This window comes from Juglans microcarpa x Juglans regia, chromosome 3D (assembly GCF_004785595.1).
Source record: "Juglans microcarpa x Juglans regia isolate MS1-56 chromosome 3D, Jm3101_v1.0, whole genome shotgun sequence".
In the NCBI taxonomy this organism is placed as follows: Eukaryota; Viridiplantae; Streptophyta; class Magnoliopsida; order Fagales; family Juglandaceae; genus Juglans; species Juglans microcarpa x Juglans regia.
The window spans coordinates 34,677,766-34,749,854 of record NC_054598.1 but is presented as its reverse complement, the minus strand read 5'-3'; the positions used below and the strand labels follow the sequence as shown (position 1 = coordinate 34,749,854).

At 34.5% G+C, this 72,089-nt stretch overlaps 5 protein-coding genes across 7 annotated transcripts; 4 read left to right on the top strand and 1 right to left on the bottom strand.

Annotated features, from left to right (window-relative positions):
- Positions 1-166: 166 nt before the first annotated feature.
- Positions 167-4,531, bottom strand: LOC121256655 (flavonol synthase/flavanone 3-hydroxylase-like). Its single transcript, XM_041157502.1, has 3 exons — positions 3,977-4,531; positions 2,317-2,644; positions 167-414 (listed from the first exon to the last, which is right to left on the bottom strand). Exons 1-3 carry the CDS (start codon positions 4,438-4,440, stop codon positions 202-204), a joined length of 1,005 nt encoding a protein of 334 aa, XP_041013436.1. The 5' UTR covers positions 4,441-4,531; the 3' UTR covers positions 167-201.
- Positions 4,532-33,358: 28,827 nt separating this feature from the next.
- LOC121256653 (flavonol synthase/flavanone 3-hydroxylase-like) lies at positions 33,359-35,500 on the top strand. The gene is made up of 3 exons (XM_041157501.1): positions 33,359-33,889; positions 34,703-35,030; positions 35,122-35,500. Exons 1-3 carry the CDS (start codon positions 33,426-33,428, stop codon positions 35,332-35,334), a joined length of 1,005 nt encoding a protein of 334 aa, XP_041013435.1. The 5' UTR covers positions 33,359-33,425; the 3' UTR covers positions 35,335-35,500.
- A 4,153-nt stretch (positions 35,501-39,653) lies between these two features.
- LOC121256652 lies at positions 39,654-52,996 on the top strand. Of its 3 annotated transcripts, XM_041157499.1 has the most exons (9): positions 39,654-39,732; positions 43,035-43,190; positions 47,434-47,526; positions 50,531-50,815; positions 50,907-51,151; positions 51,260-51,468; positions 51,625-51,717; positions 51,794-51,889; positions 52,472-52,996. In XM_041157499.1, the coding sequence occupies exons 6-9, from the start codon at positions 51,301-51,303 to the stop codon at positions 52,829-52,831; spliced, it is 717 nt and encodes a 238-aa protein (XP_041013433.1). In that variant the 5' UTR covers positions 39,654-39,732; positions 43,035-43,190; positions 47,434-47,526; positions 50,531-50,815; positions 50,907-51,151; positions 51,260-51,300; the 3' UTR covers positions 52,832-52,996. The 3 variants fall into 3 exon arrangements, with proteins under 3 accessions (XP_041013433.1, XP_041013434.1, XP_041013432.1); XM_041157500.1 differs by lacking the exons at positions 39,654-39,732; positions 43,035-43,190; positions 47,434-47,526 and adding an exon at positions 48,784-49,168 and having other exon boundaries at positions 50,913-51,151; XM_041157498.1 differs by lacking the exons at positions 39,654-39,732; positions 43,035-43,190; positions 47,434-47,526 and adding an exon at positions 48,784-49,168.
- Positions 43,537-46,060, top strand: LOC121255261. The gene is made up of 2 exons (XM_041155537.1): positions 43,537-45,954; positions 46,052-46,060. Exons 1-2 carry the CDS (start codon positions 43,537-43,539, stop codon positions 46,058-46,060), a joined length of 2,427 nt encoding a protein of 808 aa, XP_041011471.1.
- LOC121255260 lies at positions 45,682-47,447 on the top strand. Its single transcript, XM_041155536.1, has 5 exons — positions 45,682-45,818; positions 45,971-46,118; positions 46,206-46,293; positions 46,377-47,166; positions 47,434-47,447. Exons 2-5 carry the CDS (start codon positions 46,060-46,062, stop codon positions 47,445-47,447), a joined length of 951 nt encoding a protein of 316 aa, XP_041011470.1. The 5' UTR covers positions 45,682-45,818; positions 45,971-46,059.
- Positions 52,997-72,089: the final 19,093 nt, after the last annotated feature.

The following is a 72,089-nucleotide window of genomic DNA, read 5'->3' as shown; positions in this document are numbered from 1 at the left end:
TCATTTAATGTCACGTTAGTGAATGATAAAAGATATTAATAACAAAAGGATAGTTTATAGCATTAATTCTCAATTAATAGTAGAAAAGTCTTGAGATTATTCTACTTCCTTGCATGGTGGATCAATATCATCATGTAGATACTATATATATATATATATATATATATATATATATATATATATATATATATATATAAACTCCTACTGGGGAAGCTTGTTAAGCTTACAGTAAACGTAATCACTGTATTTCTTGGTCTTGTATTTAGGAGGATTGTCTTCGTTCACGAGCTTGGGGTGAGGCCCTACCTGAAACTCCGATGGAGGTTCCAAGAATACGGGCCACGAAATTCTTGTTTTCTCTTTGTCAACTGTAGTTCTGTGCAGCACACTCTTGTATTTCCCATTGCTCAATATCTGCGGCCACCACAATTTAAAACATCTCATGATTAAAATTACTTATATAAACTTTATTTTTTAATAATATGCCATGATTTTATGATAGAATAAGAGTACTATACATACTCGTATTTATTTCGAAACTACTTAATAATTACTAGTTGAGTTTGGGGTAAAGTGTAGGATCTTAATTCCCTAATGCATAGGTAAATTAAGGACAGGTCGGTTGAACTAGCTAGCTAACTAACCATGTTTAAATCTGATTGGGCTTTGTTAACGCGGGTGTTCAATTAATTAAGCTATCAATTATGGAATTAATGAAGCAGCCAATGGTCTTAATTAGTTTTGATATTTTTTTTGAAATCTGCTACAGACATAACAAAAATATTACATAAATATAAATCCACAAATTGACATATTTCCATAATCCGTTAAATCTACTTTACAATAGAAGTAACTTTACAATCTGATGTACTGTATCAAGCTACGTCAGTTTGTAGATTTACTTTTATATAATCTTTTTACAGCTAAAGTATTTCTCATTTTCTTTTACTTCCTCAAATTCCATTTTTTTTAGACATGATCAACCCCACATAAACACTTATCTATTTCGTTTTCTCTCTCATTTATTTTAGTTCCCATTTCATTTCTTATTTCACATTCAATTAATAAGATAATTTAAAGTTTAAAAAAGCAAGGGAATAAGATACTATTTTTTTCCATAAATGTTTTTAATATATTATTTAATTTTCTTCATAATTTATTGAAAACTGAAAAATGATTTTCCTTTTTATTTCTGATTATAATATCAAAATCCAAATGGATGAGAACTTAAAAATTGCTACATCCCAGATAAAATGGAGATAACATTGATGTGTTCACGGTGTAAAATTAAGTAAGGAGATCATCAACTGTTTTAATCACTTTTAAGATTCCTAGAAGCTTGAAAATTAACGATGATTTTACAAACTTTGCAGTCTTAAACTTCTATGAAATGTGAGGATGGATATGGGCTTGAATGAAAGCCAGTCTGGGCCTACATATAAACTTTAACTAAGGGCCTGGTCCTAAAAATTAATTAATAAAAAAAATTGGTTCTACATATTTCGGCCCTTTTGACCGGCTTCGTGGGCCAGTAAACCTTGCCTTTTCCCTATGACACTTCAGCAGAAGGTAGCCCAATCTGGTAGTGCTAAAAAAGAAAATAAAAATAATTTTTGAAAATTTATTTCCCTCCTTGTACTTGGTTCTTCTACAACCAAATTTGTTTCTTCACAGGCCGAGTCATTAGATTCAATTAAAAATGTAAATACTCCACATATATATATATATATATATATATGGATTAACCAGTCTCTGTCCTTTTGACATGGACCTGAAACACCAATATAATGTAAATTGTAGTGGTAATTCCCTTTGTGTCAATCTCTTTAAACATGCCCTTTCGCCTTCCATAAGTTAGGTCCGACCGACAGACAAAAAGATGGGAAAAAAAATTAAAATAAAAACAATTTTTTTTTAATATTTTAAAATGAAATTATGCATATAGGGATGTACAATCTGCCGAATAAAATATTATTTTTTAATATTATTATTGTTTTGAGATTTAAAAAAATTGAATTATTTATTATATTTTACGTAGGAACTTGAAAATTTTGTAATAATGCGATGATATAAAATGAGATGAGAGATGATATAAAATGAGATGAGATGAAACACCTTCACTATCAAACAAAACCTAAGTTTTTCTAAACATTTTACCTCTTCAATAAAGACCGCGCCGCTATCAATCTAAGCAAAATATAGAATAAATGTTTTTTATGTTAATTTTTAATTAATGCAAATAATTTAATATCTCACTCGATCGTCATTTTAATTTAATTTATGTGCAAATGAAATTGATGATGGATGAATGAATACCTCAACTTGGTCGCCAATGTGGATAACGAGGGCATTGGGGATGTACTTGACATCATACCAATGGCCATCCTTGAAAGCTTGAAGGCCTTGGACATCGTTGGGCACAAGGATGGTGAAGAAGGACATGTCAGTATGAGCCACAACCCCAAGAGCCAGATCCGGCCGCGGACACGGCGGGTAATAGTTGATCTTCAGAAGGTACACCAACTCATCCCCGCCGGCGGCCTCCTTCAGCTCATGCCCTTCAAGCCCTAAACCCAATGACAGGCTCTTGAACAGCTTCTCCACCACCCCATGCAGGTACTTCGCATATTTCTCATTTGTCTCCCTGCACCCAATTTCCACAGATCATAATTCTATACCTTTAAGAAAATATAACCATAGTCATATGATCTTAACAAGTTTTTATTCACACAAGGATGGTGAAGAAGGACGTTAAATCTACGACATCAATCATTTCTCCTCACCAAATTGGTCTAAAACAGTATAATGGACCGAACGTCCAACCTGTGAAGTCTATTCTGAAATGATCAGTAGAAAATCCGAACATGTAGATGGAGTACTACTACAAACGAGCAAGGATGAGGGATATATATATATTATATATATTTACTCATAAAAAAAATATATATATATATTTATATAAATACTAATCTTTTCATTGGGGGCTCCTGTTAGATTTTTTTTTTTTTTTTTCATTTTTGTGATTAAGAAAGTAGTTTTTAATAATATTGTAATTTTTTTTTTAAAAAATATTTAAAAGTATTAAAAAATATATATATATATATATATAAAATAAAACAAAAATACATAAAATACACTAGTGGAGCTTCCAACTATAGCTGTAGAGCCAATGTATGTACACGAGAAAAATTCTCCTTGCAACAACTTGTATGTACAGTTATAAAAAAGAAGATGCCACTGTACAAAGGATGAAAAAATTATTAATTTTAAGGGGATCTAACTTTTATAAAAAACATAAAAAAACTAATCTGCATTTGGAGGTTTCCCTCACGTTACTCTTTCCTTCCTCTTTTTTTTCAAGAAATCTAATCTCATTTGATAGTTATTATTTTTTTAAATTTTTACATAAAATAAAATAAATAATTTAATTTTTTATATTTTAAAATAAAAATAATATTAAAAAATATATTTTATTTAATTTTTAACTTTTATTTCAATTATCTTATCTCATCTTCAAAAAAAACAAAACGAAGCCAATTAACAAATAAAATTTTATTACAAATTAGTAACTGTTCATATTATACACTTCACACATAATGTGAATTTTTTTTTTTATAAAATGTGGGGTATTTTTCATAGAGTACGGAAATTGTTTATAAGGTGTTAAAATGTTTTTCATATGATTTGAATAATAAAGAAAAATTTTTCTAACAAATAACATCAACATAAACATGCCTCATCCTAATCTTCGTGATCATGATTTTCACCTTCAACTTGTAGGGAAGAATTTTTTATTTTTTTATTTTTTTAATGCAAAGAAATTGAGTAGTTCATGATATATAAGGTGTACGTGCACAAAAAAAAAAAAAAAAAAAAAAAAAAAAAAAAAAAAAAAAAAAGAAAAGAAAAGAAAAGAAATCGACACGAAAAGCAAATTAAGAATATTGAAGTAAAAAACAAAAAATTGTTTTGAAACCTGTAAGAAGGAGGGTTCTTAGGCCAGAAGTGGTAGTTAATGGCAGAAGGAGGCCATATTTTATGGAACAAATGGTCAACCCAGCCTTTCTTCCCTCCCAATTCTTTCTGAAGCATTGTTCCATAACCTTCGATGGACTGAGACCCTGGAGGCTTTGCATAAACCTCTTTTTCCTCCTGTGGGAGCTCAAAGAATTCCTTCCCAACAGCCTGCAACTCTGTTATCACCTCTGCAGGGATTTCATGGTTCACGACTTGGAACATTCCCCAGTGTTGGCTAGCCTCCACTATAGCCCGGAGGAGCTTTTCCTCATCTTGGTCGTCCCTGACATCAATGGTTGGGACCTCAAGGACCTCCCCGTGGACGGTCGTGCTCCCCGGTTGCTCATCCTCCGACCTTATGTACTCTTCCGGGATGCTTTCCTTTGACAAAGATGCAACATCTTGCACTCTCTCCCGCACCATTTTTTTTTTTTTTTTTTTTTTCGTTTTCAGAAAATGGGCAGGCACCCGGGTTTCAGGTCTCTTTCTTCTCTTTCTCTCGCTCTGCGTTTGCGTGTCTAATGTAGCTCCTGAATCTCATTTTATAGGGGTGCCTACGAAATCAACCATAATTAGTTCTACTGTTGGGCCACGAGCTAGGGGAGGAGAAGGCCGCTCAAATTTAAGACGCAATTAATACGGAACAATGGAACTGCTCGGTTTATCCTGTACCTTAAATTTTGAAAAAGTCTTGGGAGCATTCTTTATCCATCATCTAAAACACATCTTACGTGACAAAATAAATTGATAAATTTATCCTTAAAGCTAATTGAGAAAGTCTCACGAAGTCCCTCCCTTCCTCCCCAATTCGAAAATTTGAAAATATTTTATTACTACCGAGGGTTGATTTGAGCTGCAATAAAAAGAGAGAAAAAAGTTATCGTGACTGGGATTTGACAGTGGAGATTGCTGCGAGGTCGTGAGGTTCGGTGGTGGTGGCTGGCTGGTGTACAATGGCGGCATGGTGGCGATAGAGGGGAGACTCATTTCGGATTAGGCTGATCTGAGCTGCGATGAGGGTTGCCGTGACTTGGGTTTGACGATGGGGCTTGCTGGGAGGTTGTGCGGCTCGGTGGTGGTGACTGGGCTGGCTTACGGCGACGGGCTGCTACATTTCGGAACTAAATCCATGTGCGACCCATTTCGGGAGTGAAGAGGACACTGCGCGTGGAGGCTCGAAGGTGGCTGGAGGGTCTCTGGTGTGAGGGAGAGCCGGTGAGATGGTCGGTGGCTTTGCCAGGTGGCCGATAGTAGCGAAGAGAGGCCGAACGCATTTAGGTTGCTTGGCGAGGAAGGAGTACGAGACACGGCGAGGGAGAAGTACACGAGCATTAGCAATACCGACGGTGGGGCTGGAGGCTGATGATGGGGGTGGCCGGTGACTACAGGTGGTGCACGGCGGGGCCGAGTGGGCTGGGAGAGGGAATCAGGTGGGGGTAGGGGGTAGGTGGGGTGAGAGAGGGTTGGTTTTGGATTAAAAAAAAAATACACGTCATGTGTATTACAGATTAGCCATGATAGGGGCTGATCCGTAGCACAATTCTTAATTTTTACGAATTTTTCATCTAGCTAGCCTTTTTTTTAATTAAAAATAAATACAAATTTATGTATCATTTTTTAAAATGAATAATTGTATTTATCATCTTCATACATCAAACACTACACGTATTTTAATTTTTTTCATATTTTCTATAATAAATATGTAATATATGGATGATAAGTAGAACAATTTAATTAGTTTAACAAGAATAAAAATAAATAAAGAATCAAAATAATAAATAATAAAAAATAATTTAAAGATATATAAATTGTGTGGCATGGGATGATGACTATCATCCTCCTTTTAAAATATCATTCATTCTCTCGTTATTTTTTAAGATATAACCAAATCATTGACATATAGTTAAGTAAAAATTGATGTCATTTTTTTTATGCTACGTACACTGTACATTTCTTTTTTTTTTTTAAAAATGAATGCACCAGATTTGCTCATCTAATAATTATATATAATATTATTCAAATAAATAACCTATTTTAAGAGTCAATATAATACATTTTTTAGGTCTAATTTGGATACTGAGATTAAATTAGATGAGTTGATATGGTTTGTAAATAGTAGTAAAATTATTGAGTTGAGATGAAATGAGATAGTTTTTGAAAATTTTGTATGCTTAGATTTAAAAGTGAGATGAGATGGTTTTAACTTTTGAAAATTTGATAGATATGGATCCCATCAATTATTGCATAGTATTTGTAATGATTTTGTTTTATTTATAAATATATTTATAAATAAGTAATAGTAATTTATAAATTACCTACCCAAATTTCATTTTTATAATATATTTCATAACAATATTATAAGATGAAAATATTTTTATAAAATATCTTATAAAAATATTTTTTATTTAAAAAATAATTAAAAACTTTAAAAAATATTTTTTTATAAAAATGTTATGCTTAAATCATTTTCCATTTTAAAGGATGATCATTTTGGTGAGCTTTTGAACTTGAGCTTTTGAACTTATTTTATGCATACACCGTACGGATGCCATTGATGATGAACCATCTTGATGAAAATCACTCGATTTGTTTTGACAAAATTCTATCCTATAATGTAACTCAGCATAGAGCAAAAAAAATATTTTGTCTATATATTTATTTTATATACTGTCTCATATAAAACACTTTATTCAATAATTTTATTATTATAAAAATTACGTATGGACCAATCATTTATTAAAAAGAAATCTCCATACAGACCTTATAAAATTAGAGATGCTAATTTGTAAAAAATGTGCTACAAACTTCTCATTGTATGTAAATAAGTAATTTATCGCAAGACCCATTAAAAAATATATTTATAAATATTGATTTTGTTTTATTTATAAATATGATTATAAATAACTAATAGGAACTAATAAATTGTCTACCTAAAAAATCTTCAAATCACATTATTAAAATGACTGAATTCTGTAAATTTATATTAATCAAATATTCTTGGATTTTACAAAATGTATAGAAGGCCGTAATTCTAACAGATCGGAATTTTTATTTTGATATATCATTAAAATCAGATGAGAAATATTTCAAAACAAGAAATATTCAAAATGTTCTTGTAAAATGGTAATAAATTTCAAGAGTAATACAATATACAGTCATGGAGTGTGCAAGCGCCGTGCAGTCATTTTGAAAAAGAGTGAGATCTACTATTAAATAATTAATTTTTTTTTCATGTGGGTCTCTTATTTACTCATTTTTTTAAAAAGGATTATGCGACGCTTGTGCACTCTATGACTGCAAATATCATTTCTCAAATTTCAATTATAAAACTACACCCTTACACCGACAATATTTGTTACATTCATGTCAAGTTTGGAATCTTATCATTCAATGACCACCTCTATCTGCCCATGCACATAGAAATGACAATGTCATCCCTAATTGTAGCCATAGCTAAGGCTGATTCCATAGTCATGTCAAGACGACGTGATGAAGCTGCAACGTCACGAAAGGCACGACCACTTAGATTGAGTCACACGTTTCTCCCCTGCTCGAACAAGAAGTTGTTTGTAGTCGTCGTTCTAATATAATTATATAACGTACAACATGTAGTGATCAGGAGCCCTTGCCGCCCCAACTAAATATGCATACTTGTTTCTTAATATTTTAAACCGTGATTTCAAAACGTAAAATGTGTGTTCTATTATATTATGAATGGATGAATGCTATTAATTAAAATAGTCTTTATACCCCCTAAATCCCGCTGACTTTGACAGTCACTCCTATGATACATTTTTTTGGGATATAGAGGCATAAATTCTTGAGCACATGGAAACGCCAAATCTACTAGATAATAATAATTTGTTAACCCATTTCAACCAAAAAATTAGTTACTTACCAACCATTCCCATAAATATAACACAATACATATGAAACCAAACAATTATATAATATTAGAGGTTTACCATCCTCAAGCCATGGAAATTGGTTTCGGGCTTGACTCAATGCATCGAGGAATACACGAGCATCATGCTTTATTCCCTCCTACCCAGTGTAGAGAAATGTGAACTTCATATCTAAGTCACATACACAAGACGTTTTGGGTGACCGATTGCGAAATGCCTCATGTACTTCAACAGGTACATCGACATCGATCATGGTGCCATCAATCGCACCAATCAATCATGGTGCCGTATAGACGAATAAACAAGTAGATTATGAATGCGTAACTTCAAATAAATAATGTGATCGAAACTACTGCATAATCGATATTGATATGTTATTTTGTATAGTGAAGTACTTACCGCAAATCAAGGATAATTTTGAAGGTTGTCTGAAATGTGTGGATGTACTCCGGTAGTTTGTGTTTGGGCAATAAGATGTGTCCCAAGCGTGTAGAAGGCCCATGTCTCTTTCCTTACGTGCCGGTTAATGGTTTTTGTTGAATTTTGAAACTGTTGGTCCACAATGCGTTGTGCTTCTCCATGCACCACTACCGAATTGAATATGCCTACTTGTTCCTCGACGGTCACCCCTCATCTAGAATCTCTCAAAAAACTATTGTTCCGTAACAAGGAGCATAATGAGCAGAAGGCTTCAATCTTCATTCGTAATAACTACTGACAATTATTCGAATGTCTATTCCAAACTTTCAAAATATATTGATGTCCTCCCAGGCTGATATTATGTTGTTGTAGTCTAAGATTCAATCGTCTCTTGTGTAAAGTCATCACCACTATCACTCGTACCCCTATCAGAGAAGATGAGCTCGACAACTATGTTCGCATCCATCGACGAAGTTCTCGTTGACCAATTCTCATCATCCATGCTCTAGCACATTCTACGACATTGTTGTCAAAAAAATGTTAGAAGCCAAGTATGGTATACTTGTCAGGAAGAAATCTTAGTAATATTCAATCGCATTAATACCAAATGCATGTCATGGAAAAAGTTTAACACAACACAATTAACAATAACATAAACTCATTATATTCATAGATAATCGTTTCATAAAACAAACAAAGTAGCTCTCCAAATAAATAAAAAGATGGTAAATCAATTATCCTCGAATTCGGCTCAACAATGTAGGGCCCAAAGTTCCCTCCTAGAGGCATCCATCGACAAGAAGGCTCGCTGCATAGAAGGATTTAATAACTCCTTCACTGCACGATGCCATACTGCCTCCTCCAGTCTCAGGGAAATTTCGCTCAGCAATGTGATGTAATGATTTAGCGGATTGTAGCCCCCATCGCTGGGATCTGTAGGCTCTAATCCTTTGCTGCGCTTCACTGAGGACATACCAGCGCCATCCTCATACTGCTTATGTCGCACGACCTGTGTGCGTTTCACCTCCTCGAGGCAAGTAGAGATGTCTTGATCGAGCTGGCTCATGTTCTTATTACGCCTACATGACGAATGTGTTGATCCGTCGCGTGAGGGACCCCATCCCCATCAACTCATTCATGCCATCAATAATTATGTGTGATCCTTCTTGTATTCCCAATGCGGGCCGCCGACGTCGCATCTCCAAATCAAACTGCCGCACCTTGTCACTATATAATGTAGTTGTGTTGACGCGTGTTGCAAAGTACTGTATGCAACAAAAGTGCCAAATATGGTGCACAACTCTTCAATAGTTTGGGTAGTCGAAGGTACGAAACTTCCCTCCATTTCAATTTGATCTAATTTTTTCATAATATCCACATGTGAATAAGAAATGTAGTAATGAAAAAAACTATATTTTGTTTGTTGAAATAAAGATGCTTAGTTTAATTATAAAATCATATTTATTTTTACCCTGAGGGCATTTTCCCAGCACTCACCGCTCGCCACTACCGTCTTGATGCCAGGGTTCCAACCCATACTTGTTTGGCTCATTAAATTGGTGAACAAACGTTGTATGCCCTTCAACCTCTGGAGTTTGCCCCGAATCTAGTGAGCGTCAAACACCTTTACACTAATAGTGGTGTGCCGCTCAACATATTTTATATGGTCTCTATTCGTGATCTTTCCAGCCTTTAACCTACTATGAAGGGCGTCCTCGTACAACATGTGAACAAATACCTCCTCCATGCCATCACCCCAAAGTTCACAATCATGGATCATGTTTTCCGGATCATCCGTGTTGAATAACTAACAAATTGATAATATAACTATGCAAGTAGTTGTTTGTAATATATGCAAATATTACTGCCACAGTCAAGTACAAACAGACAGGCAGTGGAGACATGAAAAACACAGATACTAAATTAGGAATGCTAAAATCTTAAATTTATTGAACATAATATTAATTTGGGTGCTAAAACAAATTTTTTACAAACAAGTAATAAAGGTAATGATTGTGCATCATTAAGACTGTGTTTGGATGTTAAAATGAATTGTGTTGAGTTGAATTGAGATGATAAAATATTATTTTTAATATTATTGTTATTTTTAGATTTGAAAAAGTTAAATTATTTATTATATTTTATATTAAAATTTGAAAAAATTATAATGATAGGTTGATATGAGTTGAAAGGAGTTGAAGATCCAAAACTTAAAATAGTTATATCTGTTGAGATGGATGATATGTACAAAAGGACCGCGAGTAGTTACCGCTATAACAACACAAAAGATCAAAGCTTATTAACAAAAATAAACTTTAATTAAAAAATAGATCTAGAAAAAAAAATATAAATAATAAATAATCACTACACAGCTACAGTTAAATATATTTATAAAAAACTTGTCCCCTGAAAAAGCCAATGGCAGACGTTTCTTGTATTATTTTTTTTATCACAATGCCACGGAAACTTAAAGTAGTGCTGTGAGGAACTGAGAGGCTGTGGCTCAAAAACATTGAAATCCGAGTCAAAGTTAATTTTTCTCCGAAATAGCCTAACCGCACTGAAACCTCCACCCACCCCCCACCGTAATTACTAACTGCAATAGCATTTAAGATGTATGCGAACATTCTTATGGGATACTGAACTGTCTTGAATCTTCGGTCACCGTCTTGTCCAATTAGTCCAAACATAAATTAGGTCAGTTTTGAATCTAAATAATTTCATGATTTTGCAAAAGAAATGTATGAATCCTAAACTCATTAAGATTGTATTAGTAGTATATAACTAGGAATAAAACTAGTATGTCTTCTCACTTTGACCGCTCTATTTGACTGCTTGTCAATTTTTTTTTTACTTAGTAATTAAGTGAGTGATTTTAAGTGTATTGGTGTATTTTTTTTATTTTTTAAAAATATTTAAATGTATTAAAAAAATAAAAAAAAAAATTACTGGATAGTACACCCAGCTATAAGAGTGGGGCGGCATAGTAGCCCTACTCTATAACTAGAACTTGTGGGTTTTTATGTCCATTCGGACTCTTTTTCTTTCTTACAAAAAATAGTAAAAAACAATATTACCCAAACACAAACAAAATGCATTTATATTCCTCTGCTCTCAGAAAGGTATGAGTGTCCTGGTTCCCTCTGCAAAACAAAAATTAAAACCAAGACCTTAAAAGTTTCTGGGTAAAAAGAAGAATGCAAAAATATGAGAGATTTGCCAGGGATTTGAGATAAATGAATGTGGTTATGGATCAAACACAACCTAAACTTTCTGACTTGGTATTTGGGCTCTGAGCTAAAATATTTATGTCATTATTGTGATTCCTATTTTACAACTTTGAAGATTCTGATTTTTTGTTTTGTGCTATATATCATCACTAACAATGAAATGTGAAAGGTTCCATTCTTTTATGACAATGAATTTTGAAAGCTTTTCAAGATGCAGAGTGTTAACGTCGTGTTTGACATGCTTTTGAGTTAAGTTTTAGCAATTCGGATCTTTCAAGTTGGGCCTCGATTGGTACTGTGTGGAGCCCTCGACAGTGATTTGGTACGGTTGTACGGTATCGATTCGTACATCGATAACGATGAATAATATTTAAATGTAAAAAATAAATAGAGATTAACACACAGATTTACGTGGTTCGACACTAGACCTACGTCCTCGGGGGTTTGAGGAGGCAAGATTCCACTATAATAAGCTTGTTTATAGTCTCTCATAGCCTCTCATTTCTCACTGTATAATAGAAGTTGTAGATATATTTGCTGGAGAAGAAGTTCTCTCTGGAGCTCTCAAGTTAAAGAAGAAACCAACGTAGAACCCAAAAATCTGAAGTAGTCAAAGTCCAAAAGTCGAAAGATCGAAGAAGTCCTAGTCTGAAAGAAGTCGAACTCCCAATCCGTAAGTTTCCCTTCCGTAAGTTCCTCTTACCTTTTATTTCCTGCCCCCCATTCATTTTAACACTTCCCTACTTTTTCTCTCCTGACACATTGCTTTCTCTTGCTTTATGTCAAATCCCCCTATTTCCTCTCTTGACATTATTTTCCTATGCCTCCTGACACCTCCATGCATCTAGTCCCTTCTTGTCCCTCATTCTTCTCTAATATCTTGTCTTCTATTGAGTCCCCCTATTGGCTGGGCCTAGGAAATTCCATGGGTCGGGAAAAAACCCCCTCACACAAAAAATATTTTGCTGAGAGGATGCTGATGAAGGCTTGGTAGTGCGCATGAAATCATATCTAGCACAATTGGTTACCCAAACCTCTCAAGGCAGGGTGGAATATTCAAAGAAAATAGAGTTCAAGATCTTATTTATTAACAGTATCATTCTAAGAAAAATGATTCCAACTTTGTAGAATTCTGCATTATAATTTTAACAAGAAGTGGTAAAGAAGCAGACAATACCATTAACGTGAGTGTCTTTATGTATACACAAAAACATACATCCATATACTTGGACACCTAAACACTGGGAACTTCCATAGGAATTAGTATTTTGTATATAATGTCTCCCAAAATTAATTTTTGGTCTTCCAAAACTATTCATTTTGAGTTCTAAACGGTTCTCTTAAAAATCAATCAAAATGAACTTTGAGTTAAATCTGGAATGCTTTTTAATAGGGGCTCTTGAAGTTCTCAAAATCTCATATGTCAAAGCACAAACATAATTCAGATCCATGCGAAACAAACAGTACAAAGCTCAAAAAATCCAAATGCTATACAAATCCCTTTCTATTCTACTGGCTCTCTCTCCTCTCTTTTTACTTACAGTTCTTCAATTTTGGAATTAGTCAGGCAGTCTTAAAACCTACAATGCTACAAGAAACAAACCTTACGATTTATCATAGCAAAGTGCGATATTAACCACAATCAAGGAAAGACAAAAGCGGCGAAACTTCCCATATCCACCCACCAACAGCTATGGCCAAGATCCTCTCTACAACGGCTAATGGCAAACCTTCCTAAATATGTATCATACTCCATTAATATCGATTATTTCCTGGTACATACTAATCTTCAAACGGTCATATACTTCCTTTCCGATTAAACATCTTGTAGCTAACATCTATAAATCTGAATAAAAAGGTAAAAAGGTTCTCGAATCTCAACACTCTCACGGTGTAAGAGACATTTTTACAAACACCAAGCTTATAATTGGGCTGCGTCCCTTTTTACAAACACCAAGTCATGTTCATTACAGAGTTCAAGATCTGCCTGATGTAAATAAAATTGGAGCCACGTCTCCTTTTTTTAACCAAAAAAAAAAAAAAATAAATAAAAAAGATCTACTTCATGCTCAAGATCTACCTTATTAAAGCTACTTCAAGGTCTACCTACAATAGTAGAGGTGTAATCGGTCCGTTCAGTCTGGTTTGGAGAGGGGAGTTATGGATCGAAAATTTCGGTCCACACTTTTTTTGAATTGGACCGGACTGATTACTTCTATAGCCGGATTGGATTGTTAGTTATCAATTTGGTTGGTCCAATTGGCATGACTTGGTCCATATGAGTTAGGGACAATTTTTTTTTCTTTTATTTTTTTGGCAGATAAATTAATACAAAAATTAACTAAATTTGTAAATTAAAATTAAGTAGACTCTTTAATGTGGATTATGTAACTAACTCATTAAAAAATAAATAATTATAATTATATTTATGATGTTAGTAGTTACTAACTTACTACTTAATAATATTATGTGAATTGTATTATAATGTTTAATGCATAATAGCCTATATTAAAATTTTAACATTTTATATAGGGTTAGTGAATAATCATAATTGACCATAGATACTTCATACTTAAGTATCTTATAAAAAATTTACTTAATTACTGTAATTAGGTGAAGATACTAGAGTATGTATCTTTGCATATAATACCATCATGAATTTATGATTTATTATGATTCAGATAATAAATTAGTTAATTGATATCATATTAATAATTATATATTTTATATTGTCAATGGTGATTGGTTAGATGAAAATTACATAATTTACTTATATAACTATTATATAAAATAATATATATAATTTATAAAATAAAATATTTAAAATATATATATAATTATAATTCGGTCTGTCCGGAGTGAAAAAACCCCACCTCTAGACTGGATTGATTTTCGAAGTTTCCCATCTATTAAAACCAAAACCGACCAAACGCTATTTCGATCGGGTTTGATCTAGACCGAACCATTTGGTTTAGTCGGATTTTCCGGTCCAATCGAGAATTTTAAACCCCTATACATGACAACTTTAACAAATACATACATTCGTTGTTCTTGTCTCTCTTTTATTTTTGTGGCAATTTGATTTCATTATTCAATGAATTTGCCGCCACTATTACTAGCGATGTATTATCAAGTTTGAGGTTTCGGTTGATTTTAGATTTTGTTGGGTCTGAGTACGTACATACGTACTGTGATCCCAACTTGGGTTCGAGAGAATGGCAGCTTGTTAATGTTGTTACTCTGTGAACTACGAATATTATTGGTACTTTTGGAATTGTGATTTTTTAAAGGTGCTAGAATTAGATCGCTTAACCATTAATGAAGCAAAACAAAGGAATATATAGAATATAGATTTACTGTTTTTTATAATTTGGATCCCGATAAGTGTATTTCATCTTTTTTATTATTCTGATTTTTTTACATGTATTTTTTTAACATCTTTAAATATTCTAAATTTTTTTAAAAATATCATTAAAAAATAATTTCTTAATCACTAATTAAAATAAAAAAAATAAAAAAATTGCATCGAGACACTACCGGAACCCAACTTCGGCGAGTTAAGCATTTCTGTTTTACAATATGAGCAGCCCGCAATTATCGCACGCAGGTGATGGCAGCCCACATGATGAAGATAAAGCCCACACTTTTGCATCGAATCGTCAATCGTGTTTGATTTCTTTGTTTTTCTCGCAAAAAAGATCAGCTTAAATTGTTGACTAAATTTTACGACATCAAATAGAAAATAGGTAAATACATTAAGATCTTGTTTATTTTTACAAATTCTTTCAACTCATCTCATCTAATCTAATCATTACAATTTTTTCAAATCTCCACACAAAATAAAATAAACAATTCAACATTTTCAAATCTCAAAACAAAATAATATTAAAAATATATATTCTAACAATATTTTATTCAACTTTTAGTTTTTATCTCAACTCTTCTTATCTCATCTGTGAAAACAAATGATGCCAGCCTTGCGACATTTAGTACTTATTTAATATTGTCTAAAATGTTTATATAGACAACAATGAATGATATAAGATTCACTTGATCTGTCTATTTCTCTCACTTGAGGCGACAAATTCGAGCAACAATTTGAGGAGACTTTCATCCCTTTTTTTTCATGTAAATGGATAAACAAAGACAACATCCACAAAATGTATAATGTTTCCACAAATTATAACTATATCTTCACTACCAATAATCCAATGAACAGTTTTTCTCTTGCTGGTAAAATTACTCTTTTGCCTTAATTTTTTGGTTGGATAGGTTGTGTGACTTGTAATATTGGTTTTTGTCCATGGTTTTTTTGTCCTTTGAATTGCCCCAAGTATAGCTTTTTTCTTGACATGTGAAATTTTATCGTGGTTATGCTTACAAGTTGCTTGCTTTGTTCAATCTAAATACCTAATGCTAACACTTTGCAAAGACTTCTTAATTTAACACAGTTTATTAGAACCATTTATACTCTGCAAATTCAAGACTCAAAAAAATTGAATCTGAAATTGACCGATTCAATAAATTGGCCGATTCATGACAATTTTAAATAAGTAATTTCAATGTTGATAAAAAGATATTAAAAAATTATATATAATGTAATTCAAGCATTTAAAATCATGTATAAAAGAGCATAAAGTATAAATTCATTCACTAGTTTCAATAAAAATATATTATGAATTCAAATTGAAGTTAGATAAATTGATGTTATATTATGTATCTAACTTCAATTGATGTTATATTTTGACAATAAAAATATATTTCAACAATTGATGTTATATTATGTATCTAATATCAATTGTCGATATTTTTTTGTAAAATATAAACATGCCCCATAGAACAAAAAAAAAAAAAAAAAAAGAAATGATAAGCGAAAGATGTGTAATAATTTCATTCTATTTATAAAGTATTAAGCCAAACAGTAATAAGTTTAAACAGACCATAGGTTGAAGCAAGTTTGAGAAAAAAAAAAAATTATTGCTCCTCACTACCTAGACAAGCTCCCTCACAGTTAAAAAAAATTATTACAATTCAAATATTTATTACATATTCCACAAGAATACGAGGCCATATTGTTGAAGTGATTTGAAACTTGTCGTCGAGTATGAGTGTTTGTGGGGGATTGTGATTTTGTAATGAGTATGTACTACCAAGAGGCTTATGGATTGAATAGAATCTTCATAAATGCTTATATATTGAGTGTTTGGATATGCTATGCATGAACAATGATTGTCTAATAAATTTAGGTTGAACTCAAGTGACATATGGATTGGGTATGAGTATGTGTATCGATTTCAAGAGCATTTTCAGATTTTGTGATGTGTAAATTTGGTTTTTGATTATACGATTGTGTAATGGATTGTGTTGAACTCAAGTGTTAGATGGATAGGATATGTATATTCGTATTGGATTGGATTACATGGGCAGCAAGCATGTTGATTTGCCTTATAATTTGAGTTAGGTACATGAGAGTGTGAAGTGGAGTGATGTGAATTGGTGCTAAATATTGAAGTGATATGTTGGTTGGGAATGTTGTTGGTGTGTATAAAGCTTGAAAGACCATTTGTAGGTTGATATTAACGGTTGTACAAATTGTGTTGAAAGTGGTTTTATTGCATTCCATGGTTGTGTTGGTTGTTATATATTGAGTTTAAATGGATGGTGGATTTAAATTTATATGTGTGTAGAGGCCGAACGTAGAGGAGGGGAAAGGATGTGGTCCATCCCTCAAGGTTTCTTTGGAGGACCTCCACAATGGAACATCCAAGAAGTTGTCCCTCACTCATATTGCAATATGCTCCGAGTGCAAGGGGTTAGTATTGTATTTTTTTTTTTTTTTTTTTTACATATTTTGGCATGTTAGGTATTTTCTCTTCATTCTCTTCCCATATGGAATTTGTGTGACGTTTTGCAGTAAAGGCTCCAAGTCTAGTGCTTCAACTAAATGTTCTAGTTGTCAAGGTTCTGGAATCAAAGTCTCCATTAGGCACCTTGGCCCTTCTATGATCCTGCAAATATAGCATGCTTGCAATGAGTGTAAGGGTACAGGTTAAATCTGAACTTGGAGAAGTAGTCATGCCTGGTATGTCGGATTATTACTATATTTTTTCACAATCTATTCTTTATCTTCCGATGCTGTTGTGAACACATAATTATTTCATATTTGATGTATGTTGATAGAGTTGTATTAATTATGCACAAATTCATTTAATATGTTCTAAGCTATTACAGCTTCAATACCAATACCTTTCTGTTGTATGTAGTGAATACATTTCTTAATCTATTTTGTGCTATTATTTGCTTCTACAAAGGACTTTCATATTCTGGTAAAACATTTTTTTCATTCGTCTTCTTAGATCTTGTCATTTACCAAACCTACTTTGTTCTGTTTAAATCTTTGCATTTGTTACACTTATTGGCCTTTCTTCCGTTATTAGACCGGTTTGGATGTCATATGTTTTTTTTATTCCTTTTAAAAAAGACATTTTCTAATTTCCAGCATTTTCTCGGGAACCAAACAAACTACAAAGAAGGGAAAAAATAATGAAAAAACTCAAGAGATCCACATGTAAGGAGGAAAGGAGGAGCCGATGAAAGATTACAACTCAGGAGCTTAACCAAGAAATCTAAAGAACAACAAATAAAATATTGAAAACAGAAAGTTAGAATTTGTTGATATTTTGAGAACAAAAAAGACAGAGACAGCTAAAAATTACAGAAGCAAATCAAGCAAACGAGTCGAGTCCGATTTCAAGCAAAATGAAGGCCTGTATCGCATATAACCTTCTTCAATAAATAAATAAAGTGGAAAGTGAAGACTCAAAGAACGTACCTGAGCTTTTCTTTCGTGGATCAGAAAGTGAAGTGAAGACCGATGAACAACTCTGAAATTCAGTAAGAATATGCATGAGAGGAAGGTTTTCCTTGTCCTCTGGGCTTCACATCCGAGGCCTCTGCGATCGACAAGCGAGAAACTGGACCAGACTCCTTTGAACATGCCTAAGCAAATAGATAAATGAAGATTAAATTAAAGAAAATTCAAAATTCTGAAATATCTTGAGGGTAGCATAAATATCGACATTTTCAACATAACATTAGTTACCTCGGGATGATCAGAAGCAGAAGGAAGAAAGTGACCTAGCGCACCCAATCGACTTGATAAAAATGGAGAATGAAAATTAGGAACTAACCACCAATAAGCATAAAAATTTGTTTTAAGACCCTTTTAGTGGCATTATAATTGAGAATTAAATGTTTAATCATTAAGCAGTTTTGGAATTCAAATATATTAGTAATTTCATCCCATCATTTGGCTAAAAATATTTACACCATGATATGCATTTTGAGATCACCTAATGATTAATAATTCAAACTTCAATTATTAAGAAAGTCAAAAAAATGGAAAAGTAATGCATTTTAAAACCGTTAACTTAATAAGCAGAATTTTTTAAAATAGATAAGGATTTGATTTCGGCTGAGTTTCAATAGGAACTATACTCAATGGATAACAAATATGTATTTTGTGTCTATTAGAGGACACAAAATAATACGAACCCAAGGAGAGTGGTGCCACAAATCTTGCATATATAGCAGCTAATCCAAGAGCAACTAACGAACATAGCAACTGAAAGCATATTAATGATGCTAATGAATTGCCTAAATGAAACTTTTCTCATATTTAACATGTCTGAGTGATGAAACGTGCTGCAAATTGAATTATGGAAGTACAAGCTGCAACAAAGCACACCATTTGAATCTAGTTCCATTTTTCAGCCCAAGCCCATCCATCACAAAATAAAAATTGTTCTACATCTTCCTCCATGGCACTATTTATTGTAATGGAAGAGAAAAAAAAATGCATAGAGAGTCGTTTCCACACAAGGGTTAATCTACGCCACCCTTCATGACAGGCGGCCATAGCATGTTGGAGAGTCATGGAGCTTGTCGTTCTTCTCTACACGCAGTAAAGCTCGTAGCACTACCATGGTGCTTGCTGCTCTGCTCACAAGAGAGGATAGTGCCTTCATTGAGGCGCGAGTAGCTCTACTTGCAGTAGTGTGCGCGACACTCCATGGTGCGCGATGCTCTGTGCTAAACAAAGTGCAATGCACCGTGTTGGTGTAGCATCGCCGCACCATATATCGGGTTGCATCCAACTACTACCTGTCACACACCAAGGTGTTTGACTAAATGCCTAGATGAATTGCTCTTTTCGAGGGGGAGCTTCTCCTTGAGAATGGGGATTAGGGAAGACATAGAAGAATAAGGAAGAAAAGACAAAGTTCTATTAGGTTTTCCCGATGCCTTACATCCATCACGCAATGGGTATAAAACCTTATAGTAGCCTTCATACTTACTAAGGCCATGGGCTGTAACCTAAGACTAAATAAGTAAACCCAAAACATAAATATAAAAGCAAAGATAGATCACCAGACCTGGCCCAAACTATAGGCCTTAATCTAAACAAACTTTCTAAACTAGACTACCCAACAAGAGCCTAGTGCCCCATTACAAGGAGAGACCCCAATGGTCCCTTACGATAGACCCATCCCATGTCTAAGACAAACGAAGTAGTCTCACAACCTCTGATCTAGGTTTTCGAAGTGGACAATGCGAAGGGCTAAGGGATAGATGAGGGTTCGAGGAAGTGGGTACTCGTACGAAATCAAACACCTTGCCCACAATGTGGGGGAAAGCCTTCTTGAGCTTCAAGTATACGTTCTAGATCGCATTCTCGAGCTGTTGTCTTTGCCACCGGACCAATAGTTACGCTCTTGCTCGATTGCCAACCTTGCTCATCCTTCACATGAGAACTTCCTTGAGTCATGGCTTAATAACGCCGTGCTCGTCCATCGGAGGGAGGGTTGGTACCGTTGTGGTAGATTGACCTAGTTTCTTCTTCAACTGGGAGACGTGGAATGTGGGATGGATCTTGGAGTTCTCGAGTAGATCCAGCCTATAAGCCAATTTGCTAATCCTTCGTAGCACCCTAAAGGGCCCATAGAACTGGGGCGCTAGTTTCAAGTTTCGTAGTTGCACCACCGTGCTTTGCCGATACGGCTGGAGCCGCAAATAAACCCAATCACCCTCATTAAATTCGTGGTCTTGCCACTTGAGATCTGAATAGCATTTCATGCATTCTTGAGCCTTGATTAGATTCTATTGTAGTAGCCTAGAAATCGGACCTCTAGATCTAAAGGTGTTTTCCACCTTGTCTAGCTTAGCTTTGCTACGGACAATCTTGGAGTCTAGGGGGTGCATAACCATACAGAGCCTCAAATGGGGTGGTCTTGGTCGACATGTGTGGTATGGAGTTATACCATCATTCGGCCAAGGGTATCCATAGGGACCAATCACTGGGTCTATCTCTTGAGAAACAACATAGGTAGTTCTTCAGGGTATTGTTCACAACTTCGGTTTCTCCACCGGTTTTATGGTGGTAAGCCATGTTGTGGGCCATCTGAACTCGCTGGAGATTGAAAAGCTCTCGCCAAAACTTATTGGTAAAGATGTTGCCCCTGTCTGAGATCATGGACTGGGGTAACCCATGTAGTTTAAGAACATTCTTGAGGAACAACTCAACCACATCCTTGGTTGTGTAGGGGTGTTTGAAGGGGCATGAGTGTCTATACTTAGTAAGCCTATCAACAACAACCCAAATGCAATTAAATCCCTTAGAATTGGGAGCCTTTCACAAAATCCATTGTAATGTGGGCCCATGGCTAAGAGGGTATTGGGAGGGGCTGGAGCAAGCCACTAGGGTGTCTTAGGGGTTTTTACTCTTTGGCAGGTATCACACTCACGGATAAATTTTTTTAATCCTTTTTCTACCCATCCAATAGGAGTCTCTTCTAGCTCGTTGTATGGTCTTTTCATATCCAGAGTGACCTCCTCAAGGGCTACTGTGAATCAACAGCAATAGCTTTTATTGAATTCCTCATGTTGAGGAATCATTGTTCTATTTTTATATAATAACAGCCCTCCCCTCCCTTAGCTCAAATTTACTGTCCAATATAACCTCCATTTTAAGGCCTGGCTATAATAGGTTGCGGGCCTCCCTTGCTGCATTAGCACGGCTCCCACTATTGTACTTGGAGGGCAGGTAACAACCTCCTTTAATTGTAAATCTCATACCAACTTGTCACACACCCAAAGTATTTGACTAAAGTGAAGTTTGGATATTGAACTGAACTGAGCTGAGTTAAGTTGAATTCTTTATGAATAGTAGTAAATTGAGATGGTGGCGTGAGTTTTGTGGGGTCCACCTAAGATGAGTTTAAATGAATTTGAATGTTAAGATGAGTTTAGATATATTTATGAGAAATTGAAAAAGGTTGTGGATCCCGCATGTAAAGAAGTATTGAATTGAAAAGGTTGTGGGTCCCATGTGTAAAGAGGTTTTGAGTTGAGATGAGTTTAGTAATTTAAGAGTTGGGTGTTTGGATATTAGACTCAACTTAAAATTAGACTGAATTGAGTTGATCTTAGTTGAGTCTATCAACCAAAAGGGGCCTAAATGCCCAGATGAATTGCTTTCTCCGAGGGGGAGCTCCTTCTTGAAAATGAGGGTTAGGGAAGATAGAGAAGAATAAGGAAAGGAAATATAAAGTTCTATTAGGCTTTCCCAATGCCTTACATCTGTCACGCAATGGTAGGGGAAATACTCGCATGGTGCGGGGTGGGGTGGGCCCTTTCCCGCACCCCGCACCCTGCCTCCAGCCCTGGAGCCGAGGGGGTGGGATAAAAACTGTCCTCACCCAAACCACAATCTATTGGGTCTAAAAATTACTTTTTGGTAAAAAATAATTTTTAGACCCAAATTAAAATATAATTTAAATTATATTAAAATTTATAAATACAAAAAAAAAAAAAAAATAAATAAAATAAACTTATTAGAGTTGTATTTTGTATTGCTTAAATATGACTATTATATTTCCTTAGGCTCTTATATAAAGATTGGCCTAGGAGGCCAAGGCAATCCAGTAACTTGAATACAACTTCAATCTTTCAACAAGTTGTATATATAATATATAATATATTTATTTAATAAATATTTATATAAAGACAGGGGTGGAGAAGCAGGGGCGAGCCCTCACAGCCCACCCCTACGCAATGATTATAAAACCCTACAATATACTTCATACTTACCAAGGCCATGGTCCGTAATCTAAGACTAAATAAGAAAACCCAAAATAGAAATATAAAAGCATCACTAGACCTGGCCCAAACTAAAGGCCTTAAGCTAAATAGACTTGCTAAACTACAGTCTAGACTACCCAACAAAGGGCTTAGTGGCCCATTACAAGTAGAGACCCCAATGGTCCCTTACGATAGACCCCGCCCATGTTTAAGATAAACACTTAAGTTAAATTGAAGTGTTTGACTTCATACCAGTATCCATTTACTTGAACGTTCCTCGGTCCCTTAGGCTTTCCCGTCATCCAATTCCAAACCTAGATCAGAGGCTGTGATATGCATGCAATGTTTGCACAGTCTGCCGCAGCACCTTTTCGTGCTATAGATATGGCTGCAGCTAGGTGCTCTTTCCAGCTCTGGGTAAACTTTCGTGGGCTGCGGCCATTTGTGTGTCGTGCGTTGTCTTCCAAGGTGGTGCCTGTAGCAGTGCCATCGCTTGTATTAGAGCATGCAGCTTTGTGTGTGGACCCTACACGTAGATATGCCCACATCAGATCATTCTTCTGGACCACCATGGTGCATGGCTCTGCGCTAGGTGCTTGTTGCAGCATTGTTGCACTCTTGAGGTTGCACCCTGCCATGCGCGTAGCACCCTTAGTGCATTCTCATATAATCTAATCTCATCTCATCTCCTTCCCAAACATCACTCAAATATAAATACTTTCAAACTAATCATTACAACTTTTTCAAACTTTCAAACAAAAAATAAAAAATAATTAAACTTTTTCAAATCTCCAAATAAAAATAATATTAAAAACTATATTCTAACAACATTTTAACTTTATAGTATTTTTTATTCAACTTTTTCTATTCTTTCCCAAACCTCATAAAAAATTAACTCAAACTATCTTACTATTATTTGTAACATATCTTACTACTATTCAAGGAAAACACTATAGATACAAAGGAATCCCATACACAGATATCAGTGTGCCATGTGTCTTTTTTTTTTTCTCTCTTTTTCCCCTTCTCTCCGACATCTCTTTTCCTTTTCTTTTTCTTTTCTCCTTTTTTCTTCTCTCTCCCCTTCTCCCCATGCCTCTCCCTTCCCTCCGCAAGGACGACGCTGGCGATACCTAGAAAAAAAATGAAGAAATGGGAAACAGAGAATGATTGAAAGAGAGAGAGAGAATGATTGAGAGAGAGAGAGAGAGAGAGAGAGAGAGAGTTACCAGCTGCGGAAGGAGACGTGTGGGACTTTGAAGAGAGAGAGTTACAAGTCTCAAATGGAACTCACTTTCAGACATGCGGGACGTTGAGTGTGTGAACTACAGATGGGATGGCATGACAGTAATGTAGGGACTGAAAAAAAAAACTAACGTGGCATAATGCTAGATCAGTGTGTGGGATTCCTTTGTGGGATCCATGTGTATATGTAGCAACTCCCTTCACAAAATTCTCATCTCATTTTAGGTCTCCTTTTTTTTTTCCCAACTCCTCTCAACTCATCTCATCTCATCTAATCATTACAAATTTTTTAAATTTTAACACAAAATAAAATACACAATTCAACTTTTTCAAATTCTAAAACAAAAATAATATTAAAAAAATGTATTCTAATAATATTTTATTTAACTTTTAATTTTAATCTCAACTGATCTCTATCTTATCTCATTTTTTCTCTTCCTAACCAACAATTCATTGCCTCCTAGGGCTACAAATGAATAGAGCTGCTCGTAAACAGCTTGAGTTCGACTCATATAAACTCGATTTGGATTTGGTTCATTTGATAAATGAGTTGTTCGCGATCACTAATATTTGTTCGAATATTAAACGAGTTAAACTCGTGTAATCTCGACTTGACTCGGTGTAGGCTTGTGAACAAAATTCGTATAAACTCGACTCGATTCGTTATGGGCTCGTCACAATACTCGTAATATTTATATATATATACACATACTAGTAAGGTAACACATACTGCACGTATGCCTAATTGATATAAATTAAAATAAATAAAATTTTACAAGAATGTCAATTTTATTTTTTTGACATTTTAAATTATTGTTACAATTTTATTTGCAATTTAGAGGCCTAAATAAATTATGTGCTAGTAGGTAGGTCTACAAACACATTACAATGTGCTTTTTTCTCATAAAGCCCACGACCGTTCTCGTCCCTGTCGGGCAATCCATTTTCTTTTTCTCTTTTTCCCCACCCCTTTTCTTTTTCCCCCCAGGGCCCCATCCTTTTTCTTTTCCCCTTTTCCTCATCCTTTTTCGTTTTCCCCCACCCTTATCTCTCTCTCCCTCTCTCTCTCTCTCTCTCTGAATCCTCTGTATATCTCTAACCCTTCAGACCCACTCTCTTCTTCCCGATTCTCTCAAACCCTAACCTCATTCTCTTTCTCTCTCTCTCTCTGAAACATTTCTCGACCAGCTCATATCTATCTCTCTAACCCTTAAACACTCAGTCGCACTCACACACAATACTCTCTCTCTCTTATACTCTATCACACACACTGCACTTCCCCCCTCGTCTCAACATAGAAGCAAAGATCGTCATCAAGCAAAGATTGTCATCACTGTGTTTGTTTTTATTTCTTGTTTTTTACAATTTTTTTTAAATCTTACGAATCTGAAACCTCCTCATCTTTCAGATTTGAGATTTTTTTTTTTGCCTGATGTGTTTTGCTTTGCTCTTCCTTATCTGTATCCTCCATATCTCTGTACTCATTTCTAAATAATTTATTGTCAATACATACAGATCTGAGATTCTATTTATCAGTTTTTGATGTCTTTTTTTTTCTTTTTTCCTTCTATTTTTGTGCAGATCTATAAAAATCACCACCTCTTTTTCTTTTTCTTTTTTGATTTTTTAGAAAATAAATTTTTAAATCTCACGAATCTGAAACTTCATCTTTCAAATTTTACTCAAGCTCAAGCAAGCTACTCGAGCTCGTATCAGCTCGTTTATTTTTTGTATTTGAGTTCGAGTTGAGTTTGATCTTAATATATGTTAGGCGAGCCGAGTTCGATAAAAAATCTCTAATACTATTCGAGCTCGAGTCGAGTTCGAGCAGATATAAATGCTAATCGAGCTCGCGACCCAGAGTTCAAATTCGACTCGACTAGATTTGTTTACAGCCCTATCGCCTCCTATCGGATATGCGCCCAATGTTTTTATTTTTCTAATCCGATTTGGGTCAACTATTTGGATTCTAATAATTTTTAAATTATTATAAACTCGATATGAATAGAAGTAGAACTAAACACTTCAACCAAAATCTGGCACATCTATTTTACGGATTGACTCGTATATTTATGATTTGTGCTCATTCAGAATTGAGTCGTTTCATCTTGACACGAATATTTGACCCTTTTAAAAAAAAAAAAAACTAAAAAACATTGATAAATATTCATCATTCCAGGATTTAGTAATAAATATAATTTTTTTTCATTTAAAATTTAGTTTTTATTGAAAATGTGACAATCGAGTGAATAACTTGAAAAACCCTTTTTAATTTTGCCAATCAAGTTTTTAGGGTTAACATGTTTTGCTACTCATCATCCCCACACATCATATATAACATTTATTTTTATTTTGTTTAGGTTTTATTTTTTCTTAAACTTAAATGAAATTTTTCTACTCATTATCTATACACCATATATTTAGTAAGAGAAAAAAAGTAAAAAATTAAAACATTATTTGTGGTGTATGATGTGAAGATGATGAATAAAATTTTTCTTGTTCAAATGAATTAGATAAGGCCAATCGCCCTTTATCCATGAAATAAACATGTAATACGGATATATAGCCTCTTGTATATGTAAAGAATATTTATCATAAAAGACTTAGTATGTTCTTCATTTGTGTTTTTAGATTTTATGAAATTTTTAATTTTAAGTTGAAACATAATGACGAGTTATTTTTGAAATAGTTCTTATAATTTTTTTATAAGACACTTCATAGAGTTTCAATCCATAACATTTTACTCCCAAATTAATTCTTTAATCAACTGTTAGAAGTGTCATATCAATATCAAATAAATAATTGATATATATCCGTATCATGTGTCATATTTTAGAAATTGAAAAATACTTATTAAAAAAAATAAATTAAAGAATACAGAGATAATATAAAAACAAAAAAATCAAATAATAAAAGAAAAGCAGCTTCTGAAAAAACAAACTTACCTACAAATATATCTTTTTTGTTAATATAAATTTAGAAGTTGAATGTTAGGAGTGTGAACAATCATTCACAAAACAGTAAGAGGGACGATGACAAAGGCTGGTTTGGTTACAGAAAATAAAACTATCATATCTTATCTCATCTCATATAATCATTATAATTTTTTCAAACTCTTATACAAAAATATAATAAACAATTCAATTTTTTTAAATTCTAAAACAAAAATAACATTAAAAAATAATATTATAACAATATTTTATTCAATTTTCAACAAAACATCTCATTTTCTTCCCAAACATTATTCAGACAAAAATACTTTCAAACTAATCACTATAATTTTTTCAAACTAATTATCAAGAACGAAGAAACCCTAGAAGGCACAACGTATTCAAGAAGCCGTCTGTGATTAAAATCATCAAAAGAATTAAATTAAATGTAAATGGTACAAGTATTTATACAAGGAAGAGAAAGATTATTTTAACCATGCTAATGACCAAAGACTAAAATGCCCTAAAGAAAAACTATACAACATAAAATATCATGTAAAACATAACTGCACACGTGTAAAGAAATAATTTACAATTTATTTAATAAATTTACAATTTATTTAATAAATTTACAACTTAATACCCCATTCAAGATGGAGAGTAAATAGAGCAAACTCTCATCTAGGAAATCAAGGACTAAAACTGCTGAGAAGCCAATGGCTTGGTTAATACATCAGCAAGCTGATGTTGAGATGCAAGATGAAATGTTTTGATGATTCCAGCTTGGAGCTTGTCTCGAATGAAATGACAGTTGAGCTCAATGTGCTTTGTCCTTTCGTGAAAAACGGAGTTGGCAGTAATGTGAAGTGCAGCTTGACTGTCACAAAAAAGATGAGCACTATGAGAATGAGGAATATGAAGGTCAGATAAAAGAGTTAAAAACCAAACTATTTCACAAGTGGTGGACGCCATGACCCTATATCCAACTTCAGCAGAAGAGCGAGAAACAGTCTGATGTTACTTAGTCTTCCAAGAAATCAGAGAGTCACCAAGAAAAACACAAAAACCAGTGGTTGATCTTCTGCTATCAGGACAAGAGGCCTAGTCTGAATCTGTAAAAGCTTTGAGAGTTAGAGAAGTATGAACTGGAAAAAAAAAAAGACCAAGACCAGGAGCATTTTTAACATATTGTAAAATCCTGTGAGCTGCAGTCAAGTGAGGCATTCTAGGACGTTCCATAAACTGACAAAGCCTCTGAACAGAGTAAGATAAATCTGGTCTTGTGAGAGTAAGGTAAAAAAGTCTACCAATCAATCTTCGAAATACTGTAGGGTATGGCAACAAGGCGCCACTATCTTTACTGAGTTTTAAATTTTACTCCATAGGAAAAGAAACTGGTTTACAAGCTAAAAAACTAGCATCTTGTAAGATTTCAAGAGCATACTTTCACTGACACAGTGAAATTCTTGAGGGGCCCAAGATCCTTCAGCTTGAATTTTTCATCAAGTAAATATTTCAAGGAATTCACAGATGTCATATCATTACTGGCAATCAAAATGTCATCCACATATACCAAAAGAGCAATAAAAGAGGGACCATCAGATTTGGTAAACAGTGAATAATCAGATTTGGATTACACAAAATCCAACTCAAAAAGAGTGGTAGAGAACTTAGAAAACCATTGCCGAGATGCTTGTTTGAGGCTATAAAGGGACTTATTCAGTTTGCACACTTGGGACCCCCCTTTAATATGGAACCTAGGAGGTAATTTCATGTATATCTCTTCTGAAAGATTACCATGTAAAAAAATATTATTGACATCAAGTTGAATAAGATGCCAATTTTTTACAACAGCACCAGCCAACAAAGTTCTAATAGTGGTCATTTTGGCAACAGGAGATAAGGTTTTAGAATAATCTAAACCTTATTTTTGTGTATAATCTTTAGCAACCAGCCTTGCTTTATAACGTTCCACAGAACCATCAGTTTGATATTTTATTTTATACACCCATTTACAACCAATAGATTGTTTATCAGGGGGTAGAGGGACAACATTCCAGGTATTATTTTGTTCTAGAGCAGCAATCTCAGCAGCCATGACATCTCTCCAATGAGAGTGCTTGACTGCTTGATGGTAGAACTCAGGTTCAATGTTAGTAGAGATAGCAAAAGCAAAAGATTTATCATTAGGGGATAGGTGATCATAAGAAATAAAATGAGAAATATCAAATTTGATAGATGAGGGAATGTGACCTGTAGAAGAGCTGATTGAGAGTGGGCAGTGGAGGAATTACAATAATAATTCTGCAAGTAACCAGGAGCATCTCAGATTCGGGTGGATCTTCTTGGGGATAAAGGTTGGGAAGGTGTAGTTAAAAAATCATTTGGGAGAGAAGCTTCAGTAGGTGAGGTATTAACATTAGGGGAAGAAGCTTCATTAGGTGATGTATTAACAATAAAGGAAGATGGTTCATTAGGAGTAGTTGAAAGGACATTAAACATGTCAACAATGGAGGATTGAGTAGGAATAGGGAGAGGAAGAGGGAAAGAAGGGGGAAGGCAGGTCATTATTTGAAGACTTGAAAGGAAAAATAGTTTCATGAAAAATGACATGGCGAGAAATAAAAGATTGATTTGTTGTTAGATCATAAAATTTGTAACCCTTGATCCCAAAAGGGTAACCAATGAAAACACAGAGCCTAGCTCTCGGGTCAAATTTTGTTCTCGCCCTTTGTAAAGTAGATGTAAAACATAAGCAACCAAAAATCCTTAAATGATCATAGGAGGGAGAAGAGAGACACAAAACTTCAATAGGAGATTTATTGTGAGTAATGGGAGAAGGTAATCTGTTAATTAAATAAGTAGTTGTTAAAACATCACCCTAAAATTTGAGAGGTAAATGAGATTGAAACAATAAGGCCCGAGCAATATTAAGGATATGTTGATGTTTTCTTTCCACAACAGAATTTTGTTATAGAGTTTCTACACAACTATGGTGACGGAGAACACCTTTAGAAATGAGGTAGGAAGACATAAAAAATTCAATATCATGATCAGTATGAATTTATTTTATCTTAGTACCAAACCGAGTTTTAATCATTTTGAAAAAAGTTTGAATGAGAAAAGAAACTTCAGATTTGTGCTTGAAAAGATAAACCCAAGTAGCCCTAGTACAATCATCAACAATGGTTAAAAAAAATTTATAGCCTTCAATAGTTGGGACTGGAAAAAGTCCCCAAACATCACAATGTATAAGGTCAAAAGGTAAATGAGAAAGATTATTAGAATTTGGAAAATGTAACTTTCTCTGTTTAGCTAATGGGCAAACAACACATGGATCATTAGACATAGTCAAATTAGGCACCAATTTATGTAAAAAGGACATTCTTGAAGCAGATGGATGTCCTAAATGATTATGCCAGAGGTGAAACAATGATTGTTTAGAAGAAGTAAAACATGCAGATGGTAATAAAGTAGGAGTCTCATTACGTTGATTATTTGAAAAAATTAAAGGTAATTGAGGGGAAAAAGGAGTCCCTAGTTGTTGTAAAAAATAGAGGCCTCTTTGTTGTTTACCCACTCCAATCAGTCTCGAGGTGATCAGGTCCTGAAGTAGACAAAAGTTAGAAGAGAAAAAAACAAGAAATGTGAGATTGTGTGAGTTTACTAACTGAAATGAATTGAAATTGAAAAGTTAGTACACAAAGGACATCTTTAAGGGTAAGATGTTCAGTAAGATTAATAGTGCCAAAATGTGTAACAGTAACATTTTGACAATTAGGTAGTTTGACAGAAGTATTTTGAATAGGAGTAAAAAATGTAAGTAGACTAGTAGAGGGGACCATATGGTCTGTGACCCCTGTATCAATTATCCAACCAGAGTTATAAACAAAACAAGAAGAATTATTAGAAAAATGAAAAGCATAACGTGCAGAGGAAACAATACCAAATAAGAAGTGAGAAGAAGCTACGGTGTTGACCACATGGCTGAAATCATTAGGCTTAGGCTGAGGATTGGAAGCTATCATAGACAGTAACTGCTTATATTGTGCCTCAGTCAAGGAGAATGGAGAGGTTACAGAAGTGTTGTCATTGAGAGCAACAGTGTTGGTTGTGATTGGCTGTCGTGGCTTTTGCTTGTATCCCAGAGGAAAACCATGTAGTTTATAGCATTTATCAGTTACATGACCAGCTATGCCACAATATTTGCATACTGGCCTATCTTTTTTTAGAAAAAATTTTGTAGATCTTAAAGAATCAGAGTCAGTAACAAAAGCACGAGCATCAGTAAGGGAAGGAGGAACAAAGATTTCTCTTTGTTGCTCTTCCTAAAGAACAATTGAAAAAACTTTGTTGAGAGGTGGTAAAGGCTCCATTAACCAGATCTGAGTCCTAGCTGACAAGAAAGAATCATTAAGTCCCATGAGGAACTGCAAAATGCATTCCTGTTGAATGTAAAAGTTCAAAAGAGTGACAGCACCACAAGAACACAATGGAAACGGCTTGTAATTAACTAATTTGTCCCAAAGTGCCTTCAATCGAGTAAAATACGCACTAACAGTAAGTTGTCATTGAGATAATGATGAAATGGATTTTTGAATCTGAAAGATTCGAGGTCCAATTTTTTGAGAGAACCGTTCTTTTAGATCAGTCCAAATCTCAAAAGTAGTGGTAACATATCTAACAACGATTTCAGGGGAAATACAGTTAAGCAACCATGAAATCACCATATTATTACATCTTAACCATGAAGGGAAAAGAGAGGCAGTGGTCGCGGGTTTAGTAATCATACCGTTGACGAACCCTAACTTGTTTTTGGTAGAGAGAGCCATGATCATGGAGCGAGACCAGGTGTGATAGTTGTCGCCAAGGAGGAGTTGTGTGACCAGAACGACCCTAGGGTTATCACTGGGGTGAAGGAAGAAATGACTTGCAGCATCAGGGGAGGAAGAGGGAGGAGGCGGAGGGGGGGTGGATCCGTCGGCGCCATGAAAGGAGAAGAAGAACTTCAAAGGACTGCTGATACCATATCAAGAACGAAGAAACCCTAGAAGGCAAAACGTATTCAAGAAGCCATCTGAGATTAAAATCATCCAAATAATTAAATTAAACGTAAATGGTACAAGTATTTATACAAGGAAGAGAAAGACTATTTTAACCCTGCTAATGACCAAAGACTAAAATGCTCTAAAGAAAAGCTATACAACATAAAATACCATGTAAAACATAATTGTACATGTGTAAAGAAATAACTTACAACTTAAGACTAATCATTACAATTTGTCCAAACTTTTCAAACAAAAAATAAAAGATTATTCAACATTCTCAAATTTTAAAATAAAAATAATATTATTACAATATTATAACTTTATAATATTTTTTATTCAACTTTTTCTCTTTCTTTTTCCAAAATCTAATAAATGTTAAATTCAAACTATTTCACTACTATTCACAAATCGTACTATTATTCACAAAATTATTATTTCATCGCATTCTCCAAGTATTCCCTTAATTATTTTATGATTTTATTATTATTATTAATCTTATTAAACTAAAATAATTTTTTTACTCATTATTCATATATTATACATTTAATAAAAAATTAAAAGTAAAATAAAATGATATATGATGTGTAATACAAGAATAATAACAAATATTTATTATTTTATTGACTTGCATGCCAAAAGGATGCCAGAAACGTTTCCATGTCAATAAGGAAAGGACAATACTACTCTGCCGCCCAGTATTTGCCACTGGGAGTGCCGCCTAGTTTTTTTTTTTTTTTTCTTTTGCTTTTTTCATTTCATATTTTTTAATACATTTAAATATTTTTAAAAAATAAAAAAAATGCATCAATACACTTAAAAACACTTTCTTAATCACTAAGTAAAAAAAAAAAAAATTTTTGTCAAGCGGTCAAAAAGTGCTGTCAAATTGGGGCGGCATGCCCATTGCGCACAGAAGATTTCCACCGAAATTCCCTACTGAAATCATTTTTAAGTTTTTTATTTAATGATTAACTAAATATTTTAAAATAAGAGTTCTGCTAAGGCTACCGAAAAAGTAATCCGAAGCATTTCACCAAATGGTTGATTCCGTTTTTTTATTTTTGTTTTTTTTTTCATGTATTTTTTAATCATTATAAACATTTTTAAAAAAAATAAAAAATTCATAATATTATTAAAAAATACTTACTTAATCACTAAATAAATAAAAAAATATTCGGGATACTTTTTGGTCCCGAATTCCGGATCTAAAGCATTTCCGTTAAAATAAATATGTGATTTTTTTTATTTTTAAAAAATATCTAAATAGTTTTAAAAAATGGTGAAAGAAAAAGTAGGAAAAAAAAAGGAAAAAAAAAAGGAGAGAATTTCTGTGGACGAGGAACGTCCATATCCGTAATATCTACCATTCCAACTTCCTTCCAACTTCCAAACACGTTTGTAAACAGTGATCCATACCTACCACCATGCTATTGTTAGTACTATAAATAAATCACGTAGTTTCGGACGTTCTCCTCTCAACCTCCAAAAAAAATGGTACAGCTTGTTGCGGAGAGAGTGCAGTCATTGGCTGTCGGCGGAGTGAAAGAGCTGCCGGAACAGTTCATTCGCCCTGCGCACGAGCGGCCGGAGAACAGCAAGGCCGTGGAGGGGGTCACAGTGCCCGTCATCTCCCTATCTCAGCCGCACGAGGTGGTTGTTCAGGAAGTGGCTAAGGCGTGCGAGGAATGGGGATTCTTCCTCCTCACCGACCATGGCATATCGCCGGCGTTGGTCCGGCGGCTCCAAGAAGTGGGGGAGGTGTTTTTTGGGCTCCGACAAGAGGAAAAGGAGGCCTATGCAAACGACGCAGCAAGCGGGAAGTTCGAAGGGTATGGGACGAGAATGACAAAGAACCACGATGAGAAGGTGGAGTGGATCGACTATTTCTTCCATTTCATGGCTCCTCCTTCTAAGGTCAACCATGGCGTCTGGCCCAAAAACCCACCTGCTTACAGGTATAACACTTATACCTAAAAAGGAAAACAAAAAAAAGAGAGGAGAAACACACATAGTTTTTACAATATTTTATATAATAATATTTTAAGAAAATTTATTTTTGTAAATTATGTGTTTATAATCTGTATTATAAACACATATTATAATATAAAATATGTTATAAAATATATTGCATTGATATATTACTCAAACGAAAATCTATCGCTCAACCATAGGTCTTGTACTTTTCCTGCATAAAACTTAAGGGTTTAAAAGTTGCCCATGCTAGCTTTAATTGCGTTTGATTGCTGATTCAAATTTGAACTTACCTTGAATCATTATTGATGGAACCTTAACTCTCTATATATAGGTGACTTTACAGCCACCGCTTACAGCATGATTAGCTCCTGCTGAAATTACCATTAGTTATATTATTATTTTTTCTTATATATATTTTTTAGTATTTTTAAATATTTTAAAAAAATAAAAAATTATAATATTATTAAAAAGCACTTCTGTAATTATTAAATAAAAAATATTTTAAAAATAAAATAAAAATACAACGGAGTTAATAAGAATAAATAATAACAAAAAAATGGATAATACCCAAAAAACAGTTTTAATGAGAAATTTACCTTTTTTATAAAGTAACTCTGTGCACAGGACATATCTATTCTGCCGTTTTGCAGCAATCTGGTCTCCGTACCTTGCATGCGAGTACTAATGGTGCATTAATTACATTGTATTATGGTTTGTCAACACTCACACGTAGCTATGTCTCTTTTCTTCTTCTCTTTTGTAATTATTTACTCATTTATTCCTTTCTAAAACAGGGAAGTGACGGAGGAATATAACAAAGAAATGTTGAGGATAACAGACACCTTGCTGGAGCTGCTCTCAGAGGGGCTAGGTTTGGAAGGGAAGGCTTTGAAGACAGTTTTGGGAGGCGAAGAGATAGAAGTAGAGATGAAAATAAACTTTTACCCACCTTGCCCACAACCTCAACTGGCTCTAGGAGTCGAACCTCATACTGACATGTCTGCCCTCACACTGCTTGTCCCCAATGACGTTCCAGGCCTTCAAGTCTCCAAAGATGGCAACTGGTTTGCCGTCAATTACTTGCCAAATGCACTTTTCATCCATGTTGGTGATCAACTTGAGGTACAATATTAGATATATGACAAAGAAAATTATATCTAAAGTAATTTCGTGTTTAATACAAGGTTAATTTAATTTTGTTGCGCGCGTGCAGGTGCTGAGCAACGGGAAATACAAGAGTGTTCTGCATAGGAGTTTAGTGAACAAGGAACGCACACGCATGTCGTGGGCAGTGTTCGTGGTGCCTCCACAAGAGACCACGATCGGGCCACTTGCAAAGCTCGTGGATGATCAGAACCCAGCCAAATATTCAACCAAGACATTTGCTGACTACCGATACCGCAAATTCAATAAGCTTCCACAATAAGGCAGATTTATTATTAAGACCTTGCTTCTTATGGAAAATGTTGTCCTTTATGGTATTTAAAATAAGTGTGAGACAATCCCCAGGTTTTGTTAGTAACTTTATTAATTATTTTATGAAAAAACGTTGTTGTTATAAGATGTTTAAATAAAGAGAAATATTTTAGTTATAAATAAATTACATAAAAAGTAAATTTATAAAGTGATGCGTTTGATGTCATACGTCAGATTATAAAATTATTTTTATTATAAATTAATTAGATATAATAGATTACACAAAAACATATCAGTTTATAAATTTACTTTTATACAGTATATTTATATACTCTTTTATTTTAAATGTAAGAGTTATAGGCGGAATCCTCTCTTTCGTCATGCATATCAAATGTAGCAAATTGGTTAATAATCGTTTGAAGGCAATATTGGGGCTATGTTATCATTTTTATTTCAATGGCTGCACACACACCATAAATAGCAATGTTTTGAATACCGTACCGGACGTCGTACCGATCAAGACACTGCAACGAAATATTTTGGTATCAGTACCGTTTCGGAATAGCGTTTCGGGATAATATTTCGGGATAGTCAATATATGAATAAATTATATATATAAATATATATAAAAATTATATTTCAAAATAATAGTCTATATATAAATAAATTATATATAAATACATATATATATAAATTATAAATAATCTAGTCTGAATTGGGGGTTAAAAAATAAATTTATAGTTTGAAAAAATGAAAAAAAAAAAACACAGGCTGAAATATCGGCCGGTATCGGCCGAAATATAGGCCGGTACTGGCCGAAATTTAGGCCGAAACGACCGGTACCGACCAGTACGGCCGGTATTTTGGTCGGTACGGAACATATATAGTACCTGTACCAGCCGGACGGCCGAAATGAAAAATTTCGACCGTGGTACGGTATGAAATTTAAAACTATGATAAATAGACTTCACGTCCAAACCACTGGGACCACTAAACCAATAATTTCTTTTTCCAATAAATGACTTTCTCAAATTGATGGATACTCATGATTAAGAGTTATGTTATATACCATATTTTTATCTTATTTTAATCATACTAAGTAGTATGTGACACATTCATCACCATTAGATGATAGAAGCATGCAATAAATGATTATTCAATGGTGATAAATGTGTCATATTTTATATATGAGATGGTAGTATAGTGTATAGAAATTTTCTTTTATTAAAAGTTAAGTAAGTGGTTTTTAGTGAATTTCTAAATTTTTTTAAATATTTCAATTTATATAAAAATCATATATATATATATATATTTTAAAAAAAAAAAGTATAATTACACTTATCAATAGAATGCGAAGCACCACTTTCGATCTCCCAACATTGTCCAAAATCTAAAGTAGATAAAAGCACCGAAACTATAATATAAGCTAGCCTGCCAGCAGTACCGCATGGTGCACCTATGCAAAAAGTTTGGTTAAGTTATCCATTCCACCAAGTATACGGATCTCACCAAATATACGGATCTAACAATACATGCTAGTCTTACAAATTAAATCTTAACTTTTAAGTAATGTTGAGTATGTTCTTTACATATTGACTTAAAAATGAAATAACTCTTTAATATATATATATATAACACTTGGGAGAAGCATTAAAGATGGTAGATTTCGGTAAATTATATATAAAATTGGAAAGTGGGGAGAAGGAACGTGACTTGCAATTAAGGTTTTTTTTTTTTGAGAGCATGTCACGAGTCTTTGCCTACAAAGTTGAATCTATTCAAGAGGAATATTTTAGACCATCCAAAGTAGGAAATGTTGTTAGACCAAACCTTCGCACCTCGGCGATATATGATGCGATAAAAGTAAGAAATATAGTTAGACCAAACCTTCGCACATCGGATTCGCCTTGCTTGCCTCTCTCAATTAATACTCTCTGTGTTGATAGCCTTCCAACGTACTGATATATGTTGTCACCCAAAGCCGCTATTGGACAATGCTGAGGGCCGCCCGGCCTGCAGGGCGTGCTTCCAGTGTATTTTAATTTTTTTAATTAATAATTAAAAAAAATACTTATTATTTCAAGGGGACAAATTTACATGACCAGATATCATTTTCCTTCGCAATTATTTCAGTTGGCGTAGACATGAACAGCTTATAGTTCAAATGCATGCAAGAAAAAGGATGGTGCCGTAATCGCGGCGGCCTGCTAGTACATTTCAAATTATTTTTTCTTTAATTTTTTTAAAAATATTTTTCGAACATCCTTAATTATTAAATATAAAAATACAAAATTTTATTAATAATTATTTTCTTAATTATTAATTAAAAAAATAAATTAAAATATTCCAATGATAATTTTGAACATAACTTTAAACAATAATTTTGAAGAACTCCACTAAAATTTTCTTGACAAGAAAGGGTGACAAGGAACTATCGAATTGATTAAGACCTTATATGAAATCGATTCCTTCATCAAAATCGAGTAAAATTATCAAAAGTAAAATTTGAACAGCTAGCGAAATTTTTTTTTTTCTGCTAGTTAACAAAATGAACCGATTGGGCCCATCAAATGGGAAAACGAGCCTAACGATAAAGACCAATATCTTCAATTCTAAACTACTAAAATAGTCTCGACTAAGGCATCGTTTGAATTCGAAGATAAGTTGAGATGAATTGAAATAGATTGTAAATAATAGTAAAATAAGTTATGAATAGTAATAAAATTTGTAAATTAAAATTACTGAATAATAATAAATAATAGTGAGATGAATTGAGATGAATTGAAATGAGTTGTGAATACAAACTGGGCCTAAATCGACCTTCCCTCCAATAAGCATCTTGACGTAATCTTGAAACCACTCCAATAATTTGCTCATTCAATCAAACAGTAGTGATTTGAAACAAAAAAAACCATCACGATATAACAAAATTGACAAGATTTTTATTTCTATTTTTATGAGGGATTTTGAAGATTGTATAAACTAAACGCAACATGTGTTTTATCTGGTTGATTTAACTTCAAATCTGAGTAACGCGCTCATACCATAATTAGGATAAATACCTGTCTTTTATATATATATTAACAGAAGCAAAAGATCAGCCAGTTCACAAAGTAAAAATAGACAGAAATGATGTTAAGTTATGATGTTACTAAAGTACTAACTCATGACACGGGCAAAACTATCTTAAGGCTTGGGGGTTTTGGCCCTCTCAAAATTTTTAAAATATGATGAAAATTAGATTTTAGAATGTGTTTTTATAAAACAGACTATATAAAAATTAGTATTTAACTCCCAAAATTATGTTTTCTTAACTTAGCCCTCAAACTAGATTTTCTGATTCTGCCTCTGCCGTGACAAAAACCTTCCTTCATCTGAGGGAGTTCTTTATTCAAGCCATGTCCAACAGTAGAAAAATTCTATTTAAAATCCGATGTAGAGAATACACCATCCACTTTACAAATCACAACATATATTGCCTTTTCTCACAAACTTTTTTTCCAAGGCAAACCATGGTGGGAAATAGTTCCATTATCACACTAACATTGTGCGTGGAAAATGAAAACACCTGTTGCAGCGACTTACTGAGCGACGAGTTATAATTTGTGGAAAAAAGGATTTTTTGCGACGAATTCTTGTTGCCGCAATAAAATGTGCCGACAAATTTCCTGGCTGTAAAAGTTAGACCCATCTCACGAAAAATGTCTGTGAGAATTCTCTTTTGTCACTTTTCCGCGGGGAGAACCAAACAAATGAGCCTTGCTTCCCTCCCAATCTCAGCCTTTTTTTTTTTCGTGGAAACCATTTCTGTTAAACTAATGGGTTGAGGAAATTAGGGCTGAGGGAATTAGGGCTGAGGATATAAGAGATCGATCTCTAGAGCTTCGAACGGCCAGCGTTGGCGTCCACGAGTGGAGTTCCTATCCCACTACTAGCGTCCGCCCCAATCAACCCCAGAAGACTCCGCTGGAACTTCCAACGAGCAGAGATCTCTGGAGCTTCCAACGGCCAGCGTGGGCATCCATGAGATTACTTCCTGCCCGACGGCCAGCCTCCACCCTCAATCAACCCTAGAAGACTCGTCTGGAGGTTCCAACGCCGACTTCGTGTATACCACTCAACTTAATTTCTTCCCTCCCCTGTTTCATTAAATCCGTAAATCTCAGGCGGAATTGAACGATATGCTTTACTCATCTTCTAATATCTTCTATGGGTAACTCATTTTAGGGTAATTTCTTCTAGTATCTTCTATGGGTAGCTCATCTTCTAATATCTTCTATGGGTAATTTCTTTACTCATTTCAAGAGACTCCCTTCCCTTAGCAGTAGCCAAAGATTGCCCCTTGTAACCAGTCTCTATGGGTAATTGGGTCTGGCCACCTTGCTTCTGCCGACATGTATTAAGTCAGGTAAGGAATTCCCATTCATGGTGTTCAATATAACGTTTTTAAAACTCATGAATCCTTAGTGTATCTCGATGATGCTGTTCTGTGTTAACGTTATATCATATTGATGTTTGTTGGGTATAAAGGGGACTGTCACTTGCTGGTTGGTATATAGGCCTCGTGTCACTGTAATCTAATGGTAGAGATTTTCTTCATTGAAAGACCTCATCATCTTCAAAAAATAAAGAAGATCGATGCTTTATTCCAAACCACCATTAGCCCGTTTGTCTTTGTTTTCCCCAACATGAGTCTGTGCATCATGTGTTACTGATGTTACTAACTTCTTAACTAAGACAGCGATAGAAAAAATTGGTAGATACATTTTCTGACCCACTGAGAATTAAAAACTGTGGACTAGGATTTGTGTACCCTTTTCCAGTTCCATCCAGAAGACAATTGAGGTCAATTTATACGATAAAGACTTCTAAAATCTTTAACCTTTAAAAACTTTGTTGAAGTTAATTGATCACAATATAGAATTAATTAATTTGAATAATCAAAAGTATGTACTATTTACTTTTGGGGTGATTATTTATATGTGCCATGATTTGCATCAGTATTAGTAGAACTTAATTTTCTTCGTTACTTCAACCTGAAATACTTAATTAGATTGGATTTTTTTATTTAAGGAAAAATTAAATGTTTTGCGGTTTTTACAAATTGGTGACACTTGTTTTGATCATGATCATGTCAATCTTTCTTTTATTTAGTTATAATTTGTAAAAACGTTACATCATTAACATGTCAACTATGATCAAACGTATGAAAATCCCATAAGGCCTGTAGTTCACTTTAGCCAATGATTGGAGTTGGTTGTTATTGCCATTATCCACCAAGGAGTCCCCAAATATGAAGTAGCAAGGTACTTGAGGCTCTGCTCCTGCCAGCTTGCACCATATATTCAACACAAAAACCAGCACACACTTCACACCCATTTTCTTAAGCTCCCTCGCCATTGAAACAAGCTGTAGAAAACAAAATAAAACAAAAAACTTGGTCAGAACTAGAAAGAATCGTAGTACCCAATTAGATGTTTATTATGTGTATGTTTGTGAGGAGTAATTTAAAAGCTAGGTATATGGAAGTATATACAGTGGAGGGGAGAGAGACAAATTGTTTAAGGAGAAGGTTTGACCATGGTTTTGCTTTTACAGTTGAGGGAGTTAGATAGATAATTTAACTTCGTGTGGATGTAATGTGGAACTGTATGGCAAATGATGACGCTGACATAGTACCTCTCTTTGCTCTTTGAGCCCTTGCATGTGGGTTTGCACTGATTACACTATGGGATTGGGATTTTGAAATTTGTTACTGTGTTTAAAGTGATTTAATAGCAAAAGGTCTTCTCGGTACCCCATAATCATGCAACAAGGGCCATCTATCTAGCTATATGCAATCACATATAAATATGTGATTTGTAAGAAGAACAAGAAATGGTATAAAAGTGTCGATTTTCATTTAGTCTTCTATAATTAGTAAGATGTAGCTAGGTAGATTATTTTGGTGAGTTTTTGCTGCTATTAGAAGGTGCAGCAGTTTTAATATTGAACTGCTTCATCACTTTATTTATCCCTAGATATTTTATACCCTTTTCTTCATTTTTCAAAGCTGTAATGGAAATATCTGATAATTAGGATGTCTCTTGAGACTATAACATGTCAAAACACTTGAGATCGAGTTCATCACTTAATTGGCATGTCTCTTGAGACTATTTACTTTTGTTCAAATTATTTATATGTGACATGATTTGCATCAGTATTTTATTAACTTAATTTTTCTCCATATATGCTACTGATCAACTTCAATATTTTGTTTTCTTTAAACAATAAGAGGCTGATAAGAGAGAGATATAAAAAGGAATTGAAGAAAAAAAAATCTTTTGTATGTGTGAGCAACAAAAAAAAAAAAAAAAAACAGAAAAAAAAGAACAAAAAATATTTACTGACACCGGAAATACTTAATTAGATTGGAATTTTTTATTTAAGGAAAAATAAAATGTTTTGTGGTTTTTACAAATTGATGAGTAGTATCGATCATGGTCATGTCAATCTTTCTTTTATTTAGTTATAATTTTAGACATTACATCATGATCATGTCAATCTTTCTGTTTAAATGTTATGACATTGGCTTCATTTTGCCATTTGAAGTTTGAGTTGGGTCATTACATAGAGTTTAGTGCCCTTATAAACCTAAACAAGCTTGTGTAGATTCACACCACTATGCAAAATGAAGCAAACCTGGAAAAACAACAATTATATACTGGAATGAATCTAAATTCATTCCAACTAGTCATACTGTAATGTATTGTTGGTGACTGAAAAAGGAAAAAGAACTACATGGTGATTGGTATGAATCATCCAACAAACATAATTTGTTCTAAAATAACCATCTGTGCAGTTGTCTTACCTGAAATATACACATAGTTTAGCAATTTTACAGGTACTAATTGTTATTTCTACTCTTATTGACAAAAAAAATATAAGTCTTCCAATAGCATATGTTTAACTCATTCAACAGCTCGGATTGTGCCCAATGCGATTCTTAATCTTGTGTTCCAAATTAGTGGCATGCTGTAGTCATTCATCTGACATGTGTAATAATGAATTTCCTAAACATCATAGCCATCAACAAATATATATATGCAGAATTTTCAGAAATGCCCTTTTCCCCACCAAAAACAGAGCCCATGTATACGATTTAACGATGCATAGGGAATTTATTCTAACATTAATCTTCTATATAATGCATCTAGTGGTTAATGCTCTTTAACATTAGTCTGAAGATGGCTGATGTTTCGGATATACTTCACATATTTAGTCTTGGATTGTTCTGATGTTTTGGATATACATTACACATTTAGTCTCGAAGCTAATATATCCCTTTTTGATTTGCTGTAGGAAAACCAGCCCCAATAAATGTATGTGAAATTTTGCTTCTTAACTCGTGTTATTTGTGATGATCTCATATATATTTATATATATATATATACACGATCTAGTTGATTTTTGCTTTGGTGCATTTGTTATTTATGTTTACTTCCTGTTTACATGGGGCTGTCATCAAGTTTATATATATATGAAGACTAGAGCTGTGATTTTCTGGTAGTCTCTTAGATACTACGATGTGTCCGATAGTGTTTGTATGAAGTTTATAGGGTCATTTATCATGCTCTCTCTCTCTCTCTCTCTCTCTCTCTCTCTCTCTCTCTCACTCTCTCTATAATAATTTACATAAAATTTTCTCATCAAACTTTCCTCATTGAATAGGTGGTAAGCGGCACTTAGAGCTACGACCCTTCATATGGTTTGGATCATAGTTGCTGAATAGAGTAAAAAGTCTCGAATTTCGGCCAAGTTGTCAATAGGGGGAAGGAGAAACTTATTTCAAGTAATCTATTGCAGATCATTGCCTATTTAGTAAAGGTAATTTTCCCTCTTAGTTCTTTACAAATTTCGCAATCATATTCCAACATTGATTATTATATATGCATGCCTCCTTTTGAATAAGTACCCTCAGTTTTAATTTCACAAATTGGCCTTTGTCATCAAAATACACTGTTTTAACTAGGCTACTGAGAACCTGTACACGAATCCCATGGTTAGTCTGAGTTTATAATCGTAATATATTTAGTTCAGTACTAACTTGAGACTCAACGCTTGATTCCAAGTAAGAATCTAAAATGCTGTTTTTTTAATATTATCTACTCATTGCACACCCAATTTCACCACACTAACAATCTCTTTCCTACTATTTGGTGACCTGCATAAGATGGATAAGGCTTGGATGCATATCGAAGATAGATTGCATTCCAACCATTATGGTGAAGGTGTTAGACAATTCATGGCTATGGCTCAAGCCCATTCACCTGGATCTGATCGTATTAGATGTCCATGTAAGAGATGCCGAAATAGAGCTTTCCATACTCTTAGCCTAGTCGAAGATCATTTGTTCATCATAGGGATTGATCCAACTTATACGGAATGGATATTTCATGGGGAAGATGATCCTTTCCTAGATGCTACATTTTCAGACGAAGAAGGTGATGATGCATCGGCTTACAATGACTACATCGATGATGTCGATGATACGTTAGATGACATTCGGGTTGGGTCGTTCATGGATAATTCAGCTACAAATCAAGGAAATGCAAACATAAATGATGAACCACCCACCTCTAATACTTCAACAAACCTTAATTTCGAGGAGTTGGTAGTTGACGCACGACGACCACTTTATCCTTCATGTGCAAAGTTCTCGAAGCTCTCATTTATAGTCAAATTGCTTCACATCAAGACACTTGGTGGTTGGACAGTGAAGTCTTTTGACATGGTTATAAAGCTTTTGCAAGCTGCATTTCCCGATGCCCTTTTTCCTGACTCATTTAACGATGCTCGTCGCTTGGAGCGTGGCTTGGGATTTAGTTACAAAAAGATACATGCTTGCCCAAATGATTGTGCATTGTTTTGGAAAGAAAATGCCGAGTTCAATGAATGTCCAAAATGTAATGCATCTAGGTGGATTACAAGCACAAGTAACCATCAAAGGATACCCCAAAAAGTTCTCCGGTATTTTCCTTTGAAGCCCCGCTTGCAGAAGCTATTTATGTCAAAGAAAACAGCCCAGGCCATGAGATGGCATTTAGAAGAACATGTTCAAGATCTGACCTGCATGCGACATCCAGCAGATTCTCGTGTATGGAAAGAATTTGATAACAAACATGGTTGGTTTTCCCAAGATCCTCGCAATGTTAGACTTGGCCTAGCGAGTGATGGGTTTAACCCATTCAATAACATGAGCAAACCATATAGCATATGGCCGGTACTACTTGTACCTTACAACTTGCCCCCTTGGTTATGCATGAAAGATCCATACACCATGTTGTCATTGCTAATCCCTGGCCCAAAGGCACCAGGAAATGATATTGATGTGTATTTGCGTCCTCTTGTCGATGAGTTGAAAGAGTTATGGGAAGAGGGTATTCAAACTTATGATGCATACACTGGGCAAATCTTTAGATTGCATGCAACGTTACTTTGGACTATCAATGACTTTCCCGCATACGCCAATCTTTCTGGGTGGAGCACAAAAGGCAAGATGGCATGCCCAGCATGTACAGTTGAAACAGATTCTCTTTGGTTGGTTTATGGGCGCAAACATTGTTATATGGGTCATCGGCGGTGGTTGGCACTAAATCACAGTTGGAGACGGAAAAAGAATGCTTTTAATGGGTCCGAGGAGCACCAACTACAACCAACAAGGGTTGCGAAAGATGCTTTGCTAGAGCAATTAAATGTGGTCTCACATGTGCAGTTTGGTAAATCTTCAGTGAAGAGGAAACGAACACCCAATCAATTAAATTGGACAAAAAAATCTATATTTTTTGAGCTTCCCTACTGGTTAGACTTGGGATTGAGACATAACTTGGACGTCATGCATATTGAGAAAAACATCTGTGATAACGTCTTGGGAACATTGTTGAATATTGAAGGAAAAACTAAGGACTCTGCCAATGCGCGTAGGGATTTGGCAAATCTTGGACTAAGGAAAGAATTGCATTTACAACATAATGGTGATCGTATTTCTATGAGTCTTGCATGCTACATGTTAAATTTGCATGAGCGAAGGAAGTTTTGTGCATGGTTGTCAGAAGTGAAATTCCCGGATGGTTTTGCCTCAAACATAGCCAGGTGTGTCAATGTCAGTGATGGAAAAATTAGTGGTATGAAGAGCCATGATTGTCATATCTTTATGCAAGCACTCCTGCCGGTTGTGATTGGTGGGTTCCTACGGCCGGATGTGCGTCAAGCCTTAATAGAGTTAAGCGGGTTCTTCAAAGAATTATGTTCACGAACATTAAACTTAGCAGTGTTGCATCGGCTTCAAGCAAATATCCCCATCATTCTCTGTAAACTAGAAATGATATTTCCTCCTGCATTTTTTGATATCATGGTGCATCTTGCAATTCATTTGCCAGAGGAGGCATTGCTGGCAGGACCAGTGCAGTACAGATGGATGTACCCTTTTGAAAGGTATCTAGGGAAGTTCAAACGGTACGTCCGCAACAAAGCCCGTCCAGAAGGCTCAATTGCTGAGGCATATATTCATCTCGAGTGCCTAACGTTTTGCTCTATGTATCTTCATGATATTGAGACGAGATTTAACCGAGAGGAGCGCAACAATGACGTGGTACTTGGTTGTCTAGGGTTGGGAAATGAGCCAAGATTGTCTGTTTTCTCACAAAAGGTACGACCGTTGGGGACATCAATTAATCACAAATTAGCAGACTCACTAATGGCCAAGGCCCGATGGTATGTACTTAATAATTGCACGGAGGTTACGCAATACATAGAGTAAGTACACCATTTAGATATATTTACTTTATTGATGGTTGTACCATCTTATTAGCCTTTGGGTAATGCTTTCAAACATATATGCAGGGAGCACTATAACAAGATGGTAGAAGAGGACCAGAATAACATCCTTCGTAGGCACCAAAGTCAATTCCCAGCATGGTTCAGATCACGCGTAAGATACGAAATCAGTGCAGTATATATAGTATCCCTTGTTTAAAGAGCAACTATATAACTGTGTTATTTTTTGTATGGTAGATTCGAGAGTTGCGTGCAATTAGACCAGGTGAGATCACCGATGACATATATGCATTAGCATGTGGTCCAGATCCGCGGGTCGCATCATATGCCGGATGCATAATGAACGGAGTTCGCTTTCATACAAAAGAGCGTGAAAGGCGTCGCCGCACCCAAAACAGCGGAGTGGTGGTTCATGGCGAGCATCGGGGATCCCCTGTTGACTTTTACGGTGTGTTGAATGATATTATAGAATTACAGTACATGGGTTGGCGTAAGGTATACTTGTTTAGTTGTGCTTGGTATGACATTAGCGACCCGAGAAGGGGGATACGTGTCAGGGACCATTTAACGTTAGTGAATACTGCTAGGCAATGGTATAAAGATGAGCCTTTCGCCTTAGCATGCCAAGCACTACAAGTGTTTTATCTCACGGATTTGACATTGGGGGGAAGTTGGCAAGTCGTACATAAGATTACAAATAGGAATGTTTACAACATTCACTCGATGACTACTGTTGAGGAGGAGGATGATGATGACGAATCTTCTACTGGTGAAGCAGAAGATGATGGTCAAACTAATGTCAATAATTATCCCCCTATCGTAGAGAGTGAATCAGGCATGCTTGATCCATTGCATCGAGACGATGAAGAGCATTTGCCCATTGATCCATTAATCATATCACGTCGAGACCCTTCCCAACCTGTTGATGATGATGTATTTATTGATGATGACACACTTGGCGATAACAATGGTATCTCCGGTGATGAGTCTGACCATCATCTACATGAGGAGACGGATGATGATGAAGGTATTTCACAACCCATTCAATATGTTAATTTCGTTGAAATTTATAATGTAGTCATTACTTGGCTGCATTGTTTTGGAGTTTTTTTTATCTATTCATTGGCTGCATTTATAATCAACCATAGAGATATATAGAGTTGAAAATTATATGAATTTAATTAATGATTTCCATTTCACAACCCATATTAAGACTTAAGTTGTTTAAATCACACAATAAATGTCTTTTCATAAGCTATACTAATAGCTTATGTTGTGTCTGTGTTCTTCGCAGACGGCACATGCTAAATTTTCAGAGTAGAGGAAGGTGGGTGACATGTAAGTGTAGGCACAACCCATATTGGAGTAAGAGATGCTGGTTCATAAGGTATTATATCGGAAATGACATGCAGTCAATATAATTGCTTAGCATTCTGTACATAGAAATCAGATTCCTTGTTTGTTGAGGTTGGGATAATAGGTTAACCATACAGGATTGAGGTTGACACCCTGTTTTGGGTTGCAAGGGGATCATGGGATCGTAGGGTTGCAATAATGCTACATACCCATCATATTCTAGTTTAACTTATTGAATACTATCTCAAAAACTTTGAGTACTGGTAGAAAGAGATAAGTATTGTAGCCAAATCATGATTTACAGATTTAGATATTTAAATATATACGGTATTTATATATATATTATATATGCAGTTGGTAGGTATAGGTTGAGCATATTCAAGATTCCACTAACAAAATCACCATGCATTATCACTGAAGTATCTTCATCGAGTAAGATATTTGCTTACGGATATGTATGTGTGCCTATAACAATATATACATGATAGGGATGAAGAGATACAAATGTTAATAAAAATTTTGTAGTACTTAACAATCAAAAGAAAACATATATAGAGGTAAAGGGAGTAAATAGTTACTGATGAGGTTTTAATATTGTGTGCAGATGGAGTGGTTTCTCACAGCTAACATTGTGGAACACTTACATCCAGGGTCGAGGCATTCCATTTGTTGGACTTGAATGATGGAGTAGTTTGATTTTCCAGCTAGGGGGTGAATAGTTCACTACTGTGTTGTATTTTGTTCACTGGGATCAATGTAAAAGATTGGTGATGAGATTGAATCGTGTAACTGAAAGTCAGATTAATAGAATTATGATGATGAGAAGCAGTAATGGATAACAGGGGGAGGGATGACATAATTCCTGGAGAGCAATGCAGGCAATTAACATATATTAACTACAACCCTTCTTAGGATCTTCCAATTAACAACATTGCTAAAAAGTCTATTTTTTTAACAAAGTGACATATAATTAAAGCTTTCCTGATGAGTAGATGGGTTATTGTGGGCAGCAAAATATGAGGTTTTATATTTGCAAGAACTAAATACAAAGTTGTGGGCATGAAATGAAAACCAAAAAAATTAATAAGTAGTATAATATATAAATTACATTGTATTTGTAAGAACTAAATACAAAGCTGTAGGCACTTTGATCTTTCTTTCAATTTAAAATCAATAAAAATAAATATTCAGGCACCAGAGTCAAATACCAATTAGAAGTGCCCACAAGCAGAAATTTTTTTTTTTAACAACTTGGAGTACAACAGAGATTACATCTGCTGTGTTGCAGAATTTGAGTGAAAAATCAGTTTTATTGACTATCATGTGAAGATCAGGTGGGAGTTAAAATGAAAAGGCGGGATAACAAAAGATTTTGCAATATCAAATGGCGCCAGGGGTCATTTCCAGCAGTCAGCCCTCAACAAGTCACTTATCATATTGGACAGCTGGCGTTTTGGCTACAATACAAGAGGAAATTATAACCACATGTAGTCTGAAAACAAACGAGAGAGTTGGTGAGCTGCTTCCCTGGTTCTCTTCTTGATTCTAAGAGCTTGGTAAAGACCTTCTCTCTTCTATTTTCCCTTCCACTGAAGCTGTCTGCGGCAGGATAACATCCTTGGTTTTGGGGCTCAAGTTTCTCCTTTAGTGCCACACTACAAAGAGTTGACCAGGTATATTTTTTCCTTCTGCCAGGAGTCATTCTCCAACTTATTTCTGGCAGCATTTTGATCCAACTTAGATGTGTTGTTTTACACACTCTTCTACAAAGCTTTTTTGTGAATAACCCTTTTTTGTTATTTGAGGCTGGGAAATGTGTTGCTTGGTTGATTTTTACTTGCTAGAAATGTGTTGCTTATTTAAAAAAGTGAGACATAACACATATGTTTCGGTGGGTGAGAAAACCATTTGTAAAAAATGTAAGAGGATACCCTAAAGAGACATGTTATAAAATGACTAAAAGTATATAGGCTTCTAAAGTCTTGCATGTTGCTTAATTAGAGCCTTTTATTTGAGGCTGGGAAATGTGTTGCTTGGTTGATTTTTACTTGCTAGAAATGTGTTGCTTATTTAAAAAAGTGAGACATAACACATATGTTTCAGTGGGTGGGAAAACCATTTGTAAAAAATGTAAGAGGATACCCTAAAGAGACGTGTTATAAAATGAGTAAAAGTATATAGGCTTCTAAAGTCTTGCATGTTGCTTAATTAGAGCCTTGTCTTCCAAATGTTTTCCTAAATTCTGATATTTTAGTAGAGGTTCTTGGCTATTTTTGAAGCTATTAAATACAGTCAATGACTGTACACTACGATTGTACAGTCTGAAAAGTCGAATTTGAGCCTTTAGGTTTGAAGAGTTTGGGCATAAAATTTTAATAAAGTTGAAGACAAGATTAATTACATCAAAGAGACAACTAGGCAGCATGCATAATCTATATTTAGTCACAAAATGAATGATCTGTGTAGATGGGGGAAGAATGTAAAATTGTACCTTTCTCACATGTTTTAATGATTATGCATAGACTTAAGTAGAGGTTTGCACACTCAAAATTAAATGTAGTTTAAACTCTATATGTGATAAGTCTTGTGAAGTTGTGGGAAAACCAGATTCATAATAAAAGTAACCACTATGCAAGCTGTCTCAGTTACATGGCGTCTTATAATTTAGTTTTTGTCTTGTTATCATTCAAAGGCTTGTTTAGGTAAGTTTAAAAGAAACCATTCCACATGTGTAAAATTCTGATTGTTGTTACACATGCCGAGGAAATCAAATGCTGTATATTTATTTTTCCTGTCACATATACTCTATTTTGGGCTTCATGGAGTTGTGGTCACACCATTTAGACACTGTTTTACTAAGTTTGCATATCAATGAATTTGTCCTAACTTATACGTAAGTATAGAATATAATGTATGGTAAGGTCGAGGTAACAAATGGATCAATACATAGTGGGCACTGCCAGTTATATTTTTGGTATAAATTGTTTTCGAAACAAGTTTGATATTGATTACTTTGGTGGTTGCATGTTCAAAAGTTGTTTGAAGTCCATTAAAGGGAGGGATGTGGCAATCTGTAAAAGGGAGTAGGAGGGGGCGAGGTGGACACTCAAGAGCAGAATCTTCTGCACGTAGCTGGAAAGATGCACAAGGATTGCCTCCAAGAAGGAATCTACATGACGAGGAGGCCACATTTTCTTGTGAATCAACTCAAGCTACAGCAGCTGCCACATTTTCAAATGAATCGACTCAAGCTGTAGTAGCTGAACCTGTACTGGAGTCCATGGATGTAGCACAAGGTGGGGAGGGGAATATTAGTACAGGTATGGCAGCCATTAGTACGATTGGTTATACATAATTGCTTCAAAATGTTATACTAGTATAGTAATTCAAATTGGCCCCTTGTTTTTCAAGATTTAGTTCCACCCATTAAGAAACGAGGCCGAGGGCCTGCACGGGGTACACAATTTGACCGCCTCCGAAAGGTGGGTAAGATTCCATTGGTTATAAAGGATGGTCATAGAGGTCCATCGTGCGAGCATGCCTCAATCTTTACGGGTCGAGTGACTTGGATCGTTAAAGTATATGCCGACATGAGGCATGCAAGTTGGAGTTGTGTACCTGAGGAGGAGAAGCAAGAGCTAATTGATCGTGTTAGGGTAAGACTTTATTATATATGCTGGAATTTCCCATGTAGTAGTTTATAAAACTGAAAGTCAGTTGTGTGTTTGATGAGAATATGTACTCTTTATATTTTCAACTTGCAGGCGGACTTTGTATTGGACTGGACAAAGACAACCATAAAGAAATGGTGATAACGTATCTTTCCGATAAGTACAATCACTATCACTATGAATTGCACAAAGTATATTTAAAATATGCTTCGCATGAGGATGCCCTACGTGGTGGGACAGAAATGGTGGACAAAGCAGTTTGGCAATCACAATGTGAAAGGTGGGCTAGCGGAACATTCAAGGTATGTAAATATTAGTGTTAATTCGTACTTTATGGCTTTGCCTTTATTTTTGGCTTTCTATCTATGTGTTGAATGCTCTTTAATATTAGTTTGATGCCTTTTCCATTTAAGTAAAGTGAATAAATGAGACTTGATGAATTAAAAAAAATAATTCAGGAGAAGTCCCGAAGAAACAGTACGAATCGTTCAAAACTGAAGGTGAAACATACAGGCGGAAGGAAATCCTTTGTTAGGATTTTGGAAGAGAAGGTATGGTCATTTCTGATGTATAATATAAGTACTAAAATTGTGTTGTTTGAGCCTAACTACTAACAATGTGTGACAGCGGGAGACGACACCAAATATGGTCGCTTTTTATAAAGAAACACATTGGTCGAGGCTGAAGGGGAAATTTATCAACGCAACAACTGAAAACAATTATGTGAGATTGATGATTCAATTTTTGCTGGACTGTGATAGTCTTCATACCATATTCCTTATACGTATTTCATTAATTTCATGTAAATTTAGGTAGTGTATGATTTTCTAAATATGTTTTACTGTATTAATTTTATGTCTGATTTTCTTTCATATCATATTTAGAATTTAATGGTGGAGAAATATGGTAGAGATTGTAGTTTGATTCAATTATATTAGGACTGATTTTCTTTCATACCATATTCATTATACATATCATATTCATTTTCTGATCAATCTTGCTGGACTATATCATTATACATATCATATCATATACATACATATCATATGGATTACAATATGATTTCCTGCATGAAACAAAAGTATGATATTATTTAATATCATATTCAGAATCTAATGGTGGAGAAATTAAATGAGATTGAAGTTTGCTTCAATCTTCTAAGGACTATATGATTTTCTTTCATACCATATTCATTATACTTAGAAGTATTAATTCATAGTGTATTTTGCTTGAGGAAAAGCTCTCATTTTGAATATGATTTACTGTATTTAACTAAAGTATGACTTTCTTTCATATCATATTCAGAATCTAATGGTGGAGAAATTGAACGAAAAAGACCCTGAGGAGGACGTTGATGAAGCGGCTGCAGCTGTTTTCAAAGATGTTTTAGGATTTAGATCTGGGTACGCCCAGGGGATGGGGCACATGGTCATTCCCGACCCCTCTCCCTCAATGAAGAAGAGCAAGGCATTTGTGCGTCTGGCTGAAGAGAATGAACGAAACAAAACTTGTGCAGAAATGTACAAGAGTAAACTAGACCAAATAATGAGTGATATGGCCGGATTGAGGAGAGAATTTTCTGAGTGTGAGAAAGGGATGAACTTCAGGATGTCTGAGTTGGAAGGAAATACTGAGTCTCATAGAGAGACTCAGCAAGATGCTTAGGCATCTGTTGAATTTGGGTACAACAGAATTTTTTGTGGGCATTTTTTGTGGATTGTATCAATCCAAAGGCACTAGCAGTTTGTAGGGGGAAATATTTTGATGGGGCTTAGTGGAAATATTTTGTGGTAGGGTATGTTAGAACAAGTGGCAGAGAAGATATGTTGTTTTTAAAACTTTTGTCTAGAGCGTGAGGAAGTGTGTGAGATTTGACTCTGGGTTGGTTGCATATATATATATATTTACGAAAGAATTTTATTGTTTCAGAAGACTTCTAGTTATCATCAAGGGGTGATTATCTTATACTTTGTTCCAAGTTGGTTTGTAGACTTTGTGTATTGGTTATTTCTACTCTTAATACTAAAATAACATTAATCTTTTTATTCTATACAGGTTCTAGACCAGGGCACCAGATCGAGTTCATAAGATATTCCTGCAGATATATATTTGCTGTATTCCTTGCACAAGAGTAAGTATTCTTTAGTTATTTGCTAAGATTCTAATTATTCCCAATTAACTTAGTTCATGAGTTATCATAGTACATCTTTGTTTGCACATGGAAGGTGATAATGTTTTTTACAATTTGGTTATATATGTATAAATATAAAAATATATCAAATAGTGGTTGGAGTATGTGGAGATAAAAAAATTGATGGTGCCAAGTCTAGATAGATGCAGTCAAAATGGATAAGGCTAGGAATAAATCTGAGGTATGTTCCATTATCAGATTGCACAACTCATGAATTATAGGGCTTGGGGGAAATAAAGTAAATAAATATATAGGGCAGCAAGTATGTAAAAACAGTAAGATGTGGCTGTTTATGAATCTGAAAAATGGTGGGGTATTTATGGCTGGAAAAGATATGGTGTTGTATAAATGTTTTATGATCAAAATTTTTAGAATGAGTTATTGTTTGAAGTCTGGGCAAATCTTGTTCAATGGCTATTAAATAGAGGTTGTAAACCACAAAACAGCTTGTTTATATAATCTTCCTAAATATGATTTGCAAAGCATATGTCCTAGTAGCTAGGTAAGAAATGTTTTCTAATGGCTAATATAGATCAGCAAATGATATTTTCAGGTAACTATGAGCACTTCATATTTGTGGATTTAGAAGCTTTGCAACCAACTATGAATGGAGTTGAATTGGAGCACACATGTTATTGCAGTAATGTGTCTAGAACAAGAAAAATGTGTACATGTAGCTGGATTTTGTTATGAACATTATTGATGTAGTTGGCTTACCTCCTGTACTCCCCTATTTGCAAACATATATTGTAAATCAGCAGGCCTTGATTAACTAATTAATCCAGTTGAAAAATGTGTAAAAGTATTATGATATATAGAATTTATATTTTTGATATTTTTGTTGAAGTTATTCAGGTACTGTATGTTGGTTTTATGAAGTGAATGGCCATTAATTTATTGTATATTTGAGTTAGTCTTAAAGCTATGATATTCTTCTAATGGTTGGTAATTTGTAGTTTCAATAAGCAGGTTTCTATTAAAAATTGGTGTTTTTAAGGAAAGGAAAATTGGTGGATGATGTGCAGGTTTTGCTTGCCTTTTTTTTTTTTTTTTTTTATTTGTCATGCCAATCACTCCGTGTAAATTAGGCTTCATTCATGAGATTTGGTTATAACAAAAAGCTGGTCTGACAATTATGTTTTTGTGCTTATTCCAAAATTGGTCTTTTGCCATGAAATCTGATCATGTAATTAGTTTAGTTTTGACTATGCATTTGGTAGGAAATGGTTATTTCTCATAAACACTGGACATGCAAAATCTATAATTGCATGACTATTTTTCTTGGGAAAAAAAAAGGAATGCAAGTATTTTTCATGAACATGGTCATGGGTAAAACAATTATCCACCATTGAATTTCATGAGAAATTTACTCATTTCTCACGATCCTAAGAGTAGGTCTAGTACTATTTGTCACGAAATTAGGGATTTTTTTTTCGCCATTAATGTCGTGGAGAAAGATAAGTTTTTGTCATGAATTCAACTTTTGGTGGAAAAAGGGCCTTACTTCACCAGTTATATGCCACCAAGCTGCCACGGATCAATTTGGTGAGAAAAAACTTTTTGTCACTGTGGATATAATTTTTCTGACCATAGTTCCTCTTGACAAAAACTAGTATATGTTGTAGTGAATAGTTACAAATTTTATGTCTAACTGTTACAAATGGTTGAATAGAGGGCAATCGATGACCACGTGAATTCAACTAAAGTGATGTTCCAAACCAATCAATTATGATTAGTTAGTACATAAAATCAATGAATTATGATGCAACAAGTGACATAAAAATATGAACAGGTAATCTCCAATCAGCTCAAGAAAATAAAAAAAGGGACATAAATGGAGTTATCATGATAGATTTCCAATTTGCTAAGCCACCCAAAACAAACATGTAAAAAGACATAACATGATAACCTTTGAGCATCCACTCAAAAAGATTGTCTCAAAAGATTTTTGAAGACGAAAATTAAATTTTGTCTCAAAAAATAATTTTTCAAGATAAAATTGAACAGAACCAGTCGAACCTATTTGAACGGATATCTTTTTTTAAGATGAAAACTTTTTGTCTAAAAAATACGTTTGAATGGAAAACTCTCGGTTTGAACCGTTCGAACGTAAGAAATATTCATTCGAATAAATGATCATATTTGATTTTGTTCGAACGGACGGAGTGTTCGAACATAAATTATGTCCGTTCAAATGGGGTTTTTGAAATTAATATTGTTTGAACAAATATTTAATTGTTCGAACGGACGTACGGACTATATTTCACGACTGTCGTTTGAACATGTTATTTTGTATTCGAATGAGTCTGTTTCTATTCGAATGGATTTATAAAAGGTAATTGGCCATTTGTTCTCCATGCCAATGGTAGTCTTGTGATGACCGAAACCTTGTTCCTCTCTTGCTTGGTTCTTGAGCAATGGTGGTCAAGGTGACCACTTGGGTATGGTGAGATTAGGCGTTTAGGCTAAGATGAGTGTATGAAGTGGGGGAAAAGGTCAAAGAATTGTATGAGGTACAATGGAGGAAGGGCGCACGACACTAGAGTGGGCTAGGGTTGGCGCCACTTGGATGATAGGATTTAGGGTTTGGAAGGTGAGTGATGGACAGCTAGGGTTTAGGTTTAGTGTTTTGGAGTGGGGCGGCTAGGGTTGGTCGAGTATGGCTAGTGAGAGATTTTAGAAAATTTTCCTAAAATCTTGGAAGTTAATGGGAAATGGATATGGCCGGCTATATGGAATAAGGTGTTCAATTAGGGTTCCTAAAATGTAGGAACACTAATTTGGCAAGTGTGATGGACTGCTAGGTCAAATCCAAATAAGGCAAGTGTTGCCGAAATTTGAATTTGAATTCAAGTGGGAAAAGTGTTTCGGCTAGGGCAAAAGATGATGCAAATGAGTTATGAAAAGTTGACTAACACAAGTGTTGGTCGACTTCTAGGGTTTATGGATTTGGAAGAGCAAAAATATGAAGAACCCTAAAGAACAATGAAGAACACTCAAGAACAAAAGTAAATACTTATGAACTTAAATGAACAAAAGCACAAACAATAATAATCCAATACTTGATTCACGAATTGCACAAGAATTGAATAAATTTCATATATTGATAAACTCAACTTGAATTCACGAATTGCACCAAGTTGCAAATAACAAGATGAATGAATCAAACTTATTCAAAGAATTGCAAAGTGTGATTCTTTCTTTGGGATTCACAAATTTCACCCAAAAAGCCCAAGTGCAATGGCACTGGTTTGTGATCTCTCAAACAATAGTCTTCCTTCTAGGAATTTGCCAAAACATTCTAAATCAAATGAAAGATGTCCTATTTATAAGCAATATAAATTGGAAACCCCCAATAGATTCCTTGAAAATAAATAAATAAATAAAATAAAATAAATAACATGATAGTGGTCATGGACCAAGGCTAGCCGTGGCATGCATGGCCCATGGTGGGTTAAGTTGGTGCATGGTGGTCTTTAGGCTGGTCCTTGGTTAGGTGGTGCGGCATGGCTTGCTGATGGTGAGCCATGGTGGTGCACGGCATGGCCCAAGCTGGTGGCCTAGGTGCTGAGGCTGCAGGGCATGGGCTGGAGCCATGCGCTAGATGGCATACCTGGTGGGCATGCCATTGACCTGCTCTGCAAGGCACGGGCTAGAGCCGTGTGCTGGATGGACTGCCGTGAGGCATGCCACTAACCTCGCTGGTGTGCTGCAGGGCTGGACATGTGCGCGCGCACACACACTGGGTGGGCTGGAAGTGTCGCGCATGGCCTTGCGGCACATGGGCGCGGGCAAGCGCCACGCGGCCCATCAAGTTGTGCATGGGCCTGCGCACTGAGACTCCCAAGCGTGCGCAGCGTGCTGCTGCTTGCAATGCCGCGCGAATGCGTTGGCTGTCCAATGTTGCGCGCATGAGCTTGCGGTGCATGCCTGCGTGCATGGGTGTACGCGTTTCCGCGTGCATGGCTGCGCGAGTGGGCACACTCTCACTAGCCTCGCTAGCCTACATGCTAGGCGCCCCATGTGTGCTAATGCGTAGGCCAAGGCATGCATGCATGCTGGGGGCCCCGTGCATGTCACCCCATGAGCCAAGGCATGCTTATGGGCTAGCCAAGGTGCTTGTCCCCACCATGACTAGGGCATGTGTGGCATCTCTAGAGGTAATTTGACGTGGGGGTCTAACAGACAGCCTTGCATGCGAGGTGCCCAACGCGCGCAAGCCCAGCACAGGGCATGCCAGCAGTGCGCAGCAATAGCAGCGCACAGAATAGCACGCACATGCCCAGCGCGCGTAGGCTAGCACCCAGGCCCTTCCTGGGCCATGCCATGCCATGCCAGCCACACGCTAGCCATGCCCATGGCCATGCCGTGGGCCAGCTTAGGCCATCAAGGGCCAATGTCGTGGACCCCCATGGGTCCCACGCTACTATCACTTATTTTTATTTATTTATTTTATTTTTCAAGGGACCAATTAGGGTTTCTACTTTGTAAGCTCTATAAATAGGACCCTTAGGCATTTAGTTTACATCTTTTAAGCCTTTGAAAAATTCTCTAAGTGGGTATACTTGTTCTTGAGATCACCCTTTTGGTACTAGACACTTGGGCTACTTGGGTACAATTAGTGAATCCCTAGTAAAGAATCATCATTTTGCAATTTGTGAATATGTGTGATTCAATTTATCTTGTTCTTGCAATTTGGCGCAATTCGTGAATCCAAGTTGTGTTATCTTTGTTATTTTCAAGTTTATCAATCTATGAGAATTATTTCAACTATTGTGCAATCTGTGAATAAGTAGTTGAAGTGTTATCTTGTTCATCCATTATCTTCATTGTTCTTATTTTCCATCTTGTTTATCTACACTTTCTTGCATATCTAAATATTCATATAAACCAAAAAGAGTCTTCATATTCTTTTGTTGAGTCTATTCATCTTTGTGCATTCTTGACTTGGTGGCGAAGTTGTTCATCATTGTGTTCTTGAATGTTTATACGTATTCATCCATATTGCCTCATTTGATCCACCCAAACACTAAGTCTCGCCCATTATTGTGTTTGCCATAGTCCACTTTCCATAAATTACCTAGCCGCCCTCTTCCATAAAACCCTAGTCCATATACTCCACTTTCATATTCGGCTACCACAAAGTCTTCATCCAACTAAGCCTTAGCCGACTTACACATTACCCCCACTCACACAAACCCTAACCGTCCATTAAGAGACCTCTTTGGTAATTTCCTTACTTCAAGGAAAGTTGACTCATTCTAATCACATCCCTTAATTCTAAGAACTTCCCTAGAATTACTCAATCTCTCCAATCACTCATCCAATTCCTTAAATCTCTTAACTCCTTCCATAGATTTAGTCAACCAAAAACTCCATCCTCTTACCATATTCAAATCAAAATCCTATCTTCCCTATCTTATCCTAGCCAACCCCTAAAGTTAAGAAGTAACCCTTAACTCATTCAAACTCCATCTCATCTACCATATCCAATCCCTCAAATCTCTCATTCACTACAGTCAATCAAGTCAACCAAAAATCCCAATCCTATATTGCCATATTCAAATTCTATCTTCCATCTCCTAATCCCTAAAGTCAAGGAGCAACCCTAGACTCATTCAAACACTTTCCAAACCCTAGCATCTCATCCAAGACTCAAACCCTAGTCCATCTATTCCCAATCTCGAAATCATCCTTAGCCACCACACAAAAACTCTAGCTATATTTCACCATACCAACCTTAATTATCATCCAAGTGTCCCCAACATCAAGGGCTACCTTCAAGCCATTCCACTTAGCATCAAACACCCTTATTCATTTCTTAAAACACCCGAACTCATCATCATCTCCACTATTTCATCACTCAAACAATATTCCATTGTTAAAGGCCAAACAAATTGGCAAGGTTATTCGATCATCATCCTCACCAAGGCAAGCTTGTGATCCTTAGTGTTAGGGACAAGACTGAGACCTTAATAGTGAGGCCCGAGGCGCTTGGCACAAAGTTGCTTGCAAATAAAATGCAAAAAACACTGGTTGGTAGTCGAACTTGGGCAAGCCAGATGGAGGGAAGCAACGTGACCGCGTTGGACTAGGTCAAACAATTGTCACTTTGTAACAAGTAGAATAAATATACCTGTTCATATCATATTACAGGAAAAATAAAAAGTTACAACTTTTCATTCACATCCTTTGACCCTCTATAAATAAACCCATTGGCCTACGAATTTAAACATAGAATGACAGAAGGAAAGAAGGCAATTTCAAAATTCTTTCTCTCCCAAAAGCTTTTCATTTATTTAAAACTTATCATTAGGATCTATTTATTCTGCAGAAAATAGATTACTAATCTCTTGGTTGAATAGTATAATCTGAGAGTATTCGGGGCCTAATTTCGTGTGTGCATAATACAATTAGAAAAACATACTTGTTCTGAGCTTTATTATATCTTGGAGATAAACTCGCGTGTAACCTGTTTGCATACTGTTATTGATAGGGCCGAATATTGTCTTATGGAAAGCGACATTGTAATGCGCCTTGAAGCAATCTTTTCTCTCTCTAATTTTGTTTTGCAGCCCCTTTTGCACCAACAATCTTAAGATAATATTCGGTTATTAATGGCGCATAGTTTGAGAGAGTTTGCTTCAGATTTTGTAAAACTCGAACGCTTTGATGGAGTCAAATTTTGATGCTGGCAAAAGAAAATGCACATCCTCTTGGTTAGTATCAAAGTGGTGTATGTTCTAACCATTCCTAGGCCGCCTGCAAATGAAGACGAGACAATTGCTCAAAGTTGGGCAAGTATCAAATTGGAACAAGACGACTACATCTGCAAGGGACATATTTGCAATGCAATGTCTATGGGACGCACTTGAGACTAAGTATCTTTTAGAAGATGCTACAAGTAAGAAATTTCTGGCTATAAAAATTTTCAATTATAACATGGTAGATTCTAGGCCTGTTGTTGAACAATTCAATGAGATTATGCATATTCTTAATCAATTCTCTCAACATGAGATAAAAATGGATGAATCCATATCGGTTTCCTCCATTATTGATAAACTTTATCAATCATGGAAAAACTATAAAAGAATTTGAAACATTTAAAACAGGAAATGTCTCTAGAAGAATTAGGCCAACATCTTCAACCCATCTCAACTCATCTCAACTCATTATTACAATTTTTTTTTTTTAAAATTTCAATACAAAATATAATAAATAATTCAACTTTTTCAAATTTTAAAATAATAATAATATTAAAAAATAATATTCTAACAATATTTTATCATCTCTACTCAACTCAGTCTAACATCCAAATGCAGCCTAAGAGTTAAGATTCTGGAAAACATCACAAAACATTTGGCAAGAGGTCAGTTTTTAAACATTGGTGATAAAGGGTTTTTGATCTCTTTCAAATTATGAGAGGCAGCCCAATTTTTGTTTCCAATGTGGCATAATCAAACATACAAATAGAAGATGCTCAAATCAGGGAACTGGAAGGAAAATAGATGACGGTGTTTAGAATCAGTATGACATTTGGCTAAGGGCAAGCAACCAGTCCAATCAGATTGGAAACCAAAGGAAGATGGAAGAAGTACGGCCAAAGGATATCACTGGAGAATTCCGACAAGGCAGCTCCGGTGAAGTGCTTCTTGGTAATGACAAAAAAGTAAAGGAGTTATATGAAGATGAAATCACAGATTCAGTTACTCAGGATCCCATAAAATTTGGAAGTGATTAGTTGTTAGATGATGTTTTCACAAATAATTTAAATGGGGGAAGTCAAAGGGATGTTGACCTGTCACAATTGGAAACTAATTAAAAAAAGAAAGATTCTCCAATCATAGATTTTATGGGAGACAATGAAAAAATTTCCTCAAAAACTATCATTTCTATTAGGGAAGGACACTCGATTGACTCCATGCACAACAATAGTCATGTATGTTTTTCTACACCATCCCCAATTCATAAGGCCATTATTATGGGAAATAAAAACATTAGGTAATTGGAAGAGGAGAGCTAGAGGAAGACAAATGAAGGAGACCTATGGCAAAGTGGAATCTCCAATGATCCTAGATTCGAATTGCCCTAGGAAGAAGAGAAGTATAGTTGATGAGGAAGAGCACATATTGGTAGCTAAAGAACTAAACAACAAACCTTTGTTGGTGTTAACTAGCAAATTGAATTGGCAGAGGTTTCCTAGCAGCCTTGACAACCATTATGAATTTATTATGTTGGAATGGTCGAGGGCTTGGTAACTCTCAGACAGTTCGTGACCTTCACCTTTTGGTGGGAAAAAAGATCCCATGTGTGGATTTTCTTGTTGAAACCAAGTGTAAAAGAGAAAGAGTTGAAGCTATTCATAATAAATTGGGGTTGGAAATAGTTTTGTGGTTGATAGTATTGGTAGAAGTGGAGGCATTGTTGTAATAATGTGGAAATAGGAAATACATGCTGAGCTCTATTCATTCTCTCGTCACATCTGTTTGACTATAAAAAATTCTGTTGTGGATAAAAAATGGATGTTGACTGGTTTCTGTGGGAATCCTATAGTAGCAAAAAGGGTGAACAATTGGCTATTGTTGAGATTACTTAAACCTAGCAATCAATTACCTTGGATTTGCACGGGGGACATCAATGAAATTATTTCTCAAGAAAAGAAGTCAGGAGTTGCAACTATGTTATACAAATAAATGGAATTATTTAGAGAAACACTAGACGACTGTGAATTAAGTGACTTGTGATTCAAGGGTTCAAAGTTTACATGGTGTGACAATAGGGAATGTAGGGAGTTCCCTAAAGAGAGATTGGATAGAGTGCTGGGGCATTGTGCTTGGCATCTGCTCTATGCTCTAACATACATACATGTACTCCCAGTCCAAAAATCTAATGATTGCCTTTTGTTTATCTCCTATCACAATCATGAAAGAGACTTCATTCCTAAAAGGAAAGTTTTCCGATATGAGGCCAATTGGACTAGAAAGGAAGATTATAAGGACATTATCAAGCAAGCCTGGGGTCTTCACTAATTGTTCCAATATGGTTTTTGCGACACTTTTTTGTGTCACTATTAAAAACTTTTTGAGACGGATTACTATCGACCATCTAGTGGCGAAAGTGCTCGGACGCCAAAAATTATTTGCAGCAGAATTTTATGTTTTTGCGGCAATTTAAATCGCCGCAAAAATTGCTATATGTAGCAGCGATGATATGAACCTGAATAACCCGATACGAATCCAAATGATACGACATGAATTGCTATCTCTGCCAAACACTATAATAAGATTGTGATATTTATGAGGAAAATTGAGTGGGTGGTCAAGATGATTGTAAATTGTAATATTGTACTATTGTATAAGTTACAAATCACAGTATAAATTATACTACAATATGAAATTTGATAAACATAAAAATTAAGTAATATATATATATCATAGTATCAACATGAGTAAAATATTAAATTAATAATTAAATTATCGTTATAATATAAATATATTATTAGAATGATCTATTTATTATATAAAAAGCGTGTTTAGAATGTCCAACTTGGCTTTCAGTCCATATTTTTCGATTATGCGTTAAATCTCCACCAAACGAAGTGAGACGTGGTGCCTTTTTGCTAGTTCATTTCTTCTAATTTTTAAATATGTTTAAGAGTTATTTAAGTTTCAAATTAGATGCCCAAGTTTCGAACACGTTCATCTTGTGCATTTCTACTATATGAAGAGAAGTGCTGCAACCATAAAGAGATCTTATAAAAGTAAATGCATAAATTGATATGACTTCATATGATATGTTAAATTTACTTTACAATAAAAATAGTTTTATAATGTAACGTACTACATTAAACCACATCAATTTGTGAGCTTACTTTTGTAATATTTATTTGTGGATAAAACATTTCGAAGCGATGCCTTTATGCCCCTTTTCCATTCACAGTCTTTCCCTCACCGTTTGAGAACTCTATTTTATAGTTTCCTTGCACTGGCTAACAGGACCTCTTTCAAAATCATACATCAGATCCAAGACAACGTTTAGGCATATATAAACGCTTTCTTTTCGAGGGGACCAAGCATATAATCCATCAATTTCTTCTTCCGCACAAAAGATGTTAGGTGCCAAACTGTAGGTGAAGTAATTCTAATCATGTAAAGGAAGGTCACTTCGAGGGGGCAACCTCCAATGCAAGATCAAATGGTTGGATTTCCAAGTGAATATTCCATTAATCATTGTGGAACTTAATTAAATACAACTAAAAAAAAAAATCTCTCACTAAGACTAAGGACTACAACCAATTACAATAATGGACTTAATCAGCAAGTAAATAAACCGACTAAATAATCATTTAAGGTAAACGAGTCTTGGTATTTGAGGTTGTGCTCTATTTGGTTGCCGGAAAATGCAGTTGCAGAAATGAAGTTGTGGGATATTATCATCTTTAATATCAATTAAGATCTGCTCACAAAATTGGCATTTTATTCTTTGGGCTGCTGAGAAAATGTAAGTATTATTATTATTATTTTTTTCTCGGCAAGTAAGCATTTATTGATAAACTAACGGATATAAGACACAAGTTCGGTGGGGTGGAAGTCCCCTACAGTCTTCCTAAAACCAACACATATTACAACACAAAAGTAAAAAAAAAAAAAAAAAAAAAAAAAAAAAAAAAAAAAAAAAAAGGGTGATTAGAGCCAAAAAATTGACTCCCACCCAATTCGAGAAGATCGCTTGATGACGGTTTTTAAATAGTTTGATGAACAGACTATTAAACAGCAGCTAGAAGCCATAATACAAAGGGGTGTGCTGCAACATGTTGGTCTAGACTGGCTGGAAGGAATTGTCACATCCACTTTCACTCGATTTTTGGTTAGAGAAAGCGGGAACATAGTGTAGTAACAAAAAATTAAGATGAATTGCCGGCGAGGGGCCACCACTGGTTGTGGTGGCGCGTGCAGTACACGCGCCACACCTAGAGAGGGTTGAAAGGACGGAATAGGAAGATTCAACGCCGCTGATCTTGACAGTGTCGCGTGTGGCGGCGCATGAAACTCGCGCACGGCATAGACCGGGCGTGAGGTTTACGCGCCACTCTAATTGACAGATTTCTTCTGCAGTCTTGAAGATCGGCGCTTGGGGAGGCTGATGGCGAGGCGTGTGTCGGACTTTGCTGGTCGGAAAGCAGCAAATCGACTAGTTTCGATGTAACTGGTGAAAAGCTAACATAAAAATCAGGGAAAAAAAAACCTAAACAAAGACTAAGGTTGGTGAGGAAGGGAGGTGGGTGAAGCCAAAGCTTCAACCCCCTCCCCCCAGCGAATGGATCAAACTCTTGGAAGCGGCGATTGGTTTACGGAAATGCGAGAGGAAACAAAAGTTTGTAGAGGATAAGCAAATAAATAACCATATAGGTATTATTATTTGTTTTGGTTAGTAAATGCGGGTAATGTTATGGTATATATTTGAATCTTGATTTCTTTTTTTAATTATTTACAGCTTCTTTTAGTTTGTTCTCGAGGCCATTGAGAGAGACCTGAGCATGCAAAAATTCCAAGTCATTAAACCTAGCACAATCACGGGGCTTGACTTAGGTGGGCTTCAAGTTTTCTGAAATATGTGTTGGGAAAAAGGATTTGCTTGAAAATAGGAGGTTCCTTCCAACTTTCAGGCAGTAGGATATATTGATTGAGTTATAATCATATTATCCTAATAAGAGGAGAAGGGTCTATCTATTAATTACCATAATTATTCAATTCTAATTTCAATTTCAGTCAAATTTAAACTGGAAAATAAGAGTGTGCAGCTTTCTCTATAGTCTATAATAGCAAACTGTATTCATGCTACAAAGATTAGATATATAATGTATTCATTTATTATAATTATTAATTTTAAATCGTTTTAAAAGTGCTACATATATATAGCTTACTATTGAAAGAAATATAATTCTGTAAAATCTTGCATAAAAAGTAAAGATCGCACATTGCGCAGGTTATAAGCTTGTCAGCTATAATGATATAGTCCAAGATGCTTGAAATTAGACTGACATGGTACAAATCCAGTTAATAATTTACGAGTACATGCTATAAATGAAACACCGATGTGGAACTATTAATTAATTATAGTATAAGTAATTAATTAAGTAACGTGATAAACTAATAACAACTACTCCAATATATAAACTAGTAAATATATGGGTATAAGTTATATTTAAGTATCTCACATAGAACCATTAACAATTATTTATCAATAATTTATTCTAAGATCTATACAAGTAAATATGCTACTATTGAATATATGTATGTATAAGCTATGATTTATGATATAAAGTATACCTTGTATCTGGTGAAAAAAAAAAAAAAAACCGGTGAACTGGTAAACCGGACCAGACCGGACCAAATTGGTGGGTTTGGTCCAATACTGGGTTTAGTTCGGTCCGCCATCGGTTCCTTTTTCTCAAAACCGATTGAAATCGGTCATATTCTAGTTTTCCTTTTTCTAGGACCAAATATGACTAGTTCATAGATATATATATATATATATATATATATATATTTTAGTTTTTTATATTGTATAAAATATTTTTTATATTATATATAATTTGTATTATATGATAAATTACTAATTAATATAATATTAAATTTTAAAATCCTATAGAAATAACTTCATATTATCACAATAATCTATAATACAATTATAATTATATTATAATATACTACAATATATTATCACTATATTATTATATATTATAATATATATACTATATTATTATATATTATAATATATATACTATATTATATATACCATATAATATACTGAAAAAACTTGACCGAACAAGATCAGAACTTGTAAAATTGGAAGTACCAGTTTAGGAGTGTAACCGGTGCTGTATCTGTTATTCAAATCTCAAAACCGGTATATACCAATTTAGTTATAAAATATGTCTAAAATTAGATCGAACCGGACCGGTTACACCTCTAATTATATCAATTGCTATAACTTCAAGCCTATAGTATACCTTCAATATAAACTATATAGCATATATCTAATATTAATCTAGTAGTACACATAGTAGAGTAATATATACATAGTATAAATTAGTAATAGTGCCTTACTCATATTTAACAGTTACGACCCCTAGATATGTATTAGTACATATACTAACTAGTATTTAGTGGTTAATATATATATATGAAAAATACTAAATATACTTAAGAAAAATTTATAAAAAATTTATTTTTCCATGTATCAGTTATTAATATGTTGAAAATCATGAAATTTGAAATTCAAATTTTGAATTTAAAAAAAAAAACTAACAAAATAAGTCTTATAAATAAAAATATAAATAAAATTATAAATACATGTAACACTACTCTATATATATTCATACATATATGCTTACCATATAAAATAATTGTATAGAGTTAATATATATTTTATAACATATGATTAATGATGTCAGAGTTGATGGGGGAATCGCTAAAAAAAAAAAAAAAAAACTCCACCCGACTCTGAATCCGACTCCAATCGAATTTAACATAAGGAATCCTATTTGATTTTTGCACGCACCGCCCTACTTTTAACCATGAAAGCAGGGAACCCTTGAGGCGCTCAAATGTGGTGGGCAGCCACTTATTATGATTAATCTTATTATGATTAATCGTGGGCCAACAATATGAGGGGTTGTTGTGAGTCTTCTCCGAGTCTTCGAGTGGACACTGTTGTGAGTCTTCTAGGATAAAAAGAAGAAATAGTACTCTTCCTGCTCATGGGGCCAAGAGGCCAAAGATTCATTGAGCGTTGACGATGACCCACATTATAATCCGAGTAGACACTGTTGGATATTAAAATCATGTCAATTTATATTATTTTATTAAATTATTATAATTTTTTTAAATTTTTAAATAAAATACTATAAATAATTTAACTGTTTAAAATTTGCTTAAAGATTTCTCAATTGAGGAGATTGTAAAAGATACATTTTAAATGAATTCTTTGAATTCTCCAAGATCAGACTCACTGTTGCCTTTTATCAAGATCACTGGAGTATAGTTGGCAATGATGTTGTTTCTGTGTAAAGAAAATTCTTACTTCAAGAAAAGGGTTTGATGAAATGAATAAGACACTTATTGCTCTGATACCAAAGAAACAAGCCTCTAAGCTCGTGTCTGATTATTGCCCTATCAATTTTTGCAATGTCTTCTACAAAATAATTGCAAAGGTATTAGCCAATAGAGTAAAACTTATTCTCCCAGACTTGATATCTCCAACACAAAGTGTCTTTGTATCAAGTAGACTAATATGTGATAATATTATTGTGGCATATGAAGCTATGCACACAATGCAAAATCGAATGAGAGGCAGAAAAGAAGGTTACATGCACTCAAACTAGACATGAATAAGGCATATGATAAAATGAAGTGGAACATTTTGGAAGTTGTTATGCAAAAAATGGGATTTGATAAAAGATGCATTTAACTCATAATGAAGTGTGTGAGTACTATTAACTTTTCCATTCTCATAAATGTGATGCCATAGAGAAGTTTCAAACTTTTGAGAGGGGTCAGACAGAGGGATCCCCTATCCCCTTATTTATTCATTCTTTGCTCGAAAAGTATTAAGTTCTACTTTGAACAATGTTAAGAAAAAAGGCCATATCTCAAGAATACCATTTGCTCGAGATTCTAGTGGAGACAAAAGGAAGAAAGATAAAAAAATCCACTGGTTAAATTGGTAGCAATTAGGCAAGCCAAAGAGTACAGGTGGACTTGAGTTTAGGGATTTGAAAATTTTAATCTTGCCTTACTAGTTAAGCAGGGCTGGAGGCTAATAGAGTCCAAAGTCATTGGCAATAATGGTTTTAAAGGCTAAATATTTCTTTCGAAAAGATTTCCTCAATGCTAAACTTGGAAGCAATGCATCTGTCATATGGAAAAGCATACTGGCAGCTAAACAACTCTAAGAAGAAGGCTTGATATAGAAAATGGTAAATAGAGAATCAATGAAGATATGACAAGATAAATGAATTCCTAAACCATCATACTTCAGAATTCAAACACCAGTGAGCCTGTTGGATGAAGATGCAAAGGTAAAATAGTTGATTGGCAATGACACAAAGCATTGAAACTTACCTTTGTTGAGAAAACTTTTTTCTGACTCTAATTATGAGATTATTAGTAGGCTTCCCATAAGTTCTTGTAATAGTTCAAACAAGTTGGCTTGGAGGTGTACTACATATGATAAATTCTCACTTAAAAGTGCATACCATTTTCAATGAGAAATCATGGACAGAAGGAAGGGGCAGTCATCGAGCAGTAATTTCAACTCAGAGGTCTGGCCACAGATTTGGAAGGTTAAGGTGCCAAACACTGTCAAAATTTTTCTTTGGAGAGCAAGTCATGAGGCTCTTCCCATAAAGCTTAATTTGTTAAAAAGGAAAGTGGTGGATTCTCCTAACTGTTATAGTAAGGAATTGGGAAGGTAAAGTCTTTGCAACGATGAGATCATCTCAAGAGATATATCCAGATGCACTATTGGGTGAATCTCTTGCAGCTCTTAAAGACACCATTCTCTACACTGAACTGGGCCTGCAGTAAGTAAAACTCGAAGGAGATGCATTGTAAGAAGTGGCGGAGCCACATTTAGCATGCCCCCCCCCCCCCCCCAAAAAAAAAATTTATGGAAAATTCAAAATAGCCTTAAGATTTTAAGATTTTATTCAATATAATTTTATAAATATAGAAAATGGCCCCCCCAAAAAAATTTATAATTCCCATATACTTTTTAAAATTTTCTAGGATTTCAATATGCTTCGAAATGTCTCTCTCCAATTTTGTTTCTTATAGTTCTTAAATTTTGTATAATTTCTATATAATATCTATTTTCAAGGATGTGGTCTCAACAAAATTAAATGAAAATTAATAAGCGAAATAATAAACTTATTAATATATATTATAAATTTTTGTGTTATACAATAATAGGCTTCTTAAAAGTATGGAATCCAAATTGAAATTAATACAAGAAAAATCATTTAAGGCTGATAATCTATATGAATAATAGTTGAGAGGTTTTATCCTCTAGACTTCATTAAGCAAGAAAAAAATTTATTAAAGATCTCAATTATAACATTATATGTTTAATGTGACACGAAAATATCTAAATTTTACATAAAACTCAATAGACTAGCTTATATACTAGAATAAAAGATGACATTCTAAAAGATTACTTGATAATTTTTATGAAAAAATTAAATTCTAAATATTTCATTACGCAAATAATAATGGATGTCTATTATTTTATGAAACATTATCGTCAAAAATGTTAAATATATATTAAGTTGTACTTTTAGAATCTTATTTCTACGTTTATGTAGTTAATTATCGAGATCTTATTTTATATGTAGTAATATTTTTATAATTTTATAATTTCTGTTTATTTTACATAAACGTGTCGTACGTAAAAAAGTCCCACTAAAAAAAGTTGTTGGTTCCGCCACCGATTGTAAATAGTTAATGCTATCAAAAGATCGGAGAAGAAATGGAATTTAGTAGCAGGGATGAAAATTGGAGATGTCAAAAATTTGTTAGGGAATGTGGATTATTGGTCTATTAGACATGTTCCTAGGAGTATGAACAATGTTGCTCGTGTGCTCGCAAAAATGCTCTAGAACTCCATGTGAAGATAATTCAATTGGAGGACATTCCTCTTTGTATACATTCCAGAATTAATAAGATTAATATTTAAACATGTTATTTTTCGTTCAAACGGTATTAATCATACAATAAAAAATTTAATTAAAAATAGAATACTAATATTACAGAAATTGTAATTCAAACATTACAATTATTCAAATGTTTTGAAACATCATAATAGAAAGACAATGAAAGAAAAATAAATTTTAAAATTGTGGTAATGGGGGATATCACAATTTACTGGAACTGCTTAAACATTTTTTGATTATTCAACTGTAGCCTCTCTTCTAATCTTGCCTCTAAATCCCCTACTTGATCTAATTGGATTAGCAACTCTTTTTCCTTGGATCTCAATCAATCTATCTAAGGTGTTACTTCATCTAATTTTTTAGTCTTGTCGTCATTTGATCTGACTCGAGAAAAGAATGATAATATTGAGGATGACCTCACGCAACGTCCTAAGCCCCTCAAAAATCCAAAACGTGATTCAAGAACTTGATAGAGGATATGAGCATTGTTGATAGATGATGCATCAGATGGATCTGCAGCAGTTTCCTTAAGAGATATCATATTGTCCTACAAAAATAAAAACATAAAGTTACTATAAGTAACAATTATTAGACAATGAAATTAAATAAATTTAAATTTACATAATTTGTAAATATTATGTCTATATGTTTAATATATCTATCACATACTATTAAACAAAATAGTAGCGAAATTACCTGATAAGCAAGATCTTCAAACATATCACAAACCTTCTTTCATTCATTTGGTCGCATTGCTTGGAATGAATTTTGGCGCCTTTTCGTTGTAGTACTGGACTTCTTATATTGTTCAAGTCATCGACCTTTGTATCTCCGAAATAAATTCGACATCAATTCCTCCACCGTTTGTTGATCCTCTAGTCGGCCAAAATTAAGTTCAAACTCATCCTTTCAAAAATGATAAACAATTAGTATAAATACACAGTAAACTTTAAATTAACATGTTATACTTAGTTTCTTGAGTTGTAGCTTATTACCTGGTAACGATTTTTTATGTGGTCTTTCACATCTTGAGAAATTTTAGACCAGGAGGATGTAGCTATCTGAGCATATGCGCGAGTAAGCGTATGAATATAAAAAGTAAGCCACATTATTGAATATCTGGAGACACAGGTGTGATAATCAAGAATATCAATTTTAATTTTACCCACTTTCCTTACTTTCTCTATATAGGAGTATCATCAGAAAACTTTGGGAGCTAGCGAAAAATTCTTTTTATCAATCACTATTTACTATCCCATACTCCACACTCTCTGAAAAATATCATCAAATTCTATGAAAAAATTATAAATATGAAGTGTGACAATAAATAATGGCTAATTATTCCTATTTTTTCTTTTAGTTTTTTTCTCCTCATACGTGTTAGTTTTAAAATAAAATATTTATAAAATCTGAAATAATATCTTCACAAAAAAATGAGTCATGTCATCAACCATTTTATTATTTATTCATATTTTTTTATTTTTAAATCACGAACTATTTTGTTTCTAAAATTTTCCTCTCCACTTACTGTGTGCATAAATTTTTCGGTTTCTCAAGATTTTCTTTACTCTATTAAGAAAAATACATTTCCACTCATTTTCAAATAATTAAAAAAAAAATCTTTAATTTCCACATCAAATGCTAGACTAAATAATACTAATCATATTGTTCTTTGCCTCATAACTCAATTCATCTCAATTTATTTTATCTCATCTAATCATTATAATTTTTTCAAATTTATAAATAAAATACAATAACTAATTCAATTTTTTAAAACTTCAAAATAAAAATAATATTATAATATTATTTATTTAACTTTCATCTCAACTCATTATCTAAATTTCTCTTAAATCGCATAATTAAGACTAGTTAACAAAATGAACCGATTGGGCCATCAATTGGGCAAACGAGGCTAACAATAATGACCAATATCTCCAATTCTAAACCACCAAAATAGTCTCGACTTTCCCTCCAATAAGCATCTTGACATGATCCTGAAACCACTCCAATAATTTGCT

What these genes read in the sequence shown, in the direction of transcription:
- LOC121256655 (XM_041157502.1), bottom strand. Translation starts at nt 4,440, where the DNA reads ATGGTGCGGGAGAGAGTGCAAGATGTTGCATCTTTGTCAAAGGAAAGC. An exon ending in AAGAACCCTCCTTCTTACAG is followed by an intron (nt 2,645 to 3,976) that starts GTTTCAAAACAA and finishes AATTGGGTGCAG; the next exon opens with GGAGACAAATGAGAAATATG. An exon ending in ACATTGGCGACCAAGTTGAG is followed by an intron (nt 415 to 2,316) that starts GTATTCATTCAT and finishes TGGTGGCCGCAG; the next exon opens with ATATTGAGCAATGGGAAATA.
- LOC121256653 (XM_041157501.1), top strand. Translation starts at nt 33,426, where the DNA reads ATGGTACAGCTTGTTGCGGAGAGAGTGCAGTCATTGGCTGTCGGCGGA. An exon ending in AAAAACCCACCTGCTTACAG is followed by an intron (nt 33,890 to 34,702) that starts GTATAACACTTA and finishes TTTCTAAAACAG; the next exon opens with GGAAGTGACGGAGGAATATA. An exon ending in ATGTTGGTGATCAACTTGAG is followed by an intron (nt 35,031 to 35,121) that starts GTACAATATTAG and finishes GCGCGCGTGCAG; the next exon opens with GTGCTGAGCAACGGGAAATA.
- LOC121255261 (XM_041155537.1), top strand. Translation starts at nt 43,537, where the DNA reads ATGGATAAGGCTTGGATGCATATCGAAGATAGATTGCATTCCAACCAT.
- LOC121255260 (XM_041155536.1), top strand. Translation starts at nt 46,060, where the DNA reads ATGGCCAAGGCCCGATGGTATGTACTTAATAATTGCACGGAGGTTACG. An exon ending in GAGGTTACGCAATACATAGA is followed by an intron (nt 46,119 to 46,205) that starts GTAAGTACACCA and finishes ACATATATGCAG; the next exon opens with GGAGCACTATAACAAGATGG. An exon ending in CAGCATGGTTCAGATCACGC is followed by an intron (nt 46,294 to 46,376) that starts GTAAGATACGAA and finishes TTTGTATGGTAG; the next exon opens with ATTCGAGAGTTGCGTGCAAT.
- LOC121256652 (XM_041157499.1), top strand. Translation starts at nt 51,301, where the DNA reads ATGGTGATAACGTATCTTTCCGATAAGTACAATCACTATCACTATGAA. An exon ending in GGGCTAGCGGAACATTCAAG is followed by an intron (nt 51,469 to 51,624) that starts GTATGTAAATAT and finishes AAAATAATTCAG; the next exon opens with GAGAAGTCCCGAAGAAACAG. An exon ending in CAACAACTGAAAACAATTAT is followed by an intron (nt 51,890 to 52,471) that starts GTGAGATTGATG and finishes TATCATATTCAG; the next exon opens with AATCTAATGGTGGAGAAATT.